This window comes from Miscanthus floridulus, chromosome 1 (genome assembly GCF_019320115.1).
Source record: "Miscanthus floridulus cultivar M001 chromosome 1, ASM1932011v1, whole genome shotgun sequence".
Lineage (NCBI taxonomy): Eukaryota > Viridiplantae > Streptophyta > Magnoliopsida > Poales > Poaceae > Miscanthus > Miscanthus floridulus.
The window spans coordinates 114,088,023-114,148,970 of NC_089580.1; the positions used below are offsets into that span (position 1 = coordinate 114,088,023).

At 41.8% G+C, this 60,948-nt stretch overlaps 3 protein-coding genes across 3 annotated transcripts; all 3 read right to left on the minus strand.

Annotated features, from left to right (window-relative positions):
- Window positions 1–25,946: 25,946 nt before the first annotated feature.
- LOC136461669 (calmodulin-binding receptor-like cytoplasmic kinase 3) lies at window positions 25,947–27,813 on the minus strand. The gene is made up of 3 exons (XM_066460964.1): window positions 27,756–27,813; window positions 26,931–27,229; window positions 25,947–26,583 (listed from the first exon to the last, which is right to left on the minus strand). Exons 1-3 carry the CDS (start codon window positions 27,811–27,813, stop codon window positions 26,398–26,400), a joined length of 543 nt encoding a protein of 180 aa, XP_066317061.1. The 3' UTR covers window positions 25,947–26,397.
- Window positions 27,814–43,604: 15,791 nt separating this feature from the next.
- LOC136461679 (uncharacterized) lies at window positions 43,605–59,846 on the minus strand. Its single transcript, XM_066460974.1, has 6 exons — window positions 59,697–59,846; window positions 59,096–59,563; window positions 58,955–59,022; window positions 58,806–58,867; window positions 56,339–56,482; window positions 43,605–43,735 (listed from the first exon to the last, which is right to left on the minus strand). Exons 1-6 carry the CDS (start codon window positions 59,700–59,702, stop codon window positions 43,605–43,607), a joined length of 879 nt encoding a protein of 292 aa, XP_066317071.1. The 5' UTR covers window positions 59,703–59,846.
- On the minus strand, window positions 47,969–51,694 carry LOC136539045 (calmodulin-binding receptor-like cytoplasmic kinase 3). Its single transcript, XM_066530975.1, has 5 exons — window positions 50,393–51,694; window positions 49,894–50,059; window positions 49,718–49,807; window positions 48,629–48,927; window positions 47,969–48,507 (listed from the first exon to the last, which is right to left on the minus strand). The coding sequence occupies exons 1-5, from the start codon at window positions 50,624–50,626 to the stop codon at window positions 48,298–48,300; spliced, it is 999 nt and encodes a 332-aa protein (XP_066387072.1). The 5' UTR covers window positions 50,627–51,694; the 3' UTR covers window positions 47,969–48,297.
- Window positions 59,847–60,948: the final 1,102 nt, after the last annotated feature.

Sequence of the window (60,948 nt, forward strand, 5' to 3'; positions counted from 1 at the left end):
TTCAGATTACGTAAGAAGGTGATGAGGGACCGTTCTAAAAGCATATCAAATCAAGAAGTGAAGATGAGAACAAAGACTTCAAAATAAGCACCAAGGTAGAGACGAATAACAAGGGTAGAGATATAGTAGGGAAGAAAATATCAAGGTTCATTAAGCAAGTTTTTTTGTAGCAACTTCTAAATCTTAAAATGACCAGCTTCTACTAGGCTTGCGTCCTATAGTCAGCATTGCTCTGATACCACTTTGTAGCACCCGATTTTAAGAACAAAATCAGATACACACCATATGTGAGCCTAGAAAGTCAAATCTCACATATAGCTACAAATAAGGATAATATCATAAGACAATGCTTATTACATAGTGTATTAGTATAAAGAATACAACCTCAGAGTATAGATAGCGGAAAGACAACTCTGATCTTTAGGTGAAGACTCCACTTCTACAGGGACAACTGACTGGCTGATCACAAGCCTAATTTCTCCAAACTCTAGCAATCTGGTACCCATCTAGGATTTTTTTCTAAATATGTGAAAAATAAAGCAAGCGTAAGTACATGTCGTACTCAACAAATATAACATGGGTTCATGAGGCTCAAAAGGCTGACACTGGTTTAACAGCGATTAGCTTGTAATTGTCATAATTTTAGCATAGGAGTAGCAACAAGTTTATCACGAGCCCATATAAACACATGATCAGGTAAACATGAATAATAAATAGCATAAACAGTAATTATTATTGAGCATCTTCATCATCAGTATCATCTGTGTTCATCATCTATTTCGTAAATGTTCCAAGGCCGCTTATGACCGTGAGCACGACTGATATGCCAGTTTTACACTCTACAGAGGTTATACACTTTCACTATGAGTCGTGATTTATGCTTTTGCCTGAGGTAGCTAGCCTCTTGACCCACAACGTAGAAAGGTCAGCAGGGTTCACTATGAAGACTTTCAAAGATTCGTCTAACAAGTTAGGGCCGGTAAGGTTTCCCATCAATAATCATGAACCCCACTCCAAGGAGTGACTAACAAAATACTAAGAAACCAAAGTGCACCCTCTTGGCAGGCGAGATCATACCTGTCGAATCCCCTCTTGTACCATAAAGGTAACCACTAACAAGCTAGAAAAGGTCCTCATACTAAGCTAAAGCCAGAGACATGTAGCCCTCACAGCTATACTGTAAGTCCTAGATTATCACTTACACATAAGTCCTTAGGGAGAGGAATCTTGAGCACCCTAAAAACAGTCCAGTGCTCTAGCCCCCTTGTTCCATGTTGCAAAAAACATCTTTTAGTGTTTATTACATAATCCATTAGTCAAGTTATAAGATCATGGTAATAGTTGAGCACTAGCATCATACAACCCAATGCAATAACCCAAAGGTATCAAGGCACATGTTACAAAGTACTAGGAAATCCTTAGCGGTAATCAAGATAGACACATGCAATATGAATTAAGTGATTAAAGGTGTATAGGACAACAAGGAAGATCCCATACAATACTTGCCTTAAAACTCTGATCTTTTTCTAGTCCAAATCTTCAAAGATTTGCTTCTTGATTCATCACGTATAGCTCACTAACTGGACAAGATCATTAAGCATCACACAAGCATTCAAACAAATATGCATAGCATTCAAACATAACTATATTAGAACAATACACCAATCAGTGAAAAAGAATTTAAAATCAAATCTACGTGTTGCTACGATCACACAGACGCGAAAAGCACGCTAATCGGAGCTATGGTGAAAAAGATACACCTACCGATAGATTTGCTTCGAAAAGAAATTATAGGCTTTATTTTAGCTATATAAAACATGTATAATATACTTTAGAGAAATGCCTTAATTGAGTTAAGTTAAATTATACTTGATTTAGAAAAACAAGGTAAAACTAATCATATAATTGACCAAGGTGAAAAGCTTAAGCTACTTTTAATTAGAAAAATTCAATTGCATAATCATTATTCAAGTTAGGTGTTAAACCATAAAATTCTAGAGCTCTTGAAATGGAAAACATTGATAGTAATGTGTAGATTATGTCGTTACGAATCTAACACGACATGAATGGTTAAAATCAGAGTTAAAACGGAAAAGATATGGCCTACCGAAGGTAGTGACAATTTTGTAAATAGATGGAACTTCATTTTCGAATTTAAAAATAAATAAAATCGGATTTTAAACCGGCCAAGGACTGCGGGTACTATTTTGTAAAAGTCGGGGGTCTCTTTAGCAAGAATGACAGGCGAAGGGGTATTTTTGAATCTGGGACGTTGATCACGTGATGGACGACTACGATTAAGTGGGAGGGAGAGAGAGAGAGCGCGGCCAGCCGGAGAAAGGGCCAACGCAGTGGCTGCCATGGATGGCGGCGAGGAAGCTCGCTGATGATCTTGAAGAAAACCCTACAGGTCACGACGGAGCGAACCGAGATCATAAAAAGCAAGAGGGCGGCATGACGAACTCACCGAGATAGATCTCAGCAACGGGGAGCTGACGAACCGACGGCGGCGGCAGCTTGAACTCGACAGCGGTGGCGACGCTTAGGGTTGTGGCGCTGCGAGCTCGGATTGGGGTGGTGGCTTGCGCTAGGGTTGGATAGGGCAGCGGCGAGGCCATAGGGCGCTATTTATGAGAGGGTCGTGCATGGAGCGAACGCCAGTGGGCGTAGCGGAGGCGGACCTGACGGCGATGTCCGGCTCGGGCACGAGCTGGAGGAGGGAGATGGCTGACAAGCAGGGCTGGGCTTTCAGCGTGCCAAGCGAAGGAGAGGAGGCGGGGCGCATCCAAGCGTGGGCTTTGGCCTGGGTTTGCCCTAGAAGGGAGCGCGGGGAAAAAGGAAACATGCCTCTGTTGGGCTGCAGGGAGAGGAAGGAAAGGAGGAGAGAGTGGGCCACAGGAGAGAAAGAAGAACAGGCCTATGGGCCAGAAATAAGAGAGAGGATTTTTCATTTTCCAAATCCTTTTCTATTTTGTTTTTAAAACCAAATTCAAGTATGAACCAAATGCAAATTCAAATAGAGTTTCAAATATACTTTTCAACTCAAATAAAAATGAAAAATTTTGGTAGGCTTCCAAAAATAATTTTTACAACCCTTTTAAACTCTTTTATTTTTCAATTCTCTTTTTCTTTCTTTTCTTCTACTTCAAAGCCATTTTTAATTTCATTTTCAAAAGCATTTTGAATTCATTTTTAATTTTGGATTCAACCAGTCATTGCAATAAATCAAATGCACCGACATGTATGCACATCCATGTTGCTACTCCTTATGATAAATTCTAATATAATAAAAATATTATTTTTCCTATATCTCATGAGCACAAAAACAAGTATTTAAATCAGTTTAACTTTATTTTAGAAAAGACAAATTTTAGAGTGTTACAATATATTGGATGTTGCGTGGTCCCCTCGCCCCTCCTAGCTCCGCTCAACTGCGCCCCATTGGACCCTAGCGCTGACAACCAGTGCCCTGCAAAAGAGCCGTCGACGACGGCGGGATGTAGCAGAGCAGCAGCACCCAGCTGCACCCTTTCCGGCTCAGGCCGACTGGCCCTCCCCCTCAGCCCCCCTCCCAGCTCCGGCTTGAAGAAGGGTGCTAGCCTATTTGCACTTTGCTTAGTACTATTGCATATTTTCTTTTTATTACTATTGTATATTTGCTTGCATTTTGTACTTTGCTTATTACTATTGTATATTTGCATTATACGTGGAATACCCTGCTATGCGCTTTGTTCGTTTGGCTTATAAGCCGTACTTTTTCAGCTTACGAATAGTAACAAATCAACCAACAATACTTTCAGCCATGACTTATCAGCTAAGCGAACCGAGCAATGAAATCCTGGCTCCGCCACTGGGCACCTGGAGCCCCCGATGGTGCAAGAACCCATGGTAGAAATACCCACCGAGCTTGTTAACTATAGAGAATCCACGTGTCGCCTGACACAGTTCCTTGTAACTGAACATCGGAGGCGCTCCGAGAGTCTTTGCATGGGTTCGTAGCATAATATATAATACCCGTGTCATAGCAATCTGGCTTTTAATAGGGTATATGGAAAAAGGTACGATAAGAAAAAGCGGCAGAAAAGCCTACAATCTGGCTTTTAATTGTAGCTCATCTTAGCCATAGCAACTTCGTATAATCCCAACTCTGAAATGAGCATTGTATTATCATTAAGTAAACGAAGTTAAATGGTGATGTGTTATGATAGCAAATAAGTATCATTAGTTATCATGAAATATATTTTCATATTCTGGCTATATGGTGTCATAAATATTGATGTTTTTTCTTGTAAATTTGGTCAAACTTGAAATGGTTTGACTTAGGACAAACCTAGAATATATATATAGCTTTCTATATTTTTAAAATTTTCCTTCCATTCTTTCACGTGAGAAGAGTAAGGAAAAATGGAGAGCAAAACCGATCCATGCAGAGAAAAAAAGCGAGGAATTGGTCAAATCTGAAAGGGGATAGTACTAATGAAACATGCAACTGATGCTGACCTGTACTTTTGTGGGTACCTCCGTAGGTAAGATACCTACCCATGTGATTAAACATGCCGTTTTTTACATTCTCTGTCACCACTTGCCAAGCGTTTCTTCTGGCTTCCCTACCATTTCTTCTGGCTTCCATGTCGATTGAGGAACCTAAATATTCATATTATTGATAAAAACATGAGTTTGATGCTACTATATCTAACTATTTTTGTTTGGCACAGTTGTGTTAGCTGCTGCAGCTCTCCCCGGAAACACTGTACTAGCAGCGGCTTATGGCAGCAGCAGAGCTTTTTAGCTGCATGGAACAAGGCTAATATTTTAGGTAACAGAAAGAAGCATTTTTTATCCACTTCTCATATATTTCAGGTACCTGATTTTTTATTATTATTCATACAACATATAATTTTGTCATTATTTAACTATACAAAAAAATATAAATTATCCTTTTAATTATATTATCAGTTGGTTGTCTAAGATGGTTGCCTAAAATATGGCAACTCTTTTTTTACACACCGAAGGTTCCATGTCACCTTTTGTTGTCTCTTCAAAGAAAAGGCGGTAGGAATACAATAATAATATATTTATATATACCTACCGAAGTTTTGGCCACAAAATGGCATTTTAGTGCATTTCGACTTCTTAAACTTGACAGAATGGCACTTGGACAAAAGGTCTTTGTTTACGTCCACTTATTGGGATAAAAAAAACTCATATGCAAGTTTATTCAGTTTGTTGGAATGTTGTTGGTAACTAGGAATAATTGAAATCCCATGATTTGAGTACCACTTGTATTTTATTTTCCTAATAAAAGTGTGTTAACCATATCGATGTACTATGGCGATGTTTAAAAACATTAGCAGAAATTATGTGACCTTATCTTGATATTGTTAATTAAATGTCTCCAACAAACTCTCCATGTTAATCTACATGAGATGGGCTACAAAAAAAAATGATAGAACCTAGAAATTTCCACAAAAAACCATAAACATCAGGCCATCAAGGTAGACTATAACCACATTTGATAATCCATTAGATATATTATGTTTTCCAAAAATATACCTATCTTTGCAATTATAAAAAATAATATAAAGTGACCATCTAATAAATCCACATTTAAGTTACCAACATATTCTATTATGCCATTATGAAATATAATTTAAAGTGACCCTAAATTTGCATCAATGATGCACCACGCCATTATGATAGATGATCTAATTATAACCCCTTAAATTTGCATCCAAATTATCACATCTGTTACCACTAAAGATAAACTAAAACATCCCATAAAGTGTACATTTAAACAATAGATATCATTTGGAGCAACACAGTGATTCCTTTACACAAAAGGTATCTATGATCTCCATGATCTTTGATATTTCTGGGAGTAAACACTGATTATTAGTCTTAATTATTCTCTTGAGGTCAATATTGTTTTTGTCCCTCTTAGATCTTATTTCAAGCTCTATTGCTTACCTTGAGCACTGTGGCCTAGTACCAAAATTAATGTTTATGCCACAATAGTAATTAAGAGTATAGTCTACAACCTAAAATCATTATTTTTAATAAAATATAAAACAAAATTTTGAATAAAGCTAAAAATAAGAACAAGAGTTCCATTAACTTGAGAATAGAAAACTGTAGCAACTAATAAATTAAAAAAATTGAAATTCAAAACCCAGATTTATAATATGGTAAGACATGTGATGCAACAAGAAACACTATAAGCCAAGTCTTCAACTAAATTGAAATTCAAAACCCAGATTTGTGCTCTCGATCGAGGCCTTTCGATCACTCGACGCGCCACGTCCTTCTAAGGGCTCGGTAGCAGGCCCTGATGGCTCGGGCCAACTTTAGCAGCATAGGTCGGGGTGCAGTGTGTGCACCGAGCATTGATAGAACCCTTGTTGGGCCCGCTGCTCAGTGACTCCTGCCCCAACTCTGGGGAGTTGGTTTCGGGGGGTGCGCCAACAGGCGCCCATCGGTCGGGAGCCTGGGATCTCCGTCGGAGGAGTTGGCGCAGCCCCTGAGGCCGTCGTGGGGCCTCCTTATCAGTGGGTGAGGCGGTTTCTCGAGGCGCCCACTCCTCTGATGCCTTGCGCAGACGGTTGATGGCGCCTGGGCTGCCATGCCGGTTGTTTATAGATCAGCTACATGCCAATGCTGTGAGAGACTGAGAGCAGGTGATCCCTTCATCTCTCGAAAGTGTTATCCGGTTGTTGGAGACTCGCGTTTTTTTTGACAAAATGTTGGAGACTCGCGTTTGCAGGATGATGACTAGTAAAATGCGTCTTAGAAGTCCGTAGGAAACTTCCGGTATCTAGAAATGCCCCCCTATTCAGGTCTCGACCAGTGTCTGATAGCTAACTCTCTGTCCTCACATGACAAGTGCTGAGGTATGACCTTGAGACTAATGTATATATTCTCTCTGTCCAAAAAGAGTCTCACTGCGGCATTCGTATTGATAATGCATTTTAAGTTTAACTAAGTTTGTAGAAAATATTAGTAAGATTTGTATCTTCAAATAAGTTTATTACGAAAATATATTTAGCAATTCATCTAATGATACTAATTATGCACCATAAATATTAATATTTTCTTATACATATTTGGTCAAAGTTAAATACGTTGACTTCTCGCGAAGTGAGAATGACATTTTTTTATGGGACCGAGGAAGTACATGCATAGCTTTATATTTTTCATATTGGTTTTAATCATGCGCAATGTACATATTGGGCATTCGAAATTTTGTCGCTTTTGCCTCTTCCACTTGTCCATAATTCTATGTCTTCTTTTTATATATTTCTTCGTGCCTCAACATTTCACCTAGCTATGGCCAATTTGTCGCAGAAGATAAAATACCATTAATACGCCACACCTTATATCATCCCCAAACAAGTGGCCAAGCGAAAACTTCGAAAGAATATATAGGACTGCATATGAGACACCCATTGGGATGTTACCCTATCAGCTCATATATGGCAAGACCTACTACCATCTCTTGACTGAGTTGGAATTTAGAGCTCATTGACCAATCAAGAAGTAGAACATAAATTTTCAACAAGCCAAGAGAAATAGATGAATGCAATTGTCTGAGCTTGAGGAATGGACAGAGAAGGCATACCATAGTGTCAAGATTTGCATGGAAAGAATCAAATGATGGCTAATAAAAGGCTCAAGAAGAAAGAACTCAAGTAAGGTGACAAGTTACTACTATTCAACTCAAGAATAAGGCTATTCATGCATGGAAAGCTAAGAAGCAAGTGGGATGGTCCATTCGAAGTTGTCCACAAGTCATCACATGGAGCCCATCACACTTCAAAGAAACAAAGGATTTAAGGTAAATGGACAATGCTTAAAGGTTTTCCTTGAACCCAATAATCATGAAAATGAAGAAGTGGATGTGATTAAATTTGTTCAACTTTGCTAACAATTTGCTCAAACTTAACTTTACAATCATGATTTCTTCTTGTGCTTGTTTATAGCCAACGCTTTTATATTTCTAGTTACCTTAAACCTTAGAAGTGTACATGTTAATTTGTGGCATGTGTGGGCATCCGAACTAGGTGTTGGGTTCTCTAGACCTAGCCTATGTCGCTCAACCTAGCACAAAATTGGAGTAGAGCAACATTGTGTTTGAATGACCTCAGTTTTCTTTAAAATCCCGTCTAAACTCACCTTCTTCTTCTTCTCCTCACCTCAAAGCCTTCATCCCCAAAGCCAAAACCACCCTTGCCAATTGTTGGCTGCACCCCTACATTACTCCAAGGACCCAACCTTTGGCCATCCTAGACCTCCTTCTAGCTGTTGACGGTGAAAATGTCATAAATCAATATACTCAAAACACCATCAACAACCTCGGTTTCAAAGGAAGAATAACATGTCATGAACATATTTTATCAATAACAAGTTCCACTTGTACTTGGAAGCATGTTTCTACAGAAGATGACAAAATAGAAGGAAATAAGCCAGTGGGACCCACATAGGGGGGGTCGCCCGATCCCCCATGGGCCCACCAAGGCATGCCAAGGTGGCATGATCCATGTGAAACCTTCCAAAGTGATCCTCAACCCTTGGATCAACTTTGTGTTCTCTCTCAATGGCTCAAGATCAAGTCACATTATCCATGGGCCCACATGTGAAGCAAACCGACGTGACAAGTGGAGTCCAAGCATCATACACACTCCATGACATGTGGGGACACCTTCTAGAATCAAGAGAGAGGGCCCACACCCCATGGGGGGGTGGTCAATCGACCCCCCGCCTAGGTCGGCCAACCACCCAAAGTTGCACCACTGCCTCTAAGGATCAATCTCCACCATGCACAAGTCGGTTTGGAATGGAGAGTGGAGATGAAGCTGTGCCATGGATTCATGGGCCCACAGGGTGGCTGGCGACCCTATAAAAGGACCCCAGACCCCTCTCAAGAAGGCATCGCAATTCAAGAGATGAATAGTCCTCTAGAGTAGGATCTGTTCTTTGTACATAGAAAATAGTGAGATAGAGAGTGAGGGAAGAGTTTGGAGAAAGTACCAGGATTGTCGGTGATCACTCTTCGACTTGTACCTTAGCGGATTTAGGTTCTGCTCAAGCCTGCATCTGAGACATCTCTGGTAATTGATTTCTAACCCAAAGTAAGTATTGTGTTCTTTGTGTTCATCAGGATCATGACTCGTTTGAGTGTTTTAATCCTTGCATTCGGGGTTAAGGTAGTAATCATTAGTATAAGCATAGTGTTTAGACTTTCATCTACTCGTGGATGGACCCTACATTCCAGAACATGTGGTAGATCGGGGGAGTGATAGTCTCGTTGAACCTATGTAGTCCACCTCCCGTTTGTAGGCCTAGTAGAACCTATGTTGCGATGGTAGAAGTTATATTTCTGCTATGCTCTTCCTTAGTAATGTTCCCAGGTGAACATTAGAATACAACTCTTCTTTAAGTTAGAAGTCAAGAACCTTAGATGACCTCTCTTTACTCCTATTTATCTTTAACTTGTTGCTATCCCTGGTTAAGTTAGACCATTGTTAATCTCACATGTTTCCCTATGGATACGATACCTAGAATTAATACTCCTAGTGAATTGCTACAGCAGTATTCCGTGCGCTTGGGATTCATCTATGAACATAAGAAATACCAACCGCCGGTTCGGTATACCATTTCCACACTTGATCTTTACATTCATAGTTTATATCTTCTGTAGAGCTTGTTGCTAATCTTGTTAGTTGTAATTAGTTGTATTTAGTTTCTTCACTAGCTCATTAGTAGTAAAAGTTGTGACTTAGCTTGTTTGCGTGTGTGATATTTACATAGAGATCATAGCAACTAGAAATTGGTAGGTGGCTTGCATAGCACTTTGTAGAGCTAGAGCAAAATAGCATTATCGCCTTATTGTTGTCTAACAATTTGCTCTAATGCTTTGTAGATTTTTAATTAGGCTATTCTCACCCCTCTAGCCATTTAGGACCTTTCACCCGGCCCCAGTGCACCCCGCTTTGTGTCTGGGCAGGACCGGTCATTTTGATGCTACCTATAAGCGACGTCCACGATCCTCGCCCGCAGCGCCCACGGCGCCTCCTACACCCTAGTGCCCCTACAGCGTTCCTGGCGCCCCCTTTGGTGCCCCTACGGCGTCCTTGGCACCCCCTGTGGCTCCCCTAGTTCCACCCTCACTCCTGGTGACATGGCTGCAGACATGCAGTCTGTGTTCGCTAGACCGCTTCGGCTTCTTCACCACGACGACCTCCTCTAGCCAACTATCGCAGCGCCCTTGCCGACCCCAACTGGCGTCCTGCGATGTCGATGGAATATGATGCTCTCCTCGCCAACGACACTTGGAACCTAGTACCTCAACCGCCTGGTGCCAAGATCATCACCAGCGAGTGGCTGTTCAAACACAAGTTCCACTCTGATGGGACTCTAGTTCTGCACAAGGCGCGTGGGGTCATTTGCGGCTTCTCCAAGCCAGCTGGCGTTGACTATGATGAGACCTTCATCTCGGTTGTCAAATCAACGACGATCCGCACCATCCTTAGCATCGCTGCCTCGTGTTCCTAGCCCATCCATTAGCTAGATGTGAAGAACACCTTCCTCCATGGTCACATGGAGGAGGCGGTCTACTGTCAGCAGCCATTTGGCTTCATCAACCCGGCTACTCCCGGCTATGTCTGGCTGCTGTAGAAGTCCCTGTATGAACTAAAGTAGGCGTCCCAAGCTTGGAACCAGTGATTCGCCAACTACATCTACACCATTGGCCTCGCTATGTCCAAGTCTGACATCTCTATCTTTATGAACAAAGATGGCGATCGCGTCGCCCACCTGCTCCTCTACGTCGATGACATCATCCTCACGGCATCGTCTCCTAAGCTACTCTGGCATGTCACAGCATGCCTCCACTCAAAGTTCGCCATGACAGATCTCGGTGACCTCCACCACTTCCTCAGGATCGCTATGATACGAGACTGCTCCGGCCTATCCCTGTTCTAGCGCCAGTACGCCATCGATCTATTCTAGCGGGCTGGCATGTTAGAGTGCCACCCCACTGCAGCGCCGGCTAATGCACGAACCAAGCTGTCCGCTACTGACGGTGCCCCGATCACCAACCCCTTTGAGCACCGAAGCCTCACCGGTGTCCATGACGCGGCTAGACTTGGCTTTTGCTGTTCAGCAGGTCTACTTATTCTTGCATGACCCACGTGAGCCACATTTGGCACTGATCAAGCACATCCTGCGCTATGTTGTGGCAGAACCTCCTAAATTATAGGGCCCACATGCACCTGTCACTGTCCAATGACCTCTGATGACTATGCATATGTTCCTGGTAACTTAAGAAGTCTGTCGGGTGTCCTCGGGGAACCCTGAATCATCCATGATTTCCGAGCAGGATCCCATTACAGAGTCATTGCAGTATTACAACATTTATTCAAATATCTACATTAGAGTAAAATAGCGAAAGTCTTACAATAACTTAGTTTACAAAACAGTAGTTTCAAATCTTGCAAACTAAGTTCGATAATTATTACAAACCATAGTAGTAGTGGAGTGGCATTATTAACATAATACAAAACACACAATTAAACTGCCCTGCCCAAGGGCCACACATTTACTTGTCGTCATCGACCTGAACAACAGTCATGCAGCACGGTCCAAAAGTACTCAACAAGACTTAATCGGAATAAAACTGAGAAGACTCAGGAATGCAGGCTCAGGGATTCAAGGTATGGCTTTAGCAATAATCAAAGTTCTTTTGCATAAAACCTTTTTAACAAAATTCTTTATTTCAATATTTTTATCTTCCAAAAAGATCATATACAAAGCTGACATGATCCATAATGAGATCATGAAACTTCATATCCAAAACTTTCTCAAACCTTACTCAAGTTCTAGTTATTAAACTACGATGATGAACAGTGAGTTCAGTCTCCATAATCGAGGAGCAACGATGATTCGAACCGATTAAACCTAGCTGGGGATTCCAGACCACACGACATATGCAGGTCCCTGACCTACATATACCAACCTACCCTTAGGTCCTCTAAAACAAGAATGGGTCCACGCCACCCGAGAATACAGTACTCCACCAATCCAGCCCATTGCCACATGGGTACACGCTATTCCCGCCATCTCTCCACTCCCAGTGCGCGAGTAGCCATTCTTGTAATAGAATGGCCAAGTTAAGGCTTACCGGAGTATGTGGTTAGTACTACAAAGTCTCACCTCATGCAGTTAAACAACGGACGGGCCTCAATCGACATAGGTGGAAAGAACCCGCTCACAAGACATCCATGTCTTGTGGCTCTCATACACCGAGTCCGTCTGGTCTAGATTTATTATTCCACATCTCATATCTCATGATAACATAAGTAACCAAACGTAACCAAAGATTCATTTAAAACTCGTAGGTGATAGGTAATCACCCGACCTTTATCTGTCTAAGCATGGCTAAGCATAACTACGCATTTACGAAGTAAAACTGGTAACAAGGTAGATATGGAAAAACAAGGTTGGTAATGCACCAATTAGGTTTTCACTCAACTCCTAATTACTTAATGCAGTACTGAAAAGCAAAAGTGATATAAATTTGTAAAACACAAGGTAGGTTTAAATGCATCCGGGGCTTGCCTTGATTGCCGAAAAAGTCAGGTTCCGGAGTCGTCCCACTGATATCAAATCCGACCTCAACAGACGGATTAACCTCCTCCTCAACTTGATTCACTACCACGTGCTCACTTTCGTTCACTACACGTAGTAACAATGCCATGTTTAACATGATGCGAGATACAAAACGTGATGCTTGATAATGGATGCGAAAGTTAAAAACTTGAATACAACTTTACTTCGCGGTACAGTTACAAGTCAAAACTAACTAAACCTTTTTCATAACACTTATTTCCATTGCCAAGGATCATTACCAACTAATGACCCAAGGTCATCACTCAATCCAAAAATTATAACAAAACCTAAATCATTAAAGGTTACTATTTGCTTTTATGAATTAATTCTTTAATTCAAAATTATGAAATAAATCAACTTGTTCCAATTGAGCTCAAAATTTTTGTAAAGGTTCATCACATGATAACTAAGTGGCAAAACAATTTTTATAATTTTTGGATAATAATTTAAGCCTAGAAAAATCATGGAAACTTATTTATTAATTAATTGAGCAATTTTTATCACATTCAAAAAGTACTGAAAATCAACTGTTCATATTTTTCTTAAATAGTATACATCATAGAGAGGTCACACAAAAATTTTCATAATTTTGGGAGCTCTAAATAATTCTACACAAAAATAACAAAAACTCATACTATTCATTCATCACTGAAAAATAGAAAATTCATTTTCAAACACAGAGTCACTGACAACGCGACCCCACCTGTCATCCCTGACCTCCCGCGCTGACCACGGTGGCTACACGCACTGACCGGCGATTTCTCGCCGACGGCGAGATCACCGGCGACGGCCAAGGTACCACCACGTCCCCTACATCCCTACGCGTCGATTGGTGGCACAAGCGAGACCTAAAACGGCCTAGACCGAGCATGACACCAGCCATGGCGGCCACGACGGCGTGGCTATGCTACGCCAGCGACGTGAGCCCGGTAGAGCTTAAACAAATCACAATGGAAGGTTCAGCAGCTCACCCCGAACACGATTGTGCAAAGAGCAGGACCGGAAGAGCAACGAAGAGGTGGGTCGACGTGCACAGCAGCCACGACGGAGCAACGGTCGTCAATGGCGGTGTTTTGGTGATTGCGGTGGACAAAATGGTCAATCAACCAAGCACAAAGCACCACGGCATCATGGCGAATCTGAAGCAAGACTTCGCAAGATCAGAGGCTCACCGTAGAGCTATGGCCACGGTGAAGCGCATGCGACGACGACGCTGCCAGCCGCAAGGAAGAAAAGCGATGAACGTCGGTTCTCGGCGAAGTCAATCTACAAGGGCTAGTTTGCTAGGTGCACAAGGGACAAGTAGAGCTATGTCAAGCTTAGTCGAGGATGGGAATGCATGACGGTGATGGCACAGGTCAACGGAGCAGCGACAGCGATGACGGGAAAAACAGAGGAGAAAACGGAGAATGGTGATGGCACCAGGGCTTTAAAGGCGGCCAGGAAGCAAGAAGAAGCCACGCCGTAGCCTTGTCCATGCCAGCGCAGAGCCGAAGAGAGCCACGAGCACGCCTGGAAGCCAGAGGAAGAACGCCGGCGATGACAGCTGCCCGATAGCACTGTTTGCCATAATTACAGAATTGCCACTCGTTTTAAATTCTCAAATTACTCCCAAATTTGTATAGTAACTCAAAAATCTCCAAAAATAAAAGTTGTTCCAAATTCAAAATTCTACAACTTTGCTTTATAACCATACCCAAATTCGGTCTACATTTTGAAATGCAAGTATAAAATCAAAAGGGGACACTTCAAATTTTATATAACAACTTTGAAAACTCCAAAAACAAACTTTGTACAACTTGACAAGCTCTACACTTTTTCTTTTAGGCTCAACCCCAAAATGTGCTTAGATTTTGAATTAGGTTTTCAGGGTAGGATTTAAATACTAGAATTAGGGTTTTTGGAAATTCAATCCAACACAATTGTTTTGAAATTGATTCAACCATCCAAGTCAACACATATAACATAAAAGTAAACTTGTTTTAGTGAATGCATATCCAAGTTTTCACTAAGACCAAATGCTTTGCAATGCATATGATGACATGGCAGGTTTTAGTACTTAAAACACCCGAGGTGTTACAATCTTTCCCCCTAAAAGAAATCTCATCCCGAGATTTAAAGTCCAAGGGTAAGTAATGGAAAAGGAAATGTGCCGAGCGAACACATACAAAACCTGTCCATAAAACAGCTAAGGTCTCTTTACAAAACACGATTTGTAACGACCGAGCACAACTAACGTTATTCTATATTGACGCAAGAAATTCCGAAAACTTTTCTAGCAAGTAATCTTTGGATTCCTAAGTAGCTTCTTCTTCGGAATGTTGATTCCATTGTATCTTGTAGAACTTGATTGTTCTCGTTCATGTGACACGGTCTTTCTGATCCAGAACTCGGATAGGATATTCAGAATAGGTCAAATTAGGTTCAAGTTCCACTCCTTCAACCTCAACATTCTGCTTAGGCACTCGAAGACACTTCTTTAATTGAGAAACATGGAACACATCGTGCACAGCTGAAAGATGTTCTGGTAACTTCAAGCGATATGCCACCTTTCCAAAATTTGAAATGGTCCAATATAATGAGGTGCCAACTTGCCTTTAACACCGAAATGGGTAACTCCCTTCATTGGTGATACCTTCAGATATACAAAATCTCCCTTGTTAAACACCATTGGTCTATGTCATTTATCTGCATAACTCTTTTGTCGAGACTGAGCTATCTTCAAATTACTTTGTATCTGTCTAACCTTCTCTTCTGTTTCTTTCACAAGGTCAACTCCAAAGAACCATCTTTCTCCGGGTTCAGACCAATTTAGTGATGTTCTGCATCTACGACCATAGAGCGCTTCAAATGGAGCCATTCTAATGCTCTCCTGATAACTATTGTTGTATGAGAACTCAGCCAAAGGCAAACATTCATCCCACTTATTAGAATAGTTAAGAACACAACATCTCAACATATCTTCAAGTACTTGATTGACCCTTTCAGTCTGACCATTAGTCTGTGGGTGATAAGCTATACTATGCAGGAGTTTGGTACCCAATGAAGCATGCAATTGTTTCCAAAAGTTGGAGACAAACTATGTACCCCTATCTAACACTATGGTCTTTGGTATTCCATGTAGGCTCATGATTCGTGCTAAATACATCTTAGCATATTGGATAGTGGGGTATGTACTCGTGACTGGAAGAAAATGTGCTGACTTAGTTAGTCGATCTACAATAACCCATATTGAATCAAAGCCTTTAGATGTCTTGGGTAGACCAACAATAAAGTCCATACTAATATCCTCCTACTTCCAAGATGAAATAGACAATGGCTATAACTCTCCAGCGGACCTCAAATGTATAGCTTTTACCTTTTGACAAGTATCACACTTTGCTATATATCGAGCAATCTCTATTTTCATTTTGGTCCACCAAAATATCTGTTTCAAGTCATGGTACATCTTGTTACTTCCCGGATGAATAGATAACCTAGTAGCATGTGCCTCTTCAAGAATTGACTGTCGGAACTCAGGAACCTTTGGTACCACAATACGATCCTTGAACCATAGCACACCTTCATCATCTATTTTGAAGCATTCTGCTTTTCCATTTCGGACTCTTTCTTTGATATGGGCTATACCCTTGTTTTCTTTCTGAGCGGCAATAATCTGGTCTTGAATAGTTGATCCAACAGTTATATTGGTCAAACTACCTCATTGAATTACCTCTATACTCAACTTTTCCATCTCTTAGCATAAAGTCAAATCCATTGTTTTTACTGTCAGACAATTGCAATGACTCTTACGACTGAGGGCATCTGCAACCACATTTGCCTTACCAGGATGGTAATGTACTTCCAAGTTATAATCTTTAATCAATTCTAACTATCTTCTTTGTTGCATGTTCAATTCTGATTGAGTAAAGATATACTTTAAACTCTTGTGATCTATATACATATGGCAAGTATTACCAAGTAGGTAATGCCACCAAATCTTCAAAGCATGGACAACTGCTGCTAACTTCAAATCATGAGTTGGATAATGTTCTTCATGTTGCTTAAGTTGTCTAGAAGCATAGGCAATGACTCAACCTTCTTGCATCAATACACATCCAATACCAATACCAGAAGCATCACAATAAACATCAAACGACTTCTCAATATCTGGCTATGCTAATACTGGTGTAGTGGTTAACAATCTCTTCAAGGTCTAGAAAGCTTCTTCACAATCAGATGACCAGACAAACTTGGCTTGGTTCTTCAACAACCCAGTGATGGACTTGGATATTCTAGAGAAATCTATAATAAAGCGACGGTAATAACCTGCCATTCCAAGAAAACTCCGAACCGGATGAACTGTGGTTGGCGGTTTCCAATCTAGTACATCCTTAACTTTGCTTGGATCCACAGCAACTCCTTCAGCTAACAAATAATGTCCTAAAAACTATACTTCCTTTAGCCAAAAGTCACACTTACTGAACTTGGCATAAAGCTGATGTTCTCTCAAGCGGGTCAGAACAATTCTGAGGTGTTCCGCATGTTCTTTCTTGTTCTTAGAATATACTAAGATGTCATCAATGAAGACCACTACAAACTTGTCTAGCTCAGGCATGAATACTGAATTCATCAGATACATGAAATGAGCTAGGGCATTCATCAAACCAAAAGACATTACCAGGTATTCATATAATCCATATCTCGTGGTAAATGCCATTTTAGGAATATCTTTAGGCTTAATTTTGATTTGGTGGTAACCTGACCTCAAATCAATTTTGGAGAAAACTTTGGCTCCAGCCAGTTGATCAAAAAACAAGTCTATCCGAGGTAAGGGATACTTATTCTTAATGGTTACTTCATTCAATTGATGATAGTCAACACACAACCTCAGGGTCTCATATTTCTATTTCACAAAAATTGCAGGACATCCCCAAGGTGAGGAACTAGGTTGAATAAACCCCTTATTAATCAACTCTTACAACTGTGTCTTCAACTTGGCTAATTCCTTTGGAGGCATCCTATAAGCTCTCCGAGAGATCGGAGCTGTTCCAAGTTTTAACTCTATGTTAAACTGAACATCCCTATCTGGTGGTAGACCGGGTAAATCTTTAGGAAAAACATCCAGAAATTCACAGACTACCAGGATATCTCTAATCTTCTTGACGGAAGTCGCACAAACTTTTTCCACTGATCTCCTTAAGGTTGGAAGTTGGATAAGAAGCTGAGAATTACTATCAGGCAAACTCACCCTTATTGTCCTATTCAAAGCATCTATAATAGCCTTATGTTGATACATCCAATTCATTCCCAAGATCACATCTATATCCTGATCCTTGAGAATAATCATGGTAGTGGAAAAAATATGCCCACCCAGGTTTATGGGTATCTAGTATACCATTTCCTTAGTACACATACGTCCCCCGGGCGACTGTATAAAGAAATTTTCCTTTGTTTCCCCAATTGGAATTTCATGCTTTACGACAAAGGTTCTATTGATGAATGAATGAGATGCACTAGAATCAAAAAGCATAACTGCAGGATGATCGGCGATAGGAAACATACCCAGCATCACGGGCTCCCCTTCTGGAATCTCCCCGGCCTGAATATAGAAAACCCGCCCTGCCTTCTTTTCATCTTTGCCCTTCTGAGCATTCTGATTATTGTTCTTATTCTGAACTTGACCCTATTGTTGATTGCCAGGAGCCTTCTGAGAATTTGGATTATACTGTTTGGGATACGGACATTCCCTAGAGAAATGACCGGACCTTCCACAATTGTAACATGGATAACTGTGACCCTGGGGTGTTGGAGCACGAACACTAGGAGCATTTGTCTGTTGTGGATTCTAGTAAGTTGTGGCAGGATGCACATTTGATTGTTGCCCGGCTTGGAACTGCAGCGGATGATAAGGAGGACGATAATGATTGACTGGGTGATAGATTATCTTTTGCCTCTTTTGATTTCCACCAAAAGATCCAGATGGCACACTCTTTTTCTTCTTGATCTCCTTATGCTGCCGATATTTTTCCTCTGAAGCAATAGCAATGTTCACTGCCTCATGATAAGTGACATTGGTACAGGTAGTCATTATTGTCTGCAGTTTGGTATTCAGACCTCGCATAAACCATTTCTTTTTCTTAGCATCTGTGTTGATATATTCAGATGCATACTGTGACAGGTGATTGAATCTACCCACATATTGCATAACTATTTGATCCCCTTGCTTCAAAGCAAGGAACTCATCCAGTTTCATAGCCATAACTCCCTCTGGGATATAATGGGCTCAGAAAGCAGTACGGAACTCTACCCAAGTTAACTGAACACCCACTGGTTGCATAGCCACAAGGTTTGCCCACCAAGCTCCTGTTGCACCTCTAAGCTATTGGGCAGCAAAAATAGGTTTATGATACTCCATGCAGGGAATGAGATCAAACTTCTGCTCCATTGTACGAAGCCAATCATTAGCTTCTAGTGGTTCATCGGCCTTGGTAAACACCGGTGGTCTTGTATCTGTGAAATCAACATACGTAGCTTCATGCCTAGGATGATTGCGACCACGGTTTCCTTGCATCACATTCTGATTACTCTGAGCTATCTCTCGAAGTAATCGAGCATTTTCAACAGTCACATTGACAAGGGCGGCGATAGCATCAGCCAAATTTGGTGGAACTGGTGGTGGATCAGGAATATCGTCCTCATCTTGTGAAGTACTAGGAATATGCGAACCCCGCGTACGACGCATCTGTTCATGACAAAGCAAACTTTACTCACAAGCCTTTATTGAACTATAAAAAGAACTGACTACAAACACATTACACTGGTTCACTTATTTAAGCACAAGCCCGCACCTAAACAAGACTACTTAACTTAACTAGATCTCACTATTTTACAACTCTACTCTTCTCTTTGACCACATCAAACCTCATGATTGGTATCCATTCAGAAACATTTCTGCCTTCATTATCACTTTCATCGACCATCACTAATTCTTCTGGATCTTCTTCTTCTTCTTCCTCCACTTCATCATCATCTGCAATAATGACACCTGGGTCCATTGCATCTGCTTGAGGCTCATGATTTGGATCCAAAAGATTGTTCAACCTGTGGACTTCTTCATGCAGATTGGTAGAATATTCTTCTAAGTCTTCTACATAGAACTCTAACTCATGAGCTCGGGCTCTAGCTACATCTTCTCTATGCCAAGCTTCATTTCTTCCTTCCACCATCCGAACTAACATACGCTCGCAGTTCTTATGAGTGGTGGTGAGACACCTCAATTTATCCCGTAACTCACCCACATGGATGGCATCCACAGCTCTATCTCTAGTAGCTTGTGCTAACTCTGTTGTAAGCCTTTGTATCTCTGCCTAGGGATCAGGCCTAGAGCTACTACTGCTAGCACCATCATTCCTAGGGGCAAGCTGGTGACGAGGAACTCCTTTGGGTCCAACGGACTTACGGGGCATTATCTTGGTACGAGCCATACTCTAGGAAGCAAGATTAATCCAACTAAGACAATCTGATACAAGTCTCAATAGCAGCCAGGATGGATTACACTATTTGACCCAGACTCACTACTTAACTCCAGACTAAGAGGGAAAGCAAGTAACGAATGGATTAATCATGACGCATGAATCGTTCTTACGAACAAAAACATCAAAACTTATAAGATACATAAACAACAGTTGTTATTATATAGGGCATAATAAGATTACTACTCCACTACACAAAGCCTTTTTAATCAATTAAGGAATGGAGAGAATGAAATAAGATAAGCCAGAAGCAATTTGGACAAATTTAACAAGTTATATTTATTTGTCCCAAATCATTTTGAAGTTTTTGTAAAACAATACAACAAAGACTTTGTAACGATCGCTCTGATGCCAATCTGTGATAGATTCTAATAAATTATAGGGCCCACATGCACCTGTCACTGTCCAATGACCTCTGACGACTATGCATATGTTCCCGGTAACTTAAGAAGTCTGTCGGGTGTCCTCGGGGAACCCCGAATCATCCACGATTTCCGAGCAGGATCCCATTACAGAGGCATTGCAATATTACAACATTTATTCAAATATCTACATCAGAGTAAAATAGCGGAAGTCTTACAATAACTTAGTTTACAAAACAGTAGTTTCAAATTTTACAAACTAAGTTCGATAATTATTACAAACCATAGTAGTAGTGGAGTGGCATTATTAATATAATACAAAACACACAATTAAACTACCCTACCCAAGGGCCACACATTTACTTGTCGTCATTGACCTGAACAACAGTCATGCAGCACGGTCCAAAATAGACCTGCTCATGAGGCTCACCTGCAACAAGGGTCAACGAACCCTAAGTACAAAAGTACTCAACAAGACTTAACCGGAATAAAACTGAGAAGACTCAGGAATGCAGGCTCAGGGATTCAAGGTATGGCTTTAGCAATAATCAAAGTTCTTTTGCGTAAAAGCTTTTTAACAAAATTCTTTATTTCAATATTTTTATCTTCCAAAAAGATCATATACAAAGCTGACATGATCCGTAATGAGATCATGAAACTTCATATCCAAAACTTTCTCAAACCTTACTCAAGTTCCAGTTATTAAACTACGATGATGGACAGTGAGTTGAGTCTCCATAACCGAGGAGCAACGATGATTCGAACCGATTAAACCCAGCTGGGGATTCCAGACCACACGACATATGCAGGTCCCTGACCTATATATACCAACCTACCCTTAGGTCCTCTAAAACAAGAACAGGTCCGCGCCACCCGAGAATATAGTACTCCACCAATCCAGCCTATTGCCATATGGGTACACGCTATTCCTGCCATCTCTCCACTCCTAGTGCACGAGTAGCCATTCTCGTAATAGAATGGCCAAGTTAAGGCTTACCGAAGTATGTGGTTAGTACTACAAAGTCTCACCTCATGCAGTTCAACAACGGACATGCCTCAATCGACATAGGTGGAAGGAACCCGCTTACAAGGCATCCATGTCTTGTGGCTCTCATACACCGAGTCCGCCCGGTCTAGATTTATTATTCCACATGCTCATATCTCATGATAACATAAGTAACCAAACATAACCAAAGATTCATTTAAAACTCGCAGGTGACAGGTAATCACCCGACCTTTATCTGTCTAAGCATGGCTAAGCATAACTACGCATTTACGAAGTAAAACTGGTAACAAGGTAGATATGGAAAAACAAGGTTGATAATGCACCAATTAGGTTTTCACTCAACTCCTAATTACTTAATGCAGTACTAAAAAGCAAAAGCGATATAAATTTGTAAAACACAAGGTAGGTTTAAATGCATCCGGGGCTTGCCTTGATTGGCAGAAAAGTCAGGTTCCGGAGTCGTCCCACTGATATCAAATCCGACCTCAACAGATGGATTAACCTCCTCCTCAACTTGATTCACTACCACGTGCTCACTTTCGTTCACTACACGTAGTAACAATGCCATGTTTAACATGATGCGAGATACAAAACGTGATGCTTGATAATGGATGCGAAAGTTAAAAACTTGAATACAACTTTCCTTCGCGGTACAGTTACAAGTCAAAACTAACTAAACCTTTTTCATATCACTTATTTCCATTGCCAAGGATCATTACCAACTAATGACCCAAGGTCATCACTCAATCCAAAAATTCAAACAAAACCTAAATCATTAAAGGTTACTATTTGCTTTTATGAATTAATTCTTTAATTCAAAATTATGAAATAAATCAACTTGTTCCAATTGAGCTCAAAATTTTTGTAAAGGTTCATCACATAATAACTAAGTGGCAAAACAATTTTTATAATTTTTGGATAATAATTTAAGCCTAGAAAAATCATGGAAACTCATTTATTAATTAATTGAGCAATTTTTATCACATTCAAAAAGTACTAAAAATCAACTGTTCATATTTTTCTTAAATAGTATACATCATAGAGAGGTCACACAAAAAATTTCATAATTTTGGGAGCTCTAAATAATTCTACACAAAAATAACAAAAACTCATACTATTCATTCATCACTGAAAAATAGAAAATTCATTTTCAAACACAGAGTCACTGACAACGCGACCCCACCTGTCATCCCCGACCTCCCGCGCTGACCACGGCGGCTACACGCGCTGACCAGTGATTTCTCGCCGATGGCGAGATCACCGGCGACGGCCAAGGTACCACCACGTCCCCTACATCCCTACGCGTCGATTGGTGGCACAAGCGAGACCTAAAACGGCCTAGACCGAGCATGACACCAGCCATGGCGGCCACGACGGCGCGGATGCGCTACGCCAGTGACGTGAGCCCGGTAGAGCTTAAACAAATCGCAATGGAAGGTTCAGCAGCTCACCCCGAACATGATTGAGCAAAGAGCAGGACCGGAAGAGCAACAGAGAGGTGGGTCGATGTGCACAGCAGCCACGACGGAGCAACGGTCGTCGATGGTGGTGTTTCGGCGACTGCGGTGGACAAAATGGTCAATCAACTGGGCACAAAGCACCACAGCATCATGGCGAATCTGAAGCAAGACTTCGCAAGATCAGAGGCTCACCGTAGAGCTACGGCCATGGTGAAGCGCATGCGACGGCGACGCTACCGGCCGCGAGGAAGAAAAGCGATGAACGGCGGTTCCCGGCGAAGTCAAGCTACAAGGGCTAGCTTGCTGGGTGCGCAAGGGACAAGCGGAGCAATGGCAAGCTTAGTCGAGGATGGTAACGTGCGACTGTGACGGCACAGCTCAATAGAGCAGCGGCGGCGGTGACGGGAAAAACAGAGGAGAAAACGGAGAACGGCGATGGCACCAGGGCTTTAAAGGCGGCCAGGAAGCAAGAAGAAGCCACGCCGCAGCCTTCTCCATGCCAGCGCGGAGCCAAAGAGAGCCACGAGCGCGCCTGGAAGCCAGAAGAAGATCGCCGACGATGACAGCTGCCCGATGGCACTGTTTGCCATAATTACAGAATTGACACTCGTTTTAAATTCTCAAATTACTCCCAAATTTTATAGTAACTCAAAAATCTCCAAAAAATAAAAGTTGTTCCAAATTCAAAATTGTACAACTTTGCTTTTATAACCATACCCAAATTCGGTCTACATTTTGAAATGCAAGTTTAAAATCAAAAGGGGACACTTTAAGTATATTTCGCCTTTTCAAATTACTTCAAATTTTATATAACAACTTTGAAAACTCCAAAAACAAACTTTGTACAACTTGACAAGGTCTACACTTCTGCTTTTAGGCTCAACCCCAAAATGTGCTTAGATTTTGAATTAGGTTTTCACGGTAGGATTTAAATATTGGAATTAGGGTTTTCGGAAATTCAATCCAACACAATTGTTTTGAAATTGATTCAACCATCCAAGTCAACACATATAACATAAAAGTAAACTTGTTTTAGTGAATGCATATCCAAGTTTTCACTAAGACCAAATGCTTTGCAATGCATATGATGACATGGCATGTTTTAGTACTTAAAACACCCGAGGTGTTACATATGTGAAGGTCATGCTCTCCGCCGGCCTTCATTTGGGCAGCAGCCCCATCGACCAGATCACCGCCTAGTCCGATGTTGACTGGGCAGGCTGCCTGGACACCCGCCGCTCCACTGCCGGCTTCAGCGTCTTCCTCGGCGACAATCTGGTGTCTTGGTCCTCCAAACGCCAGACCATGGTCTCCCGCTCCAGCACTGAGGCCGAATACCGCGCCGCCACTCATGTCGTCGCTGAGTGCTGCTGGGTGCGACAGCTTCTGCAACAATGTTAGTGCCATTTACATGACTGCTAATCCTGTCCACCACCGTTGCACCAAGCATATCGAGATCGACATCCACTTCATTGCGAGAAGGTGGCCATGGGACAGGTTCACGTCCTCCACGTTCCTTCGTCAGACCAGTTCGTGGATACCACGACCAAGGGTCTTCCTGTACAGTTGTTCACTGACTTTCGGTCATCCATTAGGGTCACTTGTATTAGGAAAGGATCCAGCAGGATCATTTGTATAATAGGATAGGATCCGTGAGGATCAATCATAGCCTAGCTTCCTTGTGTTGTAGTACCTTCCTTATACCACTTGTTGACTACGGCTATATATATGACAAGCAGCCCCCACATTGGGTGTGTGGTGTGAACGTGTGATTCCCATACCTTTCTACAGCAGCGAAATCACAGAAGGATTTGGGTGTTATCATTTGTGCTGTCAGTTGCACTGGTTCTTGTACCTGCCCCGCTGGTTGAATTCAGATACTACACAATTCCATTCGTGATACTGGTTCTTCACTCTCCAGCAATTGGCAATGGCAAATTGCTTGCTATGGGGTCACTTTATGCAGCCGTTGACTTGTCTACTCTGGTGATGTTTCTGTTCCGACCATTCCATTGGGAACATGAGCCTGGAACACAAAGGTTTATGTGGTATTTTAGGATAAAGCACGGAAGTTGGGAATAGAGCAAAAGCTTCATTTTACCATAGTTTTGATTTGAACTTCTAACAGGACCATTAAGCATGCCTTTACCTGTGTCCGGCCAATTTGGATCCTTGAGTGAATTTAATGGAAGAAATCAAAACAATAGTGCTGAGTATCGTCGTTTTCTTTTTGTCAGCTTTTATGTACATTAGGCATTCTAATCAACCATTGCACAAGTCAAAAATAGGCAGTGGATACATTGTTTGATCACATGGCTTTGAAGGGCAACAGCAATTTATATGGATTGATATTGAACAGGAAGTGCAGTATCACGCCATAGGCAGGTGGTGCTGATAATTTTGACGAGGTTGCCCTCTTCGAGTCAATCGCAGCTGACTGAGAGAAGCTGGCTGAGAGGTTTTGTCCTGTGAGCTAATATTCTTGTATTGTTCTCCAAATCGCTGTCGTAATTGAAGCAATGTTTGCACTTTGCACCAGAAACTAATTAGACCTTGCGATGGTTTTAACATTAGTTTCGAATTTGGGTTTTGGCTGCATCTAAATTTAGCATGTTTGTTGAATATGTTGGACTGGTTTCTTAGGTCGATTTTCCAATTATACAGTTCATGGACAGTCCAAAGAAGCATTTACAGCTTGTTTGGTTCCCGGAACGAGTCCATCCGGAATTATCCGATCCAGAAACCGAACCTCATTATTCTGTTTGGTTTGCATCAGTAGTTGGCTCCGTCCGTCACCACGTAGTGCTCCTGCATGTAGATTCTGTGGAGTGAGTTCATTCCACAGAAAATGACCGGACCGACCTGTTCTGCATGAGTTGATGCTGCATGAACCAAAGCGGCAAACCAAACACGCTATTAATGTCTTGCAAGATGACACAAGTGAGGAATAATAAATTTTAGTTTCCTTTATCACTAGTTATATCCAGAAGAAATTAGTAGTCAAAGGTTTCCTTCATGGAGTGTCTAACTGTTTTAAAAGCCTCACCCAATAATGCAGCTGTTTCCTAAAGTACAAGAGCCATACACCGAAGCTACACTGTACTTCTCGAGGATACAGATTACTGAACAGCTTATGCTGATTAACAGTAATGGCTACACAGGGAAACCATCAATCGCAGGACATTGTTCCGCACATCTCTTAAACATAGAGCCATATACAACATACAACAACATTTTTGCAACCCTCTACAAAATTTCAGTTGTTCACAATCACAAATTTGCATTATTTTTATGTGGCCATCTTTGGTCTTCACAAGGAACTGACCCATATTCTCCCAAGCAAAAACGGCAACCAGGATCGGATGGTTTAAGGATTCAGAGAGTCAATTCGGCTATATCCTTTGTATTTTTGTATAACCCCTTCTTATCTTCCACAGCCTCTCCACAACTTCGCGGGTAGGAGCGACACACTGGTACGCCAGATCGAAGATTTTGTTCAGTATATCCTCGTTCACTTTTTCAGTTAACATTGGATCCAGTATGTCCCTAACATTGCCTGTCTGGTACTTATTGAAGGCCTGTATCAACGATAGACTGAACCTCAGACATCTTAAGTCTAGGACGTATACAACAACAGGAATGAAAAAGTACAAGCATGGGAAGGTGGGTAAAAATTTAACCCAAAGAAACATTAAATAAGAGCTCATCTTCTTCACTTAATTAGTAGTAATTAGTTTGCAATCTGTCTCCGGCTTCTAACTGGCACACTGATCTACTTCCCTTGGAAAAATCACTATAGAGGAACTAAAGGGACATTATATCATGTACCTTATAACAATGCTAATGACAGTCTGACAAAAAGACATCGGAAAAAAAAACATCAATCCTCGAATTGGTATGCAAGAGTAGGGTAGAGAATACATACCCATGTCACTGTAATCCTTTCTGTTGGACCCCTCCTTGCCTCAATAGGACGACGGCCTGAAAGGATTTCTAGGAGCAAAATACCATAAGAGAACACATCGCTCTTGATCGTAAGATGGTTTGTCCTCAGATACTCTGAATCTACATAGCCTGCTGTTCCTCTCACATCAGTCCGAAGCTGTGACTGGCCTGACTCAGTAGGACCAGTTCTTGCAAATCCAAAGTCAGCCACTTTGGCCATGAAGCCTTCTGTCAGTAGAATGTTTGATGACTTCACATCCCAGTGTATTATGGGCTTCTCTAAAGGCAAAAGAGCAATAGCATCAAACTATGAATTGAGAAAAAAATGCATGCATGTTTTTTTTTGTAGGAATGACAAAATAAACTTTTCTTGTTATCTGGGTGCATACCACCTCATCACTAAAAAGCTGAAGAACATAAATGTGTTACAGAAACTTATTTTTCACTGAAGAGAGTTACACTGTTACATATCCATGGGGTTATTTCACATGTGGAACTGCATCAAGACAAAAAAATTGTTTGGTTAAATAGAGATCTGGTCCAAGTTCTTATGGCCTACTTGGATTGGGTGGTTTGCTCTACAGATTTCAGATTTAGTTCCATTTTGGACTGAACCATAAGGAACTGGACCTCTATTGCCCCATCCTAACAAGCCTTAGTTGCTAAAGGAATTCTTTTCATCTTCAAAAAAATGCCCTAAGCATACTGGTTCACTTACTTACTGCAGTTTTGAGCAGCACAAGTGCATGATTTGGATTTAAAAAGACTACATTGCCTTATGCTTAACTAAGTACGTGAAGTGTACCTGCATAGAGATGCAGGTAAGTCAATCCATGGGCAACATCTATAACAATTTCAAGCATACAATGCATACAATGCATACAAATGTATACAATGCATCCTGGATTTGACACTCTACCTCAATCTTGATTCCCCAAAATACAATGCATACAAATGTGCGCAAATGCAGATGAGTAATTGTATGTATATAGAAAGGAAAGAGTACAAGATAAGGTCACCGTCCAATTGTCCAAATAAGTCTCAACACAAATAGAACATTCATAGGTAGCTCACCGAAACTGGCACCATGCGGGCAAAAGCTAGACCATTGTAGCTAGGAAAGTTGCTAGAATAGTTGCCTGGACAAAAATAAGTTACCTTCTTTGCCCTTTTAATAGCTACGACATGCCCATCTCGCAGCATCGCTCTGTAGACCTTTCCAAAGTAACCTTCGCCAATCATCAAGGTCGGCGCAAAGTTATGTGTCAGTTTAACGACATGTTCAAGACTGAGGTTTAAAGGCTCGTTTTTACTTGGTGGCTGAAAGCATCTAGGCCCCTAGTTAGGTTTCGGTGATTAATGACAATATGAAATTACTATGACTAATGTGTGTTTTGCAGAGACAATTAAGTTACGTCATGGTAATGGCAATTGATTGAGCAATCATGGTTGTCATGCCCCTACGATGGAAACAGTTTCAGTTTTCAAAGGATGGATGACAAGGTTAAGAATGGACTAGTTCTAAGTGTCATTTGTTGTTGATGAGACACTTAGAGTAGTTTCGGACTTTGTTTTTCCTTTGGCCGTACTATTAAGGGGGTATGAACTAGTAGCTTGACCTAGATGAGTCTAGTTGGTTAGGTGTGGTGCACACTTGTCAAATCTAGCACCAGGTAGCTCCTAAGTAGCCCTAAGATCAATTGGAGCAAACTTCATTCACATATGATTGCGAGTTGGAAATGAAAGGAGGGTCAAATGTTGACCAGACACTGGTTCCGGTCACACCGGACGCTGGCGCAGAGTCCGGTCAGTTTATTTGATCAAGGTAAAGTCGTCTGGTTGCGACTGGACACTGAGAGAAATGTGACCGAACGCTGGGTGCCAGAGTCCGGTCAACATCAGTAAGGTTCTAGAGAGCAGTTTTCGTGAACGGACGCGTCCGGTCAGTGCTAACCGGATGCTGGTCAGAGTTTGCTCACAACTTAACTGCTCGGTGGTAGGAAGAACTGATCGGAGCGTTCGGACAACTTGACCGGAGCGTCCGGTCACCTCGCAGTGGCACATAACGGTTCGTTTTGAATGAGGGTGTATAAATACTTCCTCTATTTATTTAAGGGAGTACTCTTGCCCATTTCAACAGCTAAGAAACACCCTTGAGAGTGTAAGGAGAGGAAGAGCCTAGTGAGGTGATTGATATTTGAGAATCTAAGATTAAGGCCACATTAGTGAAAAGAGAGTAGCAAGTGTGCATCCACCCTTCTCATTAGGCTTGTTGTGGTCAAGTTAGAGTTCTTACTTGTTACTCTTGGTGATCGCCATCACCTAGACGGCTTGGTGGTGATTGGGAGTTTGGTGATCATCCGGTGGAGCTCGTGGATGACCCAACTTAAATTGTAAGCGATTATGGTTGATTCACCGTGACGGAGTATCAAAGAATCAACCCGTAGAGAGCACTTGATCCTTGCACAGATCAAGAGGGAGCTACACCCTTGCGCGGGTGCTCCAACGAGGACTAGTGGGGAGTGGCGACTCTCCGACACCTCAGCAAAACATCGTCGCGTTCCTTCTCCTCTTTTTACCTTAAGCATTTACATTTGAGCAATTCAATTTTTGTCTTTACATTACTAGAATTGTCATGCTAGAGTAGGATTGGAACATAGGTTGCTAAACTTTTGTGCGGTAGAACAATAGGAACACTTTCTAGGCACAAGGGGTAAAGTGGGCTAACCGTAGGGTTTAATTATTGCAAAGAATTTTAGAATTAGCCCAATTCACCCCCCGCTCTTAGGCATCTTGATCCTTTCAATTAGTATCGAAGCCTCGTGCTCACGAAATTAGGCTTAACCGCCTAGAGAACGATGTCTCACGGGGATGATCCTCCTCCTATCTTTGAGGGAGATGATTTTCCTTATTGGAAAATCCGGATGGAGGCTTATTTAGAAGCCTTGTATGTTGGAATACTTAGAGCGTCTCACAAGGCTTTCCAAAACCTAGGGATGCCACACACCTTCAAGGCGATGAAGTCAATTATGAGAAATGGAATGCAAAGGCTAGAAACACCATATTTAGAGGCCTTTGCAAGGATGTATTTAATCGTGTGCGGAACCACAAGGACGTCCATGCACTATGGTCGGACATTTGTGCGATCCATGAGGGAATAAAGAGTGAGAATGAGGAACGCTATCATCTCATCATGAAAAAGCTTAATTCTTTTGAGATGCTTCCTAAAGAGAGTGCTAATGAAATGTACTCACGCTTAAATGTTCTTGTAGAGGAAGTCAATGGGCTTGGACTTACTCAAATGCAACCATCCAATGTTGTAAGAAAAATCTTGAGTTTTCTCCCCATTGACAAATATGGGCATATTGTGACTGTGCTTCATCAATGTGATCTTTCTACCGCTACACCAACTTAAATCTTAGGAAAGATCAATGCTCATGAGATGTACAAGCACATCACACCACAAGATGGCTCATCCTCTACCAAGAAGAAAGACAAAGACTTGGCATTCAAGTCTAGCCAAGAGAAGGGCAAAGCAAGAATTGAGTATGAGAGCTCAAGTGATGATGAAGTTGATGATGCAAGTCTTACTCTCATGGTGAGAAGAACCGCCAAGATGCTAAAGAAGCTCAACAAGAATGGCGTCAAGTTTGATGTCAAGAAAAAGTTCTTCACTAGCACTAGAAGGAAGCCAATCTCCGAGATGGATTGCTATAATTGTGGAGAACTTGGTCATCTAGCACATCAATGCACCAAGCCCAAGAAAGACAAGTACAAGAATAAGTACAAGGGCAAGAAAGATGACTCAAGTGATGAAGATAATGATGAAAATAAGAAAAACAAGCCATACAAGAAGAAGGATGGCAAGAAGGACTTCCACAAGAAGAAGAAAAATGGGAAGGCATACATCGTCGGTGATTGGCTCACGGATATTGATTCATCAAGTTACTCATCCGATGATGATAGTGAGAATAAGAAGGTGGCCGCTATTATGATTGACTCTTCATCATCTTCACCGACACCACTGCCATCATCCTCTACACACCTATGCCTTATGGCCAAAGGTGAACAAAAGGTATCAAATGATGATGATAGTAGTGGTGATGATCATGCTAACAATGATGATAGTGATAGTGATAGTGATGATGATAAATTTGAATCACCTTCATATGATGATCTTGTCAAATTGCTAAACCAATACACTAAGATCATTAGAAAGACTAGAGCTAAGAATAAAAAGCTAGAAGCTAAGAATGATTCTCTTTTAGCTAAATGTGACATAAAGGAAAAGGCTAGTGTTGAGCTTAGAGAAGCAAATGATGCTATGTCATCTAAACTCAAGGAGCTCAAATCTTTTAAGAAAGAGCTTAAAGATAAACATGATAAACTTGAGGGGACACATAATGAGCTCATCACTAGCTACAAAATGCTAAAAGATGAATATACAAATCTTGTTATCTCTCATGAGTATTTGTCCAATGAGCCACATGATGCTACTAATGATGTTGTTAAGATTGATATAACTACATCAAATGATGATTTGATTATTGAGAGCATTGAGCAAGGTTCTAGTAGCAAAGGCAAGCAAGTGGTTGAGTCTGATAACTATGATGAATATGTCAAGATCAAGAATGAGAATGAGATGCTAAAGAAAGATCTTGAAAAGCTATCAACCACCAACACCATCATGATAGAGAACCTTGACCATGATAGTGATCTAGCTCTTGAGAATGAGAAGCTTAAAGAAGAAAACAAGAGGCTCAAGAAGGAGAAAAATCATGATGAGCTAAAAGAAGAGAACAAGAAGCTCAAGCTAGAAAAAGAGCTACTCATGAACACCGTCATGAAGATGGATAGAAGTGAAATTGGATATTTGGCAAATCAAGAGAAGAAGGCTAAAGCTCAACAACAACAACAACAACAACACAAGCCAAAGCCAAAGAGGTGTTTTGAGTGTGGATAAGAAGGTCACTTTGCTCATGAATGTCAAACTCCACCACCACAACCCTTGCCCAAGCATGCTAGACCTTTTGCTTTCAATGCTCATTACATGCTTAGAAAGGACACTAATGGAAAAATAAAAGTCATGTTCTTAGGACCTGCCAACAAGAATAGGCCTAAGAAAATTTAGGTTACAAAGTCTCTTGTAGAGAAAGTCAAGGGCCCTCAACAAGTTTGGGTCCCTAAACAAGCTTGATCTCTTATGTGTAGGTGAACTACAAGACCGATGGAAGTCATTGGGTAATTAATAGTAGTTGCACACAACATATGACTGGTGATCCTCGTATGTTCACCTCACTAAATGAAGAAGTAGATGGACAAGAAAGAATTACATTTAGAGATAATTCAAAGGGCAAAGTCAAGGGATTGGGCAAAGTGGCAATATCAAATGATCACTCTATTTCAAATGTGCTATATGTTGCTTCTTGGAGTTTCAACTTGCTATCCGTTGGACAATTGTGCGATCTTGGCTTCCAATGCCTATTTACCAAGAAGGAAGTGGTTGTATCTAAGAAAGATGATGATCAAGTGATATTCAAGGGATTTAGATACAGCAACCTATATCTAGTTGATTTCACCTCCGAAGATGCTAACTTGAAGACATGTCTATTCACCAAAACAACACTTGGGTGGCTATGGCATAGAAGACTTGCTCATGTTGGGATGAGCTCACTCAAGAAGCTTATGAAGAATGAATTGGTGAGAGGGTTGAAGGATGTGAAATTTGAGAAGGACAAGCTTGGTAGTGCATGTCAAGCCGGCAAACAAGTTACAAACACTCATCCTACAAAAGCTTTCATGTCAACCACAAGAGTACTAGAGCTCCTTCATATGGACTTATTTGGACCAACAACTTAGAAGAGTTTGGGAGGAAATCTTTATTGTCTTATGATTGTTGATGACTACTCTAGATATACATGGGTGTTCTTCCTTCATGATAAAACCGAGGTTGCATCATGCTTCAAGAAGTTTGCCAAGATGGCACAAAATGAGTTTGAAGTAAAGCTCAAGAAGATTAGGAGTGATAATGGAAAAGAGTTTGACAACACAAACATTAAAGCCTATTGTGATGAAGTTGGAATCAAGCATGAGGTCTCCGCTACATACACTCCTCAACAAAATGGTGTAGTAGAGAGAAAGAACCAAACACTCATTACACTTGCAAGAACAATGCTTGATGAGTACAACACACCCGAAGCTCTATGGGCGGAAGCTATCAACACCATATGTTATGCATCCTACCGCCTATTCCTTCAAAAGTTTCTTGACAAGATACCTTATGAGTTGCTCAATGGGAAGAAGTCGGATGTCTCATTCTTATAGGTGTTTGGTTGCAAATGCTACATCTACAAGAAGCGGCAATACTTAGGGAAGTTTCAAAGATATTGTGATATTGGCTTTCTTGTTGGTTACTCACCAAAGTCCAAAGCATATAGAGTATTTAATCATGCCACCGGCTTGGTTGAAGACATATGATGTGGAATTTGATGAATCTAACAGCTCCCAATGAGCACATGAGAATCTTGATGATGTAGGTGATGAACCATTAAGGGAGGCCATGAAAAACATTCTGGTTGGAGACATCAAGCCTAAAGATGGTGAAGATGATGTACAAGTGATTGATCCACCTTCTTCATCAAATGTGCCACAAGATGGTGGTAAAGATGAGAGAGTAGAAAATGAAGATACTCATGTCTCTCATGATCAAATGGTGGCACAAGCTCAAGATGTTGATGCTCCACAACCTTCTCCTCAAGTGGTTGACAGAAGAAACACACCTCTACTACAAGTTCATCCACAAGATCTCATCATAGGGAGTCCATCAAAGGGTGTAATGATTCGATCTCAAAAATTTGCTTCATTTATTGAACATCACTCTTTTGTCTCTTGTGTTGAACCTAAAAGTGTACAAGAAGCTCTTCAAGATTCGGATTGGATAAATGCCATGCATGAAGAGTTGAACAACTTCACTCATAATGAAGTTTGGACTCTTGAAGAGCGACCACAAGGTGCAAGAGTTATTGGAACAAAGTGGGTGTTCCGCAACAAGCAAGATGATTAAGGCGTTGTTGTGAGGAACAAGGCAAGACTAGTTGCAAAGGGGTTCTCTCAAGTTGAAGGGTTGGATTTTGGAGAGACCTTTGCACTGGTTGTAAGACTTGAAGCCATCCGTATCCTCCTTGCATATGCATCGCATCATGAAATGAAATTATATCAAATGGATATTAAAAGTGCATTTTTAAATGGCTTCATAAATGAACTAGTCTACGTTGATCAACCTTCTAGGTTTGAAGACCCTAGATATCCTAATCATGTTTATAGGTTGAATAAGGCGCTATATGGGCTTAAGCAAGCCCCAAGAGCATGGTATGAACGCCTTCGGGATTTCCTCATTAAGAAGGGCTTCACCATTGGGAAGGTCGACACCATACTATTCACCAAGAAGCTTGATGGAGAGATCTTCATTTGTCAAGTATATGTTGATGATATCATATTTGGATCATCAAATGAAGAGTCTTGTGAAGAGTTTGGTGAATTGATGTCGAAGGAGTTCGAGATATCAATGATTGGTGAGCTTACATTCTTTCTTGGTTTTCAAGTTAAGCAAATGAGAGAAGGGATTTTCATCTCTCAAGAGAAATATACTAATGATCTTCTCAAGAGGTTCAAAATGGATGAATGTAAGCCAATCAAGACACCAATGCCAACTAATGGACATCTCGACCTAGATGAGGGAGGTAACACGGTTGATCAAACTCTCTACTGCTCTATGATGGGTACCTTGTTATATTTGACCGCATCTAGGGCCGACATCATGTTTAGTGTGTGTATGTGTGCTAGATTTCAAGCTAATCCTAAGGATACTCATTTGGTTACCATTAAAAGAATCCTTAGGTATCTTAAGCACACACCAAGCATTGGCCTTTGGTATCCCAAAGGAGCTAGTTTTCAATTAGTTGGCTATTTCAATTTGGATTATGTCGGTTGCAAAGTTGATAGAAAAAGCACATCCAGAGGGTGCCATTTGCTTGGTAGATCACTTGTGTCTTGGTCCTCCAAGAAGCAAAATAGTGTGGCTTTGTCCACCGCCGAAGCGGAATACATTGCCGTGGGTGCTTGTTGTGCACAAATACTTTACATGAAGCAAACTTTACTAGACTATGATGTAGTTCTAGAAAAAGTACATCTTTTGTGTGACAATGAGAGTGCGGTAAAGCCTGCTAATAATCCGGTTCAACATTCTTGCACCAAGCACATAGATATCCACCATCACTTTCTTAGAGATCATGTTGCTATGAATGATATATCATTAGAAGGTGTAAGGACCGAGGATCAATTGGCGGATATCTTCACTAAACCGCTAGATGAGGCAACATTTTGTCGGTTGAGAAATGAGCTCAACGTGCTTGATTTTAGTAACATCACTAGAAAATGAGCGTGTGTTGTCCCTTGCATTGCATTGTAATATATAACATGTTTACATTTTGGAAATCCATTTAGGGCTTGTCTAACATGATTAAGATAACCGTCGAAAAGCGTGTGAAGAAGCTTAACCTTGGATCAAACTTGACAAGCAACTAGAATTACTTTAAAGTATTGCATTGCATATGCATGGATGTTGTTTTATCGTTTCTCTTCAATCACCCATTTATTGCCTATTTTCTTAAAAAGAATTATAGCCTACGGCAAAATATTTTGAAAAATTTTAGGGTGTGGGAAAGGTCACTCACATCAGTCCCAATTGGTGTTTATTTGGATCTTATTGAAGTTGGGACTTGATTGGAAACAGGCAGCTCGAAGGAACATTGAAGATCTGCTGAAAAAGAGTGATCGGACGCTGCACTGGACTTTGATGTCTAGCATCTGGTCAGTTCACAGGAGGTGAACCATTGCTGCGAAGGAGTGACCAGACGCTAAAACAATTCTTTTCCTGTGTCCGGTCAGATGGTGTTCCTGCGTTCGGTCAAGCAAAGAAAAAGATCTAAGGATCGACTGGACTGTGCTACCTCCAGTCAGTGATGATCGGACGCGTCCAGTTGTGATTTGGGAGGTTTTGGACCTCTCTGTTGTCGATCAGACTACGGGTGGTGGCGTTCGGTCGTTGCCACCGAAGCGTCCGGTCCATAGAAGTCGTGCAGTTCCTAAACTCTTCTCGGTTTCCTTTTCAATCACAGGTGGGCCACCATATAACCGCAGTGCCATGTCGTGCTTGACCTAATCCCATGCCGACTTCACTGTTCCTCACTGCATCCACGCTACGCCACCATGCCCACACTTGCACTGCCACACCAGCGCTCGCGTCGTCGCAGCTCACGCCGCTATGCTCCCTGACCGCGCCACCTGCTTCGCGCCACCTGCCCATGGCATGCCGCCGTGCCCATGCCGTGCAACCTCATCGAGCCACGCGCCGTCGCCCTAGTGCTGCCGTACTTCACAATAGTCTGCACTTCAAAGCCCTAGCTCCACCGTGCCCACTTCTCAGCATTGCGCGCCCTTGCCTAGCACCGACATTACCGGCACCAACATCGCAGCGCCTACATTGCAATTGCTCGGCCACCGCATCACAACCCTAACCCTAGATGTCTAATCGCTGACCCAGTGGTTCTCTGTGATCCGTTCCCTACTCTTCGGTTCGCCGGTTCCTCAGGTAGCAAGCCATCGCCTCTAATTTTGCATCTATTGCTTGCTTCTTAGGGTTTCATATCTCTCGATGTATATTGAAATTATTCATATATCCAATCTATTCCATCATGTAGCGAGTTGGTGTGTTTGAGATCACTTTGGCAGTTGTCAGTCAACTCGGGGCCAAGCCCACGAGTATGGATTGAGGCCAAGCCTCGTAAGTATCAGTGACAGTTGGTTCTTGTCCGTGATTGTAGTTTGTTTCAGCTTTAGCAATGGCACGTGTCAAGAATGCCAGAGGTGGTCCCGGTGATGAGGATCCGAGGCCTTCGCCTCGCTTGCCTATTGAGGTGAATGGCAAGGCAACAAAGAAGATCATGTCAAAGAAATGAAAGTATGCAGATGCTGATATAGCGAGAGCAGCAGCAGTGGCAGCCGCCGTAGAGCATGTAGAGAGAGGAGGAGCTCAGAGTGGTGTTGTCATTGCAGATCAGCTTTCACTAGCACAGAGAGCAGCCATTGAGCAGGTTGAGCGTCGTCATAGTAGTCTAGCTAGGACTGCCATGCTTGGAGGACGGCGTGTAGCTATACAGGAGAGTCAGCCTTAGGAGGAGCCATAGTAGTAGACACAGCCAGCAGAGTAGTCAGAGGGCACCCAGCAGACAGAGTAGACCGAGGAGATAGAGCAGGCACCTCAGCCATAGTTATGCTGCTTTGGTCGTACTCGTACCTAGGTGACACCGAGGCCAAAGACATAGAGGAGGGGTTCTCATCCGCCTCCTAGACCACAGGGTCCACCTCTAGTGACTCATCTGGATTTGAGGGCCACCACGGCCAAGCAGGTGCAGCAGCTCAGGTTTGTGCAGTTCAAGGACTGGTTCTCACCGAGGAGGGATGAGCGTGCTTCAGAGGGTTTCTGTACACCACTACAGGAGGATTTCTATAATGCATATCTTAACAGTGGGGTTGCATTCAGATCACAGAGGGTTTGTTCCATTGAGGCATTGTAGCAGTAGCTGGAGAGTAGATCCACCCTCATCTCTCTTACTTGCCAGGGTTGATAGACTTACTTGGATGGACAGGCATATATGTTCCATCTTGGGTCCATGAGTTCTGTGCTTCACTTTATATTGACAAGGGCCACAGGTTCATACACTTTGCATTCAGAGGCCGTGACTACAGGCTGATGAGCTTCAGGGTTTGAGAGATTCTCAGGCTTTAGGAGTCACCCATCTGGCTACATGAGGTTTGCTATGGACATACTGAGCCTCCTAGACGCCCTCACAGCGGTCTTGTGCCTCCTACAGACTTGGTCTGACCCTGCTTCATAGAGCCATTCGGTGAGGGGTCGAGCAGGACACCTAGAGATCTTACTCCTATAGCTAGACTGCTTGATGCTATCATGAGGAGGACCCTGCTACCGAGGATGGGTTATCGCAAGGGCTTGACTCGCATTCAGTTATGGCTACTGAGCTCTTTGATACATCAGATAGTGTTTGATATTTGGGATGCTATTCTATCAGAGACGGAGGACACTCTTGCAGAGGGGTTTAGAGGTCACATGCAGCTGCCCTATGCTCACTAGATCACTTTTCTGATTCACAGGGCAGTCACAGTGAGGCCTCCTGAGATGTTGGCAGAGTATTCTGGTGCTACTACAGAGTTCCTAGCATATAACATGACATAGATGCTTTGCCATAGTGCAGTGAGGACACCTAGTTAGCCGCGTCATTGTCTAGAGGTGCCAGAGACCGTAGCCCAGTAGGATGAGATTATCAGGGGCGTTGCAGCGATAGAGAAGGAGCAGGTAGATGCTCAGTAGGAGGGTATGGTCGAGAGCGACCCCAGTGATAGTTTAGATGATGACTATCAGGCTATTCCACGGATGCCTCCTCGAGCACATGACAGTGAGTCCAGTGGCTCTAGCTCAGCTCCACCACAGCCACCATAGATAGACCCTGCTCTACTTGCTATTCTTAAGCGCATGAGGCAGGATTAGGCTCGCCAGGCCTAGGAGACGACAGCTGCTCTAGCATAGGTTCAGGCTAGATAGGATGAGTTCCAGCGATAGCAGTAGGCCATCCAGCAGCAGTAGCTCCTGATTCAGCAGCAGTTACTTGGGTTCATGCAGCATGTTGTTACTGCTATTGGGGCTCCACCGCCATAGCTTACACCCCAGATCGGCCAGCCTATTACCACTTTAGTGACACCATGTGTATAGCCCAGTGGGCTTTAGAGTCAGGGATCACCAGCTTCATAGTTTGCTTCACCTATAGAGCAAGTGTCCCAGTGGTTTGCTTCACCAGTGATAGCCCAGGGTCCTCAGTTCACACCTCTTAATACGGGCTTCACTCCGCCTCAGAGCTCCTCAGTGCTCACCCTAGTCTCCAGGAGCCTTGGTGCTACCTTCAGCGAGTAGACAGGACAGCCCACACCGCCAGGACAGCCCACACCGCTAGATCTTTATGTCCCTGGTCCTTCCACAGTTGCTCCTATTACTAGGACTACAGAGATGCTCCCTTCTTCAGTTGCATCATAAGAGCCAGCACCAATAGTGATACCTCCAGCGCCATAGGCAGTCCCAGAGCAGACCCAGACCGCTTTAGCTTCACTTCTAGCGACAGAGGGTTAGACAGCTTAGAGCTCTGGATCAGAGGATGATGCTGCACAGTTCTAGATCACTCATCGCACCTCAGCGCCCAACTCGTCTGCTCTAGCCCCACCGATAGACCTTTAGGTTTTGGTGTTTGATGACAAAGGGAGAGAGGGATTGAGTATGTTAGATTTAGGGGAAGTGATATATCTAGGGGGAGTGTATTTATTACATTTGGCTTTTTATGTGTGATACACTATTATGCATTCATGTTTACTTTCATGCATTGAACTATTTACGTATGAGTGAGATATTTATGTGATATGTGACATGTGTGCTCTCTATTTTTGATTTATTTATATCATGTCACTTGGTTATGCTCATTTGCTTTGCTTTCGCGTTTTAACTCCGATGCAAATGGGCTTTATTTCTTGTACTCATGCTTATTTCATATCTATTGAGTACACCATGTTGGCTTGGGTCATATAAGCTTGCCTAACCTTTTTGTTCTTATTGTCAAAAGCTTATATGAACCAAGCATGTTGAAAACCTCTTCTCTTTCACATACTCGAGGTTGTATCGTCATCAATCACCAAAAAGGGGGAGATTGAAAGCATCTAGGCCCCTAGTTGGGTTTCGGTGATTAATGACAATACAGAATTACTATGACTAATGTGTGTTTTGCAGAGGCAATTAAGTTAGGTCATGGTAATGGCAATTGATTGGGCAATCATGGTTGTCAAGCCCCTACGATGGAAATCAATTCGGTTTTCAAAGGATGGATGACAAGGCTAAAGATGTACTAGTTCTAAGTGTCGTTTGGTGTTGAAGAGACACTTAGAGTAGTTTAGGACTTTGTTTTTCCTTTGGCCGTACTATTAAGGGGGGTATGAACTAGTAGCTTGACCTAGGTGAGTCTAGTGGGTTAGGTGTGGTGCACACTTGTCAAATCTAGCACTAGGTAGCTCCTAAGTAGCCCTAAGATCAATTGGAGCAAACTTCATTCACATATGATTACGAGTTGGAAGTGAATGGAGGGTCAAATATTGACCGGATGCTGGTTCCAGTGTGACCGAACGCTAGCGCAGAGTCCAGTCAGTTTATTTGATCAAGGTGAAGTCATCTGGTTGTGACCGGATGCTGAGAGACATGTGACCGAATGCTGGGTGCCAAAGTCCGGTCAACATCAGTAAGGTTTCAGAGAGCAGTTTTCGTGACCGAACGCGCTCGGTCAGTGCTAACCGGACGCTGGTCAGAGTCCGGTCACAACTTAACTGTGCGGTGGCGGGAAGAACTAACCAGAGCATCCGGTCACCCCATAGTGACACATAACGGTTCATTTTGAATGAGGGTGTATAAATACTTCCTCTATTCATTCAAGGGAGTACTCTTGCCCATTTCAACAGCTAAGAAACACCCTTGAGAGTGCCAAGGAGAGCAAGAGCCTAGTGAGGTGATTGAGATTTGAGAATCCAAGATTAAGGTCTCATTAGTGAAAAAAGAGTAGCAAGTGTGCATCCACCCTTCTCATTAGGCTTGTTGTGGTCAAGTGGGAGTTCTTACTTGTTACTCTTGGTGATCGCCATCACCTAGACGTCTTGGTGGTGATTGGGAGTTTGGTGATCATCCGGTGGAGCTTGTGGATGACCCAACTCAAGTTGTGAGCGATTGTGGGTGATTCACCGCGATGGAGTGTCGAAGAATCAACCCTTAGAGAGCACTTGATCCTTGCGTGGATCAAGGGGAAGCTACACCCTTGCGTGGGTGCTCCAACGAGGACTAGTGGGGAGTGGTGACTCTCTGATACCTCGGTGAAGGGTCGAGATGGCAACTAGAGGGGGGGGGGGTGAATAGTCCTTTTTAAAACTTAATCACGTTGGCTAACCGAAACAAATGTAGAATTAAAACTATCGGTCTAGCCAAGACTACACCCCTCTATCTATGTTCACTAGCACCTTGCAATGATACTAATCAAGCAACAAAGGTGCCAGGCTAGCTAGAGCTCTCCTAACCAATTCTAGAAGCAAGGTCACACAAACCTATGCCACTAGTACTTTAAGCAACAAGGGAGCTCCTACACATGCTAGTAAGCAAAAGCACAAAGCCAACTAAGCTCACTAGCAATACTCAATAACAAGGCAACCAATGCCAAATTAGAGAGCGTAAATACTTAGCTACACAAACTAAGCAATGTGACTAACAAGGTTACACAAACCAAATTAGCCACGCAAGGGAGCTACTTCTTTGCTACACAAGCAAGAAGGTAATTAGCAAGCTACGTAAGCTAACTAATTATTAAAGCAACAACACAAGCTCAATGTATATAAAAGTAATTGCAAGCTTGTGTAACGGGAATGCAAACCAACGGGAAGAACAAGGTTGACACGATGATTTTTCTCCCGAGGTTCACGTGTTTGCCAACACGCTAGTCCCCGTTGTGTCGACCGCTCACTTGGTGGTTCGGTGGCTAATTGGCATCACCCGCCAAGCCCGCACGTCGGGCGCCGCAAGAACCTACCCCTTGAGTGAGGGTAGCTCAATGACACGCTTTACTAAAGTTGCTCTTCGTGACTCCCGCGGGGCGAGCACAAGTGCCCCTCATAAGCACTTCTCCGGAGCGTCGCACAAGCTTCTTGCGGGCTTCAACGGAGACCACCACCAAGCCATCTAGGAGGTGGCAACCTCCAAGAGTAACAAGCACCACCGGCTTGCAACTCGATCACCTAGTGCCACTCGATGCAACCTCACGATGCAATCGCACTAGAATCGCTCACTCACACAATCGAATGATCACTATCATGTATATGTGTGATGGAGGGCTCCCAAGCACTCACAAGCATGGACACTAAGTCCCCTTAGGTTCTAGCCATGGCCGAAGGCCACTTCTATTTATAGCCCCAAGGGCTAAACTAGCCGTTACCCCTTCATTGGGCAAAAATCGGGCCGACCGGACGCTGGACCCCAGCGTCCGGTCGCTCGCAGACGACCACGTGTCCCAATTCCAACGGTCACTTGACCTGACCGGACGTAGCAGCTTCAACTGACCGGACGCAGAATCCTCAACGTCCGGTCATTTCCAGTAAGCTCCCTGAGGCGTATTTCTTCGGCCAGACGCGTCCGGTCGCACGTGATCGGACGCAGCCCAGCGTCCGGTCACACTCTAGCTTCTGCGTCATCATACATCAGCCTGACCGGACGCACCCTGCGAGCGTCCGATGCTTTCAGACCCAGCGTCTGGTCAGTTGACCGACGCCAACGTCTTCGCGGTCAACTCATTTTCACTTCTAACTTCTTCACCCTTACTCCAATGAGTCAACCACAAGAATTTGCATCCGGCGCAATAGAAAATAGGCATTTTATTTTCCTGAAAGCACCGAATCCTGCCGAGCAAGCTCGGCGGGAGGGAGAGAGGGACCCAAACCCATCTCAACCCTGCAAACACCACCTCCTATGTAGATGTGCCAACACCACCAAGTGTACACCACCATGTGTATGTGTGTTAGCTTTTCACAATCATTTCCCAAGGGATGTTAGCCACTCAACTTGCCACGCCACTCGATCCTAGCGACGATGCAAAATTAGATCACTCGAGTGGCACTAGATGACCGATATGCAAACAAGTTTGCCCCTCTTGATATTACGGCCATCTATCCTAAACTCGGTCATAAACTTCTCTACACACCTATGACCGGTGAAATGAAATGCCCTAGGTTATACCTTTGCCTTGCGCATTTCATTCCATCTCCTCTAATGTCGATGCAACACATGCACCAACACGATCAACAATGATATGATCCACTTCATATCATCACATGATCATATTGGTTCATCGATCTTGACTTTACTTGCTCTTCACCGTTGCTATCGTCCATCGGCGCCAAGTCTTGCTCAAGTTTCACCGCCACGCGGTCCATCACTCTAAAGCCTTCGACTTGCCATTCACGCTTGCAACCGGTCCATCAAGCCAAGTCTTGTCTTGATCTTCTCCACCTTGATCACATGACTCAATGTCATGTCTCATGTGCATTTAAGCTCCTTCATCATCACATGTGTGAGCTTTGCAACATCTCTAAGCCATTTTCACCTTCATGGCATATGTTGCTCACACACATGTACCTGTGGACTAATCACCTGTGTATCTCACATAAACACAATTAGTCCACCTAGGTTGTCACTCAATTACCAAAACCAAACAAGGACCTTTCACTCGGCAAAACATCGCCGCGTTCCTTCTCCTCTCTTTACCTTAAGCATTTATATTTGAGCAATTCAATTCTTGTCTTTACATTACTAGAATTACCATGCTAGAGTAGGATTGGAACATATGTTGCTAAACTTTTGTGCGGTAGAACAATAGGAACACTTTCTAGGCACAAGGGGTGAAGTGGGCTAACCGTAGGGTTTAATTATTGCAAAGAATTTTAGAATTAGCTCAATTCACCCCACTCTTAGGCATCTTGATCCTTTTAGTGGCAAAGAAGACAATGAAAATCTAGATGGACTTGCAGGTACTTGAAGTGGGCTTCCAGGAATTCTATCAGAAATCGACCTCATTTCAGAAGGGTTCACTGAAAACAAATAAAAGCAATGTCACAATGTAACTAGTAATTGAAATCCCATGATTAGAGCACCACAAGCATTTTATTTTCCTGATAAAAGTGTGTTAACCATATCGATGTATGTGTCACACCCCAAAATTTGTGAATAGAAAATACAAAATAAAATGAATGGTTTCAATATTTGGATAAAATTAACAAAGTTTAGTTTGAGCTAGCGTAAATTTAGTTACAGGGAAAATTGTGAATCTTCAAACTTTTCTGGATTAATTTGACTCGATGTGATGTTTGCTTGCTGCTTGAATTTGTGTTGTGAGTGAGTAAAGTTGTCGAAACACATTTAGTAAGTTTTTTATCTTTTCCAGCTTGTCTCCACCTTGTTCCCCAGCTTAATCTTCTAGTTTAGAGCTTTCCAAAATCTTTTCATTGCACTCCAAATATTTTATTTGCGTCCTCATGTTCTAAAATATCTCTGAAATTTATCTCCAAATTTTTGGACCTTTCAGAGTATTTTTCATGGCTCAAATAGTAATTCAAGACTTTCTAGAATTATTTTTATTCACAAAATTAATTCATTCCGAAAATAATTAATGCTAACTCTAATACGTCTCAAACCAAATCTTTTGGTTCTTAGACTAATGGATTAAGGTCTGTACAATTCCCTCTCACGTTGATCCATGTTCTACCTGTTCTTTTGTTTTGTTTCTTGGCCCATTTTTCTTTGACGAGAGGACATGGATCAAAGAAGCAAGCAACGAGCTCATATGCTTTAACTTTAATGATGATAGACAGCGTCGGCCAGCTGTTTCCTTTCCAATCTAGTATCTGCGATATGATATATGCCGTGCAAGCCAAGGACTCCATATCCATCACGCCATGCCCGTCCATAAATAGCCATCTCCGCTTCATGTATCTTTCTTTTCGAAACCCTTGAAAATCTGAATTCAATCCATCAAAGATTATTGTGCAGCCCTGCTGCTGCCGCCGCCTTCATCTTCCATGCCCTAGCTAAGTTACGATCGACGCCACAAGTTCGCTCGGGCCAGGTACTGCTATTGCCGTCGCCGCCCGTCAGGAGAGGCTGATGGAGAAAACCACACCACCGTCTCAAGACTTCGCACGCTGCTGGTGGCCATTGTCTAACCCTTGCCGGAAACTCGCCACATCACGAGAAGGCCATGTCGTGGTCATCTTCTACATGTCCGACTCTGCTCTCCATCAAACGTCTTCCGCGTCTGACGCTAGTGAGCCTATATCCATCGATCTGTCTCCTCTAATAATTCTCATATGCCAACTCCCGCTCACGTTCGTGTGTTCCCGTGATCGTTGCACGAGATCGTCGTCTGACTACCCTATGCATGTTGAGCCGATCAACCTTGTCCGCTTGTCCATTCATGCATCTTGAAGGAAGCTACCATGGACACGCTAAATCTTGCCGAGCTAACCTTCCTACCCGTCACAGCCAGGAGCTTCATTACAACGATTGCTAGCGCTCAATGCCGACCATCCTTGTGGGTGCAGCAAGCCGGACGAGCGGCAGGGCGCCCAATTCATCTTTGGTCAGGTACGTGAGCACACATCATGTGGAGAACCTACGTAACTTTCTATCCATTCAATAAGTCTTTCCGCACAAATCCAGATCCTTGTAGTCCAGTCTTAGCATCTTTGATCCCAAGTTGTTTATCTGTTCTAGCTCTGACTCGATCGATCCGTTCTTTCTGCTGTGTGTTTTTGCTAACGTGAGATATATATTAGCAGCTACGCTGAGCATGCCACATATTTCTGAATTTTACATTAAAAATACTAATTTGATTAATACGCATACAGCATGCTGTTCAAATTAAAAGCAACATAGGGTTACACATGGATGTTTGTACATAAATATTAATATGATTAATTAATAATATAAATGTGTTTTTAAATTTCAAATTCCCTCGTTTAAACACTCATCATATAATCCGATTAGATGGTCTCACATGTTTATTTCTTTTGCAAAGTAACGTTTAATGGCTTAAACAATAATATGAGATATGTTTATAAATAAAATATGATTCGCTTTAACTCGACTTTTGAAATTAAATATGTTATGATATGATTAATCTGAATTAATAATTTTTTCATAGTTTTGATTAATTAAAACTAATCAAGTTTGTAGTTGTTTCTTTTATAATATAAAACTCCCGATAGTCGTTACTTTTTAACGATAGTTCTGTTATCGACGTTTCTTGTCATCTCATGACCGTAGAACTAGCTCTCTTTTAGTATGTTATTTTTCTCTCGTGTGGTGAATTGTTCTTAGTACTTTTATTTGTTGCTTGTATGTTGCCCATGCGTGGTGCTTGTTATGAGTAGAACGAGAATCGTTTGTGAGCGATGAAGATCGGAAGGTGATATCCAGAAGCAAATTATGAGGAAGTTGAGCAAGCTTATAAGGCAAGTATAGCGTGGGATCTTCCTTGTTGTCCTATTCACCTTAATATCATTTTAATCATATGCATGTGTCTACCTTGGCAACCGTAGTACTTTTTTCTAGCTATTTGATATCCTGGATATCTTGATTCCTATGGGTTATTACATTGGTTAGTATGATGCTAGTGCTCAACTGAAATCATGATCTTATAACTTGACTAATGGTATATGCAATAAACACTAAAAGATGCTTTTTAGCAACATGAAACAAGAGGGCTAGAGCATTGGGCTATTTTTATGGTGTTCTAAATTCCTCTCCATAAGGACTTATCTGTAAGTGATCATCCGAGACTTACAGTACAGCTGTGAGGGCTATATGGCTCTAGCTTTAGCTCAGTATGAGGACCTTTTTTAGCTTGTTACAGGTTACCTTTATGGCGCAAGAGGGGTGTGTTCAGGGTTGGATATAGTGTGGCCTCTGTCCGTCAGTATATAGGTTGCGCGTTATTGTGCCTGTCGGAAGGGGAGCTCTACATTTGCGGGCCACAGAAACCTAGCAGCCCTAACTTGTTAGACGAACCTTTGAAAGGCTTCATAGTGAACCCTGCCGACCTTCCTTGGTAGTGGGTTAAGAGGCTGATCACCTCGGGTGAAAGGGTAAATCATGACTCCAAGTGAAAGTGTACAACCTCTGCAGATTGTAAAACTAGTATATCAGCCGTGCTCACGGCCACGAGCGGCCTTGAAACATTTACAAAATAGATGATGCACACTAATGATAAAGATGCTCACTAATGATTACTGTTTATGCTATTCATTATTCATACTTACATGATCATATGTTTATATGGGCTTGTGGATAAACTTGTTGCCACCCAATTGCTAAAAGATGACTCATTAAAAGCTAATCGCAGTTAAACCAGTGTCAGCCTTTTGAGCCTCATGAACCTCATATTATATTTGTTGAGTACGACATGTACTTACGCTTGCTTTACTTTTTAAATCTTTGGAAAAATCCCAGATGGGTACCAGATTGCTAAAGTTTAGAGGAATTAGGCTTGTGATCAACCAGTCAGTTGTCCCTGTGGATTTAAAGTCTTCACCTAAAGATCGGAGTTGTCTTTCCGCTGTATATACTCTGAGGTTATAATCTTTATACTAATACGCTATGTATTTAAGCATTGTCTTTTGATATTACCCTTATTTGTAGCTATATGTGAGATTTGACTTCTTGGGCTCATATATGGTGTGTATCTGGTTTTGTTCTTAAAACCAGGTGCGACATGTGATGAGCTCTCACTAGTTTTATTTTTTTCATTGGAAAGCTCCTTAGTGAGAAAAGCATCGTCTTGTACAAGTTGTCATGAGCAACACTTAGTTCCTCATGAGCAACACTGTATGATTTGCGTTGTGATTAATTTGATTTGCGTTACAATATGCAGATGTTATTGCCACACTTTTACTAATGCTTGCGAATAATTGACAACTTTGCAATGCATTTGATTCGTTGCATGAATTTGTTGCTTGCGTCGCATTAGGATTTTATCTATCGCAACTGTTAGACCACGAGCCTTCTCTTCCACGACTCTCCTGCCAGGGGCCCTTTAATCCAATATAAAGATCACTATAATTTCAAATTTGGGATATTCTTTTTAAAAACAAAATGACGATGAACGACACCTCCACGTGCAAGGTGAAAAATGAGTTGCGATGCCCCCCAGCAATTCCGAACTGCTTACCGCAGCTGCACCAGCTATATGCTGCTAGAGTAGCAAACAGCTGTGGAGCTGCAGCCTTGGCGGGTCCCAGCCCCCAGCAGGTCGAAACGAACTCAACTAATACATCATCCGTATGTATTTATCTTCAATTAAATCGTAGACCATTTGCAGTAACGTGTGCAGTTGCATCCATCAGAATACCATATCAACACAATCAAGAAATGTGAGAACTCCAAAATATACATTCTCCGTAGAGGAGGGCACTGCAAACTGATAGACATGAAAGTACAAACTGATGGCGGTGTTATCGCACAGTACATTGCTCAGACCACATCTTCCAAGTAAGAAGCATATCATAGATGTTTATCCAATGGGCACCAATAGTTAGCATGCTTAGTCCTTGGTTGAGGGAAAGGCTTGAAAAACAGGTAATGTTGTCCATGATCTTCACACCTTCCTGATGCTCTTTCCGTACTCTTTCCTTATTTCCCACAGCTGCTCCCCAACTTCCTTCATGGTCGGGCGGTCGTCCCGTGTTGGAGCAGCGCATTGGAAAGCCAGGCTAAGGAGCTTTTCAAGCACCTCATCGTCCACATGATCTTCCAGCAACGGGTCCAATATCTCTCTCATGTTGCCTTCATTGAATTTCTTGAAAGTCTACATAAAAGCATGAACACAAAGCCACATTCACTCAGCTATTTCAGAAAATATCAAAACAGACAAATGATCTCATTATAAAAGGTAATAATATAAAAAAGGGGAAATTGCCCAGACATACCCATCTGATTGTGATCCTCTCGTCAGGGGTTCGCTTCAGTTCTACGGGTCTGCGAGCAGAAAGAATTTCTACAAGCAATATGCCAAATGAGAAGACATCACTCTTTGGAGTTAGCTGGTACGTTCTTAAGTATTCGGGATCCAGGTACCCTGCTGTGCCTTTCACTTTCGTTGATATGTGTGTCTTCTCCGTGTCACTAGGGCCACTTCTTGCAAACCCAAAGTCGGACACCTTGGCCCGATAGCTATCTGTCAGCAGGATGTTTGATGACTTCACATCAAGATGAATTATAGTCTTCTCTGTGAACAGTACAGAAGTTCTCAGCCCCTTTCCAGAACGTCACCAAATGAAATATATTTGAAAAAAAATGGTTGGCACTGGGTATCATCAATGCAAAAAAAATTACCCAACTATGGCATATTTTAGCCCCTGTTTGGAAGCAAAGTATTTTTGTTGTTTTAGAAAAAAAATACCATGGTTTTGTGAAATACTTTGGTTTTGAAAATTGGAGCCTTAGTTAGAATAATGCAACCCAATGATTGAATACAGAACTCCCAAAACATAGGAATAGGAAAAAAACACAAGATTGGAGTGCATGTCACATGCAATTCTAATCTCATTTCAATGCAACATAGGAAAAACACAGGAACTAGAAGAGAGAGATAGGCACACAGGAAAGTTTCTAAGACACTAACCACATGTTACATCTCCTAAAGCGTTCATCTGGATTGAGCTAAACAATAGGAATTTTGTAGGATTTCAGGATGGCCAATCCTTTGTTCCAAATGGGCTGCATAGGAAAAGCTCCTATAGGACTCCTATCCTAAAAAATTCCTTCACAAATCCTATGCTCTAAAGGGGGCCTCAATGGAATCAATATTTCTCCTAAATTAAATGTTTTACATCTCTAAAGAACTGGTCATTTTACTCCAAATCAAATAACTGGATAATTATAATGACATTTGTAACAGACACACTACTCTATCCACCTGCTAGCCCATTTCAGAGGTAAACAATCTGATGAAATATAGACCACATCACTTCAATATTTATAAGCAATTATAAGCATCTAGGTAGTAGAAAGTATACCTGCATACAGATGAAGATAAGTAAGTGCATGAGCCACGTCAATTGCAATTTCTAGGCGCTGATTAAAATCCAGGACTCTGCCATATTGACCTGCAGAATGGAAGAAGGCATGTAATATTTGAAGGTATTCAAATTGACCGAAAAGTGAAGAAAACAATATGGGAAGCACAATTTACCATCTAGATGTTCTCTAAGAGTACCATTTGGAACATACTCAGTGATGATAATGCGCTCATTTCCTTTATCAGTGAAACCCAGTAACCTCACCAAATTTCGGTGGTCTATCTTAGCAAGCAAGTCTACTTCATCGCTGAACTCATCCCTAGGACCTGCAAACTGATCCTGTAATGAACAGCAGAGCATATGTTATGCATAGCATAGTGAGGGAAAAACAGCAGCACACCTCAAACAACACCCGAAAAAACAAAACTTTATTCATTGTTGCCAGAGGCAGACCAATTAGCAGAACTACATGAGCTATTGAGATGAGGTACAAATATAAGTTGTAAAATATTTTATAAATGTATTAAAATATAGTGAAATAAATACGAAGAGACAACATAATTTGGCAGGGAATACAATTTCACTCAATATGCTGAAAAAGCCCATGAATGAGAATAATCAATGGAGTTTAATAAGTAACAAGTAATAAGACATGAGGTAGCACCAGACTACCTTTTTAGCTCTCTTGACTGCAACAACAATGCCATCTGGCAATACAGCCCTGTAGACCATCCCAAATCCTCCTTCGCCTAACTTAAATGAAGATGAGAAGTTCTGAGTCGCCCTGAGGATCTGCTGGATGCTTAAGTCGACAGATCCAACTCTAGCTATCTGTGGAGATGGCGCAAATCTAGGTGGACTTGGAGGTATTCGATGTGGAGTTGGTGGGACTTTCTGAGATGACATGCTTACTTCATAGGATGAAACTGATTCAACTGAGAATATACAACTTGTTAAGGACAATGTTGGAACATTGTTACAACAAATAAATAAAAAACTGAGACAATATCATCAAAGCATACATGGTTTACATTATGGAAATGTGAAAACAGTACCAGACTAGCAATCAACAGTAAACCACTAAACCAGGACAGTGCTTGTCTTATCTGTTATGGATTATTCTATACCGATTCCAAGAACCTAACCACAGCTGTTTAGGCGTTTTTGGGGCAGTGATCGTCTGTTTTTCTTAGTGTGTGGCGCTAAGAGTCCTGTAATTGGTTCTTGGGGGAGCAGGCTCTGCCTCTCCTCCGTTGTTTTTTATTCTCTTCTAAATAAAATGACTCGCAGCTCTCCTGCGCCATTCGAGTAAAGAAGAACCTAACCACATGTCAGTCTCATCCAAGTAACTACTGAGTTGGAATACAGTATACAGATGGACTACCATGAAAATGACCTATTGAACTGTTAAAATAGTTTTGGTTGGTAAATTGTAAGTATCACTTATCTTAGAAAAATGATGAAGTCATATGACAATTATGACTTAGTTTAATAACCATTCATGATAAGCTTCACAAATAACTAACAATAGTAAATATAAATTATCCTAGTAGTGGTTGATGTTATTCTACCCCTGATCTTTCATAAACTATCACGTGGAGTAAATCCTGATAAACATAACAGAGCTCTAAGGGCCAGTTTATCAGGGTTCCGGCTTCTCCTAAAATAGCTTCAGCTATGGAGCAGCTTCTTTAGTGGAACTGAAGCATTTTGTAAAAAAAATATTGACAAAGTGGCTTCGGAGAGTATTTTTTTTATATGAGGAGCTGGTAGAAGCTAAAATTTTTTGTTCCAGTTCCTAGTTCAAAAAGTGGAGGCTCCAGCTCCTTGGTGGCTTCAGGGGCGAAGCCATTTTTTTGGCACCCCATTAGGTTTTAGAAGCTCCAGCTCTTGAGAAGCCAGAGCGCATTTAGAAGCCCTACCATAGTCACATAAAATGGGGTGAAGGCATCAACCCTCGACCCGGGAACATAGACCCCGACCCGGGTTCGCAGGGTCATTTTTTATTATTCAAATTTATCAAGTTTGTAGTTGTTTCTTTTATAATATAAAACTCCCGATAGTCGTTTTTTTAATGGTAGTTGTTCTGCTCTCGGCATTTCTTGTGATCTCGTGACCGTAGAACTAGCTTTCTTTTAGTACGTTGTTTTCTCTTGTGTGGTGTACTGTTCTCTAATGCTTTATTTGTTGCTTGTATGTTTGCCTATGTGTGGTGCTTGCTAGTTTGAGCAAGTGTAAAAGGCAAGTATAATATGTGGCTTTCCTTGATACCTAATAACCTTATGTCACTAAATTCATACTTGCATGTGTCCAATTTGATCTACCACTAAGGACTTGCCTAGATGTTGTTATCCTGATCTTTGGTACCTATGGTTTATGCATATGGGTAGTTTTGCTAGTTGCTCTACTTAATAATGAAAGTTCCTTAATATTGACTAATGGCATATGCAATGATGTTTAAAATATGCTTTTTAGCAACATGGAATCCCTAAGGACTTATCTGTGAGCAAAATCTAGTACAACCATGAGTGCTATATGGATCTCGCTTTAGTCAAGTATGAGGATCTTTTCTTGCTTGTTAGTGGTTACCCGAAAGGGTGCAAAAGGGGCTTGCCACGATGGATATAGTGTGGCCTCTGTTCCTAAGAGTACTTCTGCGTGAGTGTGCCTTTTCAAAAGGGGGCACTATATCTACTTGCCGATTGAAAACGTAGCGGCCCTAACTTGTTAGACGAACCTTTGAAAGACTTCATAGTGAACCTTATCGGCCTTCCTTGGTAGTGGGTCAAGAGGCTGATCACCTCGGGCGAAAGGGTAAATCACATCTCATGGTGAAAATGTACAATCTCTGCAGAGTATAAAACTATTATAACAGCCGTGCTCATGGTCACGAGCGGCTTGGAAAACTGACGGAATAATTGGTTCTTATTGTTATTCTATGATGTTGATGCTCATGTTTAATCATTATTGTCTTATTGCCATTACTTATGATCATACGGGATTTGGAGCTTAAGCACAACTTTATGCTACATTAATGTTAAAATTGTGACTCACTAAAATGCTAGTAGTAAACCAGTATCATCCTTTAGAGTCTTCATTCGCCCATGTTGTATTTGTTGAGTACGACATGTGCTCACCCTTACTATTTTCCCACACCTCAGTCTCTAGTAGAAGTTGCTCAGAAGTTTTAAGAAGACATGGAGGAGTTCCTAGAAGACTGATGGAAGTGCTAGGCGTACGTTACCCCCAGTCAGTCATCCCTATGAAGAATGGAGCTTGAAAATTAGTTACCATTCCGCGATACTCTGATGTAAGTGTTAATATAGCTCTCTATACGTTATTTAATAACATTGTTTCTAATACTATTCATTCTGTTGTTGTATGTGTGGATTTTCTGGGCACACATATGACGAGCTTGGTTTTGTTTGGAAAACTGGACGTGACAGTATGGCGATGTTAAAAAATATTCACAGAAATTATGTGGTCTTATTATTTTAATATTGTCAATCGAATGTCTTCAAATAAGTCTTCATGTTAATGTACATGAGATGCACTACAAAAAATGATAAAATCTAGATACTCCGACAAAAATGATAAAGATCGAGCAATCAATTTGATATACTACCATCACCTTTGATAAGGCATTAGATGTATTATGTTTTCTAAAAATAAACCCATCTCTACCATTATGAAAAATAACATAAAGTAGCCATCTAATTCTGCATTTAAGTTACTAACATATTCCATTATGCCATCATAAAATATAATTTAAAGTAACCCTGAATTTGCATCAATGATGCACTATGCCACTGTAATAGATAATATAAGTATAACCCCTTAATTTTGCATCTAAATTGTCTCTTATTTTACCATTAAAGATAAACTAAAATATCCCCTAAAATCTACAATTAATAATGAACATCGTTTGGAGTAAACAGTGATTCCTTTACACCAATGGTGGCTATGACCTCTATGATCTTTGATATTATACCTGATTTGGAAAAACAAGGTAAAACTAATCATATAATTGACCAAGATGAAAAGCCTAAGCTACTTTTAATTAGAAAAATTCAATTGCATAATCATTATTCAAGTTAGGCATTAAACCATAAAATTCCAAAGCTCTTGACATGGAAAATATTGATACTAATGAGTAGATTATGTTGTTACGACTCTAACGTGACTTGAACGGGTCAAATCGGAGTTAAAACGGAAAAGATATGGCCTACCGAAGGTAGTGGCAATTTTGTAAATAGATGGAACTTGATATTTGAATTTAAAAATAAATAAAATCGGATTTTAAACCAGGCGAGGACTGCGGGTACTATTTTGTAAAAGTTGGATGTCTCTTTAGCAAGAATGACAAGCGAAGGGGTATTTTTGAATCTGGGACGTTGATCACGTGATGGACGACTACGATTAAGTGGGAGAGAGAGAGAGAGCGCGGCCAGCCGGAGAAAGGGCCAACACAGTGGCTGCCATGGACGGCGGCGAGGAAGCTCGCTGATGATCTTGAAGAAAGCCCTACAGGTCACGACGGAGCGAACCGAGATCATAAAAAGCAAGAGGGCGGCATGACGAACTCACCGAGATAGATCTCAGCAACGGGGAGCTGACGAACCGACGGCGGCGGCAGCTCGAACTCGACAGCGGCGGCGACGCTTAGGGTTGCGGCGCTGCGAGCTCGGATTGGGGTGGTGGCTTGCGCTAGGGTTGGATAGGGCAGCGGCGAGGCCATAGGGCGCTATTTATGAGAGGTTCGTGCATGGAGCGAACGCCAGTGGGCGTAGCGGAGGCGGACCTGACGGCGGTGTCCGGCTCGGGCACGAGCTGGAGGAGGGAGACGACTGACAAGCAGGGCCGGGCTTTCAGCGTGCCAAGCGAAGGAGAGGAGGCGGGGCGCATCCAAGCGTGGGCTTTGGCCTGGGTTGGACCTAGAAGGGAGCGCGGGGAAAAAGGAAACATGCCTCTGTTGGGCTGCAGGGAGAGGAAGGGAAGGAGGAGAGAGTGGGCCACGGGAGAGAGAAGAATAGGCCTATGGGCCAGAAATAAGAGAGAGGATTTTCCATTTTCCAAATCCTTTTCTATTTTATTTTTAAAACCAAATTCAAGTATGAACCAAATGCAAATTTAAATAGAGTTTCAAATATACTTTTCAACTCAAATAAAAATGAAAAATTTTGGTAGGCTTCCAAAAATAATTTTTACAACCCTTTTAAACTCTTTTATTTTTCAATTCTCTTTTTCTTTCTTTTCTTCTACTTCAAAGCTATTTTTAATTTCATTTTCAAAAGCATTTTGAATTCATTTTTAATTTTGGATTCAACCAGTCATTGCAATAAATCAAATGCACCGACATGTATGCACATCCATGTTGCTACTCCTTATGATAAATTCTAATATAATAAAAATATTATTTTTCCTATATCTCATGAGCACAAAAACAAGTATTTAAATCAGTTTAACTTTATTTTAGAAAAGACAAATTTTAGAGTGTTACAATATATTGGATGTTGCGTGGTCCCCTCGCCCCTCCTAGCTCCGCTCAACTGCGCCCCATTAGACCCTAGCGCTGACAACCAGTGCCCTGCAAAAGAGCCGTCGACGACGGCGGGATGTAGCAGAGCAGCAGCACCCAGCTGCACCCTTTCCGGCTCAGGCCGACTGGCCCTCCCCCTCAGCCCCCCTCCCAGCTCCGGCTTGAAGAAGGGTGCTAGCCTATTTGCACTTTGCTTAGTACTATTGCATATTTTCTTTTTATTACTATTGTATATTTGCTTGCATTTTGTACTTTGCTTATTACTATTGTATATTTGCATTATACGTGGAATACCCTGCTATGCGCCTTGTTCGTTTGGCTTATAAGCCGTATTTTTTCAGCTTACGAATAGTAACAAATCAACCAACAATACTTTCAGCCATGACTTATCAGCTAAGCGAACCGAGCAATGAAATCCTGGCTCCGCCACTGGGCACCTGGAGCCCCCGATGGTGCAAGAACCCATGGTAGAAATACCCACCGAGCTTGTTAACTATAGAGAATCCACGTGTCGCCTGACACAGTTCCTTGTAACTGAACATCGGAGGCGCTCCGAGAGTCTTTGCATGGGTTCGTAGCATAATATATAATACCCGTGTCATAGCAATCTGGCTTTTAATAGGGTATATGGAAAAAGGTACGATAAGAAAAAGCGGCAGAAAAGCCTACAATCTGGCTTTTAATTGTAGCTCATCTTAGCCATAGCAACTTCGTATAATCCCAACTCTGAAATGAGCATTGTATTATCATTAAGTAAACGAAGTTAAATGGTGATGTGTTATGATAGCAAATAAGTATCATTAGTTATCATGAAATATATTTTCATATTCTGGCTATATGGTGTCATAAATATTGATGTTTTTTCTTGTAAATTTGGTCAAACTTGAAATGGTTTGACTTAGGACAAACCTAGAATATATATATAGCTTTCTATATTTTTAAAATTTTCCTTCCATTCTTTCACGTGAGAAGAGTAAGGAAAAATGGAGAGCAAAACCGATCCATGCAGAGAAAAAAAGCGAGGAATTGGTCAAATCTGAAAGGGGATAGTACTAATGAAACATGCAACTGATGCTGACCTGTACTTTTGTGGGTACCTCCGTAGGTAAGATACCTACCCATGTGATTAAACATGCCGTTTTTTACATTCTCTGTCACCACTTGCCAAGCGTTTCTTCTGGCTTCCCTACCATTTCTTCTGGCTTCCATGTCGATTGAGGAACCTAAATATTCATATTATTGATAAAAACATGAGTTTGATGCTACTATATCTAACTATTTTTGTTTGGCACAGTTGTGTTAGCTGCTGCAGCTCTCCCCGGAAACACTGTACTAGCAGCGGCTTATGGCAGCAGCAGAGCTTTTTAGCTGCAACGAACAAGGCTAATATTTTAGGTAACAGAAAGAAGCATTTTTTATCCACTTCTCATATATTTCAGGTACCTGATTTTTTATTATTATTCATACAACATATAATTTTGTCATTATTTAACTATACAAAAAAATATAAATTATCCTTTTAATTATATTATCAGTTGGTTGTCTAAGATGGTTGCCTAAAATATGGCAACTCTTTTTTTACACACCGAAGGTTCCATGTCACCTTTTGTTGTCTCTTCAAAGAAAAGGCGGTAGGAATACAATAATAATGTATTTATATATACCTACCGAAGTTTTGGCCACAAAATGGCATTTTAGTGCATTTCGACTTCTTAAACTTGACAGAATGGCACTTGGACAAAAGGTCTTTGTTTACGTCCACTTATTGGGATAAAAAAAACTCATATGCAAGTTTATTCAGTTTGTTGGAATGTTGTTGGTAACTAGGAATAATTGAAATCCCATGATTTGAGTACCACTTGTATTTTATTTTCCTAATAAAAGTGTGTTAACCATATCGATGTACTATGGCGATGTTTAAAAACATTAGCAGAAATTATGTGACCTTATCTTGATATTGTTAATTAAATGTCTCCAACAAACTCTCCATGTTAATCTACATGAGATGGGCTACAAAAAAAAAATGATAGAACCTAGAAATTTCCACAAAAAACCATAAACATCAGGCCATCAAGGTAGACTATAACCACATTTGATAATCCATTAGATATATTATGTTTTCCAAAAATATACCTATCTTTGCAATTATCAAAAATAATATAAAGTGACCATCTAATAAATCCACATTTAAGTTACCAACATATTCTATTATGCCATTATGAAATATAATTTAAAGTGACCCTAAATTTGCATCAATGATGCACCACGCCATTATGATAGATGATCTAATTATAACCCCTTAAATTTGCATCCAAATTATCACATCTGTTACCACTAAAGATAAACTAAAACATCCCATAATGTGTACATTTAAACAATAGATATCATTTGGAGCAACACAATGATTCCTTTACACAAAAGGTATCTATGATCTCCATGATCTTTGATATTTCTGGGAGTAAACACTGATTATTAGTCTTAATTATTCTCTTGAGGTCAATATTGTTTTTGTCCCTCTTAGATCTTATTTCAAGCTCTATTGCTTACCTTGAGCACTGTGGCCTAGTACCAAAATTAATGTTTATGCCACAATAGTAATTAAGAGTATAGTCTACAACCTAAAATCATTATTTTTAATAAAATATAAAACAAAATTTTGAATAAAGCTAAAAATAAGAACAAGAGTTCCATTTAACTTGAGAATAGAAAACTGTAGCAACTAATAAATTAAAAAAATTGAAATTCAAAACCCAGATTTATAATATGGTAAGACATGTGATGCAACAAGAAACACTATAAGCCAAGTCTTCAACTAAATACATATTAAAGATAGGTGGAGGAGCCATGTAGAGGGAGAAAAACTATGGATATTGATTGATGCAAATACAAAGTACTCTGTCTGCTAAAAAATCATGTCGCTTAGGAAAAGATTTGGTCAAACCTTAAAGCTTACAAACAGCAATAGCTTCTAAATTTTTCGGTTTAGAAACATGTAAGATATATGTGTAGGTTTGTATTGGAAAATACTTGCAAAATCTCATTATTGTGAAGGATTTTAAGAATACATTTTTAGAAGATAATAATAGTTAAATATGTGCATAAAAAATCGTGCATAGTCGAGTGATAAATATTTTTGACCAGGATAATCTTTGATAAGTTTGTCACAACAGGATTGATATATATTACAATGTGTGCATATGCCTTTTGTGTTAGAAAAATAAAAGTCAAAGCTCATGGAAAAACAAACTTTTATAAGCTGTAAGTTTTAAACGAGCTTCTAATGCACCGGAAAAGAGAGACATAGTAATTGATAAGTTTACCATTACCGAATAGAAATTAATGAGTAAATGTGTATTCGACAATAAACATAGGAAGATCACAAAGATAACTATTTATTTATGACCTGTTGGTCTTGTCTTTTGAGATAGCCGTGCAGGAGCGCAGGTGATGCACTCCGTAGAAAAAAATATTTGGGAGCACAATTCCTGCTTAAGCATGCTTGCAAATAAGAAATGCACATATATAAAAAGTCAACCGGATAAGGACCTTGTGGTTGCAGTTCCTCGAGTGTGAGTGATTGGGCAACGTGTTGAAGAGATAACCGATTCCTGCAAATTCTTATAGTGAAGCACTACATCACTCCAATGATAATCTATGGAATCTGATAATAAACTGAAAAGAATTTAATTACATACTCAGGCAACCTGCTTTGAGTTGGGGCAGCATCATTATTGCTCCCATCCTCATGCACCCCATTGGTAGCCTGCTAGTGGAGGAAATTTCTTAAGACATTCTTGACATATACTCCGTATGAAGGCACTGAAGAGGGAAGAGACCTGCCGGGCGCCGACGGCGGCAACAAGGGTGATCATGGGGATTAGGTTGATGTAGCGGTCGATCTCCTCCTGCGCCAGCCGAAGATTGGAGGCCACCTCCGCGCCGGTAAACATCTGGTAGATCTGGCTTGTGTTCTCTTGTCGCTGGGCGCAGGACCTGACGAGCTTGTACGCACGGAAAAGAGCGGCATCCAGCTGCTCCAGCGGCCTCCGCGTCTCCAGGTGCTGCCTGAGCGCCGGGATGTCCAGCTTCCGGAGCAGATCGGCGATGATCAGAACGTGCTGGGCCAGCTGCTGGCACAGATCCCTGTTGCGGCGTGCGGTGTGCGCCGCCTGCACGATCATGGACACCAGGCCGAACGCGTCGACGCCGGTGACCTGCATCACGCTCGCCGCCTGCCCCACCCTATCCCAGTTGGACGATGCCATATATATGTAGGCAGTTGTTGTTTGAGGATGACTTATGAACTGCGAGCATGTGGGATTACAAGTGAATACGAGTGATTAGATTCAGCAACAAGAGTAAGTTTCGATCACGGAGCAGGCAAAAATTATGGCACCTTGGAAAGGACACCAGGTCGAGCAAAGATTAATGCTCAACCTTCATCGAGTAGCTCAACTGGATTTGCACTTGCAGGCTTGCAGCAGTAGGAGGTCTTCCGCCTGCTTGTTTTGTAGATCAGCAACGGGCCAACGCTGTGAGAGACTGAGAGCAGGTGATCCTTCATCTCTCAGAAAGTGTTATGCGGTTGTTGGAGACTCGCGTTCGCAGGATGATGACTGGTAAAACACGTCTTAGAAGCCCGCAGGAAACTTCCGGTACCCGGAAATGCCCCCTATTGAGGTCCCGGCCGGTGTCTGCTAGCTAACTCTCTGTCCTCACATGACAAGTGCTAAGGTATGGCCTTGAGACCAACGTATATATTCTCTCGGTCCCAAAAAAGAGTCTCACTGTAGGGTTTGTGTTGATCAAACTTTGTTACGTTTAACTAAGTTTGTAGAAAATATTAACAACATTTGTGTCGCGGGGATGTAATCGCGGCAAGCATTGTTGCTCGTCAGGTGTCACTGAATGTAGGTCTCCGGTGGCTCGGGTGGACTCAAGAACACAAAGAGCACATAGAGGATGCGGCAGTTTATCCTGGTTCGGGCTGTCGGGGCCCCACCTCCAGCAATTTGATGATCCTTGTATTCAAGAGGACCTAAATTAGAGGGGAGGAGGTTACAACATAGTGTAAGAGAGATTTGGCAGGGGATCCCTCGGTACTAATCCTTGGCTCATCGGCGGTGAGGTCTCTTCCTCGTCGGAGAGGAAGAAGACGATGGAGGGGTAGGGGCTCTTGGTACTCCTCTCGGTGTAGCTCTGCTCTCGTTACAGAGCTCTGAGTTGTCGTGAGGACTCTATTCGATCTGTTCTGTTCTATTTCGTCCTCCCCCTCTATAAGATTTGACCTCCCCTTATACCGAGGTAGATCGGGTACGTGGCGGTTTGGGGGAATTAGTCTATGGTGTACATGCGCCGGAGTTCATGAGGGCGCTGCTGCGGCGTGGATGGACATTGGCGTTGTTGTGGAGCCAGAGAAGCCCTGAGCATTGTCAGGCTGCTCTGCTCTGACGCTCTGACCATCAGGCCTTGTCAGCTTGGACCGGCCTCCACCAGGTGCACTATATGGAGGCTTGCTTGGTGGCGAAGGCATCTGGCTTGAGGGGTTGACGAGTGGGCCCGAAAGCCCCCGAGCCCCTGAAGCAATCGGAGGGGTTTTGTCCCCTTGTGTCATGCCCTATGCGTGACCTTGTGTTGTAGTATCTTCCTTATACCACTTGTTGACTACGGCTATATATATGACAAGCAC

Excerpts from the sequence above, each read along its gene's own strand:
- LOC136461669 (XM_066460964.1), bottom strand. The coding sequence starts at position 27,813 with ATGCTTGAAATTGTTATAGATGTTGCCCATGGATTGACTTACCTGCAT. Across the intron at positions 27,230-27,755 it reads TTACCTGCATCTCTATGCAG|AGAAGCCCATAATACACTGG; the intron begins GTACACTTCACG and ends TTTTGCCTTTAG. Across the intron at positions 26,584-26,930 it reads AAAGGATTACAGTGACATGG|GCCTTCAATAAGTACCAGAC; the intron begins GTATGTATTCTC and ends TCGTTGATACAG.
- LOC136539045 (XM_066530975.1), bottom strand. The coding sequence starts at position 50,626 with ATGTCATCTCAGAAAGTCCCACCAACTCCACATCGAATACCTCCAAGT. Across the intron at positions 49,808-49,893 it reads TCTTAGAGAACATCTAGATG|GTCAATATGGCAGAGTCCTG; the intron begins GTAAATTGTGCT and ends TCCATTCTGCAG. Across the intron at positions 48,508-48,628 it reads AGAGGATCACAATCAGATGG|ACTTTCAAGAAATTCAATGA; the intron begins GTATGTCTGGGC and ends GCTTTTATGTAG.
- LOC136461679 (XM_066460974.1), bottom strand. Across the intron at positions 58,868-58,954 it reads ACTCAAAGCAGGTTGCCTGA|GAATCGGTTATCTCTTCAAC; the intron begins GTATGTAATTAA and ends AAGAATTTGCAG. Across the intron at positions 43,736-56,338 it reads AGGTACCCACAAAAGTACAG|TGAACCCTTCTGAAATGAGG; the intron begins GTCAGCATCAGT and ends ATTTGTTTTCAG.